The sequence below is a fragment of the Vidua chalybeata genome, chromosome 4 (assembly GCF_026979565.1).
Source record: "Vidua chalybeata isolate OUT-0048 chromosome 4, bVidCha1 merged haplotype, whole genome shotgun sequence".
Lineage (NCBI taxonomy): Eukaryota > Metazoa > Chordata > Aves > Passeriformes > Viduidae > Vidua > Vidua chalybeata.
In genome coordinates this window covers 5,934-74,771 of record NC_071533.1, presented here as the reverse complement: position 1 = coordinate 74,771, position 68,838 = coordinate 5,934, and the positions used below count along the sequence as shown (strand labels likewise).

General features: G+C 45.8%; 3 protein-coding genes across 5 annotated transcripts; all 3 read left to right on the top strand.

Moving 5' to 3' along the window:
- Positions 1–35,793: 35,793 nt before the first annotated feature.
- Positions 35,794–42,204, top strand: LOC128787357 (synaptojanin-1-like). 3 transcript variants are annotated; one of them, XM_053941430.1, is made up of 9 exons: positions 35,794–37,017; positions 37,899–37,984; positions 38,069–38,127; positions 38,229–38,364; positions 38,667–38,773; positions 38,951–39,194; positions 39,307–39,448; positions 40,078–40,193; positions 40,772–42,204. In XM_053941430.1, the coding sequence occupies exons 1-6, from the start codon at positions 36,692–36,694 to the stop codon at positions 38,981–38,983; spliced, it is 747 nt and encodes a 248-aa protein (XP_053797405.1). In that variant the 5' UTR covers positions 35,794–36,691; the 3' UTR covers positions 38,984–39,194; positions 39,307–39,448; positions 40,078–40,193; positions 40,772–42,204. The 3 variants fall into 3 exon arrangements, with proteins under 3 accessions (XP_053797405.1, XP_053797403.1, XP_053797404.1); XM_053941428.1 differs by lacking the exon at positions 38,951–39,194; XM_053941429.1 differs by lacking the exons at positions 38,951–39,194; positions 40,772–42,204 and adding an exon at positions 40,512–40,613.
- A 633-nt stretch (positions 42,205–42,837) lies between these two features.
- LOC128786816 (uncharacterized) lies at positions 42,838–54,953 on the top strand. The gene is made up of 10 exons (XM_053940461.1): positions 42,838–43,002; positions 44,355–44,465; positions 44,977–45,045; positions 49,702–49,811; positions 50,706–50,791; positions 50,876–50,934; positions 51,036–51,171; positions 51,474–51,580; positions 52,114–52,255; positions 52,885–54,953. Exons 1-9 carry the CDS (start codon positions 42,838–42,840, stop codon positions 52,162–52,164), a joined length of 894 nt encoding a protein of 297 aa, XP_053796436.1. The 3' UTR covers positions 52,165–52,255; positions 52,885–54,953.
- A 629-nt stretch (positions 54,954–55,582) lies between these two features.
- Positions 55,583–66,301, top strand: LOC128786815 (uncharacterized). Its single transcript, XM_053940460.1, has 10 exons — positions 55,583–55,744; positions 57,098–57,208; positions 57,720–57,788; positions 62,444–62,553; positions 63,437–63,522; positions 63,607–63,665; positions 63,767–63,902; positions 64,205–64,311; positions 64,844–64,985; positions 65,615–66,301. The coding sequence occupies exons 1-9, from the start codon at positions 55,583–55,585 to the stop codon at positions 64,892–64,894; spliced, it is 891 nt and encodes a 296-aa protein (XP_053796435.1). The 3' UTR covers positions 64,895–64,985; positions 65,615–66,301.
- The last annotated feature ends 2,537 nt before the right edge of the window (positions 66,302–68,838 follow it).

Genomic DNA, 68,838 nt, shown 5'->3' with positions numbered 1-68,838 from the left:
GGTCAGGCAGCACGACTTAGAGGACAGTTTAGAAATCCATTTTGTTGCACAAGTAATCATTTAAAGCACTTTGCTTTATTTCTTGAGGAAACTCGCATGTCAGTTCTGTCAAAGCAGTTTGTCTGACACAGAGGCAGTGGGCAGAAAGGACTTTTTCCTAGACCCAGTGTGAAATCTTGGTGCAGTGTTTTTTCCAGTTGAAGTTTAGCAGGCTGTGAGCTGGGGTGATGATTTGAAAGGTGTTGTTCCCTTTCCCCTGCTGTGGCCTCAGTGAGCAGTCACAGGTTCTCCTTCCACCCAGAGTCCCTGAGCCCTGCTCAGGCAGCTGAGCTTGTCTCGCTCCATGCACAGTGACACGCTGAGGGGAGCTGCAAGAAGGTCACAATGGGAACAGGGGATTTAAGGATGGCAGGTGAAACACCAGAAAAAGAGATGGCAGCTATTGGAGAAATTGTCAGTAGTGCACAACCTGGATCCTGTTCAAATTAGGATTGCTTGTTGTGCCAAAGACAAGGAAAACCAGGCAGCAGTGTTGAGAACAAATTCTAAATCTATTTCTGAACAAACCAACAAAGCTGCATCCAGAATTTGAGTCTCAAATTGAGTCTCTTAGAAGTAACAGCAGAAGTGAAAGAGAATCGCCTCACTGTGAATTCAGCTGTTTCTACCAGTGGTAATCACTGCTGATATTGGTTGAGATACTGGAAAAGAAATGCTCCTCTTGTCTTCTGAAGAATGCAGTGGAAGTGTGGGGGATGTTTTTGGCCAAATGTTTTTCCAGTGAAAGCGGTGGGAAACAGCTTGGGAGGCATACAGATAGCAGGGAAGTGAACTTCCTTTTGTCAGTGATGGTTGCAGGTTGTTCTCTTTTACTCTCCCCCTTTATATTGCCATGTTTCTACACTATTTGAGGTAAAATGCATATCTGCTTTTTTATATAAAATTAGTGGTTTCTAATCATAATCTAAGTTGAAATGTTAAAAGAGAAATTATGGATAACATGAAGCTTCTTATTCTACGGGAGTTGATCATAAACTGAGAAGAGTAAACTGAAACCTGAATGACAGGTGGTTCTTCACAGGTTGATAGCTCTGAAGGAAATAGAGTTGATGCTACAAAATGCATTAAGTTCAGCATTGGTCCTGGTTTATTTTGGTCAAACCAAGGCAGAGCTTTTTCCAGGTTCCTTTGAGTGGAGCTGGAGTAGTGTGTGCAGCTGTTGTCTGTTACCAGCACGTTCTCTTTCTCAGCACTGTAGAGCTTTTACTGTTGATCAAGCTTAGAAGACAGAGCCAGATCTGTTGATCAAGAGCATTTTCCTGCTCACTAGGCTAAGGAATTTATTCTTGTATTTTCAACATGATGAGCAGTGTTACACCTAAATTATGAAGGAATACATTGTATCTGTGGCCGGAGGAAATGCCACCTCAGTCTGGCAGCCGGGTAGTGTTACGTTGTGGCAGGTTTCCAGTGAACCCTCTGCTGCCAAGTCCAACCAGTGGCGTCCCTGCTGCAGCCAGTGGCTGCTGAAGGATCTAACCCAGTTCACTTGCAGCTGTTGATCAGTTTTTGGCTGGCACTGCGCTGTCATCCGACTGTCATAGCTTGGGAGTTGTCACCTAGAGTAATTGTTCAGGATGCTGTCCCATGTCTTTTTTCCTGAAATCCTGGTGGCTTTCCTTATGCTGAGCTGTGAGGTTACTAATGGCATTCCCATTGACTGGTCATAAAAAAATAGCCCAGTCACAATGTGTCAGTACTGACAGGAGTGCATGGAGCACAAAATAGAAACATGGCTGGTGTTTGCTTCTGTGATGGATATTGGAGCAAAAAGGAGTCTGCAGGGAAAGGACTGGCAGGCTGTCCTGCTACAGGATGTGTGGGCCAGCTGCCCAGTGCTGACCTCACTGCAGGATTAAATGTCACAACTCTTCCCCAGTTGAGACCCACGGTGTTTTGGTGTCTCCTTAATGCTCACTGCCTCAAACACTGTCCTTGCTGAAATGCGTTCTCTCTGAATTGTTCTTCCTCCTGAAACATCTGGTATTTTTTATCACCAGTACATGTAAAATGAGCTCCTAATGTCTGTTCCTGCAGGAACTGCTGTAGGGAAATAGCGTGCCAGAGACAGACAGTTCTGCAGGTGTCATCCTGTGGAAGTAGAGGAAAAGTTGGTTATCAGCTCCTGATGAACCACACAGCTGCTGTTGATCTGTGGGTGACAGATCATCTTATCTTTGATATCGATTCTGGAATTCTTTGGTGTGTTTTGAGGGGTTTTGCTAGGTTTTTAAATTACATTTTTTTTAACCTGAACTGAAACCAGTCAGGGTGTGCAATGCTGAAGGGTTTCAAGGTTGTTAGGTTACTTCAATTTTTTTTCCCTCCTTTAGAAAAGTGGCTGAACAAAAGGGATGAAAATGTGGGCAGGACTGTCTTGTTAATTTCCAGTTAATTGATCACAAAGCAGTTGAAGTGGTGTCAAGGAGAAGGCACACCACTTGAAATGGCATCTTTTCCAATGGTTATATTATGTCATCATAGAAACATATGATGGCCAAAATCCTGTTAGCTGAGTTCCTTCTGGCACAGCAGGTTTCTGGTTGTGTGGGGCACCGTGGAGTCTGAAATGCTGTGCCTTAGAACTATTCTCGAGTTGAGCAGAGGGAGGCACTGTACTTGTATCAAAGGTGTTCTTTCCTTGTGCTGGCTGTCTTTCAGCTGGATCAATTCCCCATGAAAGCAAGAGGTCACTCCTTCGTGCCCTGCTGTGCACATGGAGGGAGCGGTGGTTGTTCTGTGTTCATCCCTGCAAGCATGGAACAGTTTAGCCCAGAGCATTTTCAGTATATGCAGTGGTATTGAGATTTTTGCTGTGGTTCTTTTTGTCAAAGTCTCTTCTAGCTACATAGCTTATTTCCTTTTTCACCTGTGTTTTCCCAAAGCATTTTTAGATTATCTCCTCAGCATTTTATCCATGGGACGCTGTTTATTGATTAATTCTGTTAGGCACGAGGTGAATACTATTTTCTGAGCCTATTGTAGTTTGATTTTAGTAAATATTTCTTTTTTTCTGTTTCCGCCCTTCCTCTCAGCAAAAGGAGCTTGATATTATATTATCAGGAACTGCCAGATGGCTTGATAACCTTGCTGTGTCCTTTGTCTGTCCTTCCTGAGCCAAAATCCCCATCAGGTATTTCACAGCATTCTGGCAGTCCATGTTGCAGGCTCTTTGATTTTTCACTCAACACAACCCAGAAGTGTTTGACAAGATCCTGATGCATCTGATGTGTATCAAAGTCCCTCTAGGTTCTAAAGCTCATTTTAAGACTATGGTAATTTGGGTCTAAAGCATTTGTGCAAGTTCATTTAAAAAAGTCATCATGTACATTTCTGTCATCTTAATCAGTAATATATAGCCCAATATCTTAAATTTCAAGATAAATTTTAAGATGGGCTTTACTTTCTTGTCTAATTTCAGATTAGAGGAAAAGTATGTAATCCACTGGTCATCCACCCTTCCTGTGCTTTTTCCTTCACAATTTGCAGTGATGTTCACCTTAAAAGGTGCTGTTTGCTGTCAGTTGTTTTGGGTTGGTGTTTAATACGCAGGAGCTGCCTGTACGAACACTTTTAATGTTTACTGAGGTTTTCTGTGACTTCACCATGTGTCAATGTATTCTGTGCTTGAGTTGCAAAGCAATAACTGGTCTTAAAGTGTGGCTTGAGCAGTCTTAGGATATTGTTGCTTGTGTGCTGTGTGAGGGAGCTTAATGAATTGTTTATGCCCAGCTCAGTTAATTACAAAAGGATGCTGGAGTTCTTTATTTTCACCATCCAGCAGCCCAAGAGATGGAATCAGCTCTTTTCTTGAGGGGTAGAATTTTACAGCAGTAATGAACTTTGTTTCCTCCACTCATCTCCAGTGTTTGCCTGTGTGAAAGCAGTCACAGGGGCTGCTGGGACAGAGAACAAGGTATTTTCTTCTGCATGTTGTATAACGAAGGTACAGGCAGCTATGTGTGAATTAAGGTGGAAGAAGAGAAATAATAAATTACGGAGAAAGAGAAATCACTGTGTTCTTGGGAAAAGATGGGGTTGTATGGTGGATTGCAGCTAATATGTGGTAGTAATGGCTATAGTATGCTTAACATTTTGGAACCTGTTTTATTTCCCATTTGGATTAAATTAAATACATGCATCATTCTAACAAACCTTTCCCAGAAGATTGTGAACTTTGGAAGTGGAGAAGGGAATTAATGGCAATGTATTTCATATTGGTGTTCTTTTGTCTAGTGATTCAATTATTTCCCCATAAAGAATTTATGGTTTCTGCACAACAGATGTTGGTCAGCTCGTGAATGGACATTGCTGAAGGTGGAGTGAAAAATGAGGTTCAAATACAATAAACTCAACAGCTATTATTTATCTCCTTGTCTAAGAGATGGGCTTAATAACCCATTCCTAAATAAGAAGGAAAGGGAGCCAGGACATGGCTGAATTGCAGTGCCAAAATGGTACGATCCTGAGCTGATCTGAAACGGGAAAGAAATGTGAGATAGCAAATCATAGGAGCTCGTCACTTGGATGTGAGATTGAGGGAAGCAGTGGTGAAAGACAGCTGTCCTGAAGCAAATAGTCTGAATATAGGAAGGCAATAATGAAAAATCCATCCCTGCTTGATTTTTGAATATGAAGTAAACTTCTGGGAAATTATTTAGTTGAATAGCTTAGGAAATGAGTTCACAGAAGGGTCTTGTTTAAATAATTGCAAGTTAAACCACTTATGGCATAGTAGTATGATTTCTGTGCTGAGGAACACATTTCTGAGATGACACCAGCTAAGTAACAAGTATTCACTTTGTCTTTCCTTAATCATTAGTGAGAGAAAAAAAGTAAATCCTTTTCTAGCAGTTAAATGCCAAGGGGTTTGTCATAGAGTTTTTCGGAGGGCTTTAATTTCTCTTCCAGAGAGCTGTATTTGTTTTTTCATTATACCTAATATGTAAGCAGCCTAGAGATCACTTGCCCAGGATGTTTGGGAGGGGCCATGACTCATTTTTTTAGGCACTAAAAATCTTCTACTGAAGTTGGATAAAAAATTGTAAAGTAGTGTTACAAGTGTTATGTGACTGCCAAATTCACATAAAGCAGAGCCAGAATAAGTGTACTCTGTAAGTATTGGAATTCATCCTTAAATATTTGGGTTGCACAGATTTCATGCATGTAATTCCTGAGCTTGGCATGCACAAGCATAACTGGCTTTGTTTTAGATGAACTGTGGGTGTAAAGATGGTGCTTACTGAAGAGCTCTGCATCTGCCCTATTAATAGAGGGGGCAAGCCGGGGCAGGGGGGGAATTACCTTGTTTTTATTCAGAAAGCATGTATGTAGAGCAAGTACTGTGTTGGAGTGTTGTTAACAAAACTTTGATGTACTTGGTTGAAGATGTTGTTAATCAAGTATTGCTAATGATATTTACAGGGTAATAAATGTGGGCAAGTATTGTAAGAGTAGCAGCAGACAATGGGGTTTCTTTTCAAGTTTTTCCATAGTCCTTTTTAGTCAGTATTAAAAACAATTTCCAAACTGAATGTAACCTTGGAAACTGTGGGGAAAGGTAGCTTAGAAGTAGCCATTTTGTTTAATTCTTACTTAGGCAGAGGTTCTGTAGCATGGTGGGTAAGGACCAGACTCCAGAACTGCTTCAGGCTATGTAACTTGCGCTGCAGCTCCTGCTGTCACCCTGGGAGAAAAGAAGATGGTTTCTGTTGGTGTTAGGTGTGCCACGCACTGGGGAACAGGGCCAAGGCCCCCTTGGGGGTCAGGGTTGGTTTGGAGCAGTTCTCTGAGCTGGTGGAATTCGGGCTGTAGCCCAGGAGGTGTTGAAGATGCAAAGATGCTGCCAGCACCTGGCCAATATTAATGGAGCAGGCTGAGGTAGGGTGGGAAACAATATCCAGGTAACAAAAACAGCAGCAGAGGATTGGTGAGGGAAACCCTCCTGTGTCTGTGTGTTTTCCTCTACTTCCATCTCTTTTGGCTTGGATTTCAGACCTGTCTTCTTGCCAGATGGTTTACAGTTTAATGCAGTTATGAGCAGGCAGTAGAGATGGTGTCCTCAGTGAAAAGCAAAGCAGCAAACACTTTGGGGTGTTTTGGTCTTAACAGGTAGTGGAAGTTCATATAATAGTTAACAGAAATTTTCATGAGCACAGTAAATATTCAGTTGTGTTTAGTTGCCTCTTGGTAATTATATCAAATAATAAAATGGTCCAGTCTTAGGGCTAAAACATACACAGGAATGTGAAAGATGTGGCTTAAAGTGTTGCAGTCTGTGGAGCTGCACCACTGTAGGACTGTTTGTGCGGCTGAGTTCTGGTCTTATCCTTCAGCAGTGGACTGGAAAACTGCCCTGTATGTGTTGAAATAGCTGTCACCACTAAGCTTTTCACTTTTCCACACCCAGTGGTTCTCATCCTCCAACTTTCTTACATACCACTTCATGGTGCAGCAATGTGTAAGATCTTGATAGTGCCAGTCCCTTAATGAAACTTTTCCCAAATTCATGTTTTCCACCTGTCAGCTACCAGAAGAATTTTTGTTGATCATAACTTGGCCAGGCTCTGCTGTTTTTTGAAAGCTGTGATGTTGAGCTAAGAATTCACTTACATCAGTGTAGTAATATTGACTTGGAATCTTGCTTTTTCTTAATTAGTATGTACCTAATAATCAAGTAATCAGCAGTGTTCTTCCAGACCTGCTCCAAGGGAATAGCTCTGCATTTACCCACATTTAAGCTGCAAACAGAAGAAGGGACTGACTGAAGCATGATGAATGTCAAGGACTTGGATTTGTCATTGCCTTTGAAAACTTTTGCCTTCTTGTGCTTAGAACATTTTTGTGACTAATCCTTAGAATGGAACTGGTACCATTTGGAGTTTGTTGCATATCAGAGCAAAGCCAAGTACTCTTGTTACTTGTAAATTATTCCTCTTTCAGGAGGAGTGAGGAAAGAGGCTGGATTCAGTTGTCTACCTGCTGTGCAGTGTGATTGATCGGCCTCTAAATTGATAGAAGGTGTTGTTTTCTGAGTGCCAGCAGGTGGATTTTGCAGGAAGAGAAGTGTGTTTATTTTGCGAGACAGTGACGGGGAGTACTGGAAAATCTTACAGCTTTAAGGAAATTTATTGAAGTTGGTTGTCGATGACAAGCTTACTAGGAGCTGTCTTCATCAGCTACCAGTTGCTGTCTTATGCTTTTTTTCCCTCTGTAGCTTCCAGCTCACTTGTTGACAGACTGTGTTGTAATAATGCCTTGTATTTGATTATACAAGTACACACTGCTGATGTTCTTTACCATTGAAACTTTCTCATTCAGCTGTCTTGGTGCACTATGGGAGGGATTGAGGACTGGAATGCATTTGCACATTATGCTGGAAATTCTGCTAGAAGTTTGGAGGGTGGGGCAGACCCAACACTGTTCTGAGATGAAGTTGTTTTCAAGGCATTAGGAAAAATATCTCAGTAATCTGACTTGGAAAATATACTGGGATGAGGCCTGTATTTACATCCAGGAACACGGGCTTGCATTTAAGTTACACAAATGGGAATGCAGTATAACAATTCCATTTCTTGTCAGTGATGTGGTTTTTTTTCTTTTGAAAGGTCATAACTATTACTTTGAGTTTAAAATAAATGTTTGCAATGTATCAGGGAAGTTTAAAGCCTCTTGAAACCTTTTCCACTTGGCTGTGAATTTCTTGGTTGCAGCCAAATGCTCCTACCAGTAGAACCAAGGAAAGGAGGAGAGGCCAAGCTGGCAGTTTTTAATTGCAGTTGAAGTTAGGTTTTTCTCATTCTTGAATTTACTTCTCTGATTCAAGAACCTTTTCTTTAGGTAGTGCGTGTTTCCAAAGTTCCCTTCTGTGATTTTATCGTTGCTTTATATGTGACGTTTAATAACCATAGTTTGTTGTGCAGTTTTAAAACATCCGACCTATAGTTTGTAGGCATACTCTCCTCCTGTGGTGCTTTTGGCCTGCCCGCACATGTGTGAACCGAAGTTGTAGGATGTGGTTTGAGATCACTTCTGGCTTGTTTAGTTTGGGTCACTGAGCTGGGAAGTAAGAACACCAGGTGAGGGAAGCTGACTTAATACTAAGACATACATTTGAAATTAGTTAAACTCAATTTTTATTGCAGAGAGTGTCATAATTTTCTGATGCAATTGTAGCAAGTTACCTGGTGTGTTTTTGCTCAGTCTTCCAAAGAGGAAGATGATAATGATGTTCTGTTTTGTTTATGACCCAGTGGAAGAAATGGAGTCATACAAATGCTTGGGGGAATTGTAGTATCAGTAAACAAACCTGAGATTTTGTGCCAAATGCTGTAGGAAATAATCACAACCTATAGCTTGACTGATCTTGAAGCATCGCTTCTGACCTACTGAGTCATTCTTGGAGAGATAAGTAAGGTGTTTTTTTTTTTTTTTAAGTAATGAAGATGCCTTTAAGAGACAGGGAACTAAAATTTGAAAAACCACCTTTATTTGTAATGGATCACTGGAAGGGCCTTCCCCATTGTGAAGGAGTTGCAAAGCAGGTGGGTCTCAATCATCTCTCCACTGAGAGATGGGGAACAACTGCAGTGTTCCCCAAGTTCAGCTCAGGTGTCAGTTGTGGGTGAAGCTGCACTGGGTGATTGCCGCAGCAGTGCAACAACCAAGGAGGGGTGACAGCTTCTGCTGTGTCAGTGACACATATTGATTAATGGTATTGGTGGTAGAAAATTTGTGAGGGAGCTGGCAGAGGGACGTGCAAGTCATTCTTGTCAGCAGTAAATACTGTGTGGTGTTCTGTGGCCTTGTCAGTGTTCTGTAGTCTCTGGTTCTTGTAATCAACCCAGTTGTCTTCCATGTCACTGATACCGGCACGTCAAAAGGCTATTCCTTGTGACATGAAACATGTGAGAAATAAAATAGAAATCACAGCTAGATGGTGAAACTCAAATCCAGCAGGCTAAAATTTTAACAGCGGTTACTGGTGATCTTCTGAATGAAATTAGGGGTCTGTGGTTTTTGGTGTGTGTTGCTCAAATAAAAAAGCTGGGGGGGATTTTCTGTGGAGCCTGTTGTTTTTATTTTGGGGTTTGGTGTTAGATATTTTTTGAGAGAGAAAGGCTTACAGAGGGTATTTTTTGTCGGAATGGGTTTATTTGAGAGATAGCTTTTGCCAACTGGTTTGGTTTTACATGATGGTGTTCATGTGACAAATACATTATTTTGTATCATGTTCGTGTGTATTTGCAGACCTTAATAGGTGGAGTTTGTGTAATGGTATCAATTGTCTTGGAACAAACAGGATAGAAAAATAGAATTTGTTTTACTTTTTCTGTTTATCAGATATTAGTTAATTAATTTGCTGTTTATTAGAAAAAGAATACTAGGAAGAGGATGCCGTTTCAATGTCCCAGACTGCAGAGTTTATGAAAACTGATTGGAATTGATGGCGTTCTCAAAACTAATCATGGAGCAAGTGCCCCTGCAGGTTGTGATGGGAAGCTTTGCTCAGACACCTCTGTCGTCACTGTGAGCACCTGAGGACACACTCTCAGTACTTGAGTTGTGCCAGCCAACAAGCAAAATAGCTGAGACCAAGGGGGCCAATGTGGTTTTATGAACAGCAGTGGCTGGGTGGAGTGGGGAATTTTGCTTTTAGTCAGAATTCCAAATTGTCAAATATAAGGGTCGGAGAGTAAAAAAACCATAGTGAAATACCCTGCTGTATCAGTTCTGAACGAATGCCATTCTTAGAATACTGAGATAATTCATTTACATAGGCTTTTGAACAACTCCTTAATTTTTATCCTCAACTTTCTTTGATTTAACTTTGTTTTTGCATTTTTATTTTCATTGTGGGCCTGGAAAGATTGGCTGAGGAGGTAGGAAGATAAGCAGACATGAAACTGGGCAGGGTTCTAGTAAATGCCATTGGAATTTTGGCACAACTGGTGTGTTTCTCCAGCAGGCTAGGATTCTTTCAAATCAAATTGGCATTTGCTTTCTTAAAGCTGTTCTGTCAGAAGAGTTTTGACCAACTCTGATATCTGCAGGACAAAGCAAACTTTTCCTGCAAGAGGATTTACTCTGGCTACATGTGCAGCCTGAAAGCCAGCTGCTATGGAGAGGACCAAAAATGCAGTTCTTCAGCAAAAAGGAAGGCATGCAGTGATTTTGTGGGGAAAGCTGGAGAACTGTGCTGTTTTGCCCAGTAGAATTATTCCTACTTGATAATTGGCAGGGAGAGAGAGACAGAGGAGTGCTCATTTTATCTGCTTCTCGTTGTGCATCCTCTGTGATATCAATCAGTTCCCAGAGATAAATTTCTGTTCTGTGTTCTCTTTGATGCCTTCTTTCCCCCTAGACCTGAATGTGAGAACAGAGAAGTGGGGGATTTCTTGCATGAGAATATTGTCCTGTTTTTTAGTTTATCTCTAAAAGCTTAGACTTTTGGCCTTTACAATTGGATAAATAAAAATCTGTATGTCCGTAGAGGAACATAGTAGAGGAACATTGAGTAAATTTTTATAGAGACAATCTTGCAAAAGAGAAGAGTAGCCTGGGCAGGGAGAGGCAGAAATAATGCATGTAAATGTAGGAAAGAGCTGACAAATGGTATCTCAATTAATGGGCTGATCCCGTGATAAAAAGCTCTGAAGAGTAACCCCTAAGGAAATAAATTCCCAAATGGCTGCATAATCCTCCGAGACCAGCTCCAGTCCTCCTTTGTTTCTAATTGCATTGACAGCTGGCAGTCCCAACTTTGTGGCAATTTATCTCCCCACTGCATATTTATTGAGAGGTTTCTTGTCGTAGTATTGACCATGCATTAACAAGAAGTGTGGATAATAGTAAAATCCCTTTGGTCCTGATAGATGTTTTCTTGGTACAAGAGTTTGTGCTGACAGCATAGGCACAACAGAAGGAAACTTAACATTTTTGAATCAAAATAAAGCATTAGTTAAATAGAAGAACTGAGTCTGTGATCTGTATTCAGTTCCCGATTCAAAACCGGATTGTCATGGTGATTTTTTTTTTAGAGACATGTGCAAAATTATATGGAGATAAACATGCAAAGTTAAAATAAATGTAAAGTGAATGCTGAGATGACTAGGGTGATTTCAGTTTCTTTATCGGAAAATTATTCAGAAGAGAAATTATGGTAAAATAGGACTTCCAGATCCAGTTATATGTTTTTTGGTGTATGGAAGTCTTTATCAAAATTTTAAGTGGTTTAATCATGATGTAATTAAAAAGTCCATCTAGATAAACCATCTAAAACCAGCTTAGTAATGTTTATCTTTGATTCTTTTATGTGCATATTAACGTTGCATCACTCGGTCAGGCCATCCATTCAACTTTGTATGTACTAGGAGCTAATACCCCTTTACAAAGTCAGCTTGGCAATGGTCCTCTCTTCATTGAAACTGAGGAGCTTTCTAATGTGCTTTGTGTTTTCTTGACTTAGGTGTGTCCTTTATGTTGTCTACAGACCTCAAAGTAAATCACAATGGCCACAGCATCAGGGCATTGAGATGTTTCCAGCTGAGTTATCCTGAAGTCCCATGGAGAAAACTCATCTCTGACTTGCTGAAGGCATATGGAAGTGTTAGAGCCTTATGTGGCTCTTCGACCTTGGTCATTGAAACTCTGCCTTAATGGTGCTTTCTGTGTCTCAGGCCCTCTGGCTCTCAGTTCCCCTGCCCCCAGTTCAGCCCATGTTCCATGAGTGGCCCTGGTTTTAGTTGTGGCACAAGCTGCTGTGCACTCCTGCAGACTCAACTTTAAAGCTTGAGCAGTTGAGGAGGTAATGAACCCAGTAATGACAGGGCTTATGAGGAGCCTTACAGCTGAGTGCTATCAGAAGCCAAGGAATACAGTTGTAGTTCAACACTAGTATAGAATTCAAGCCTAGCATCCTGCTTCTGAGGTTTGCCAGCATAGTGCAATAAAGCCCAGCAGCAAAATTCCTAATCCGTTGCAGGGAGCAGGATATGTTGTTCAGATGTGAAATGAAAATCAGAAAGGAGGTATTAGGGTGGGTTTTACAGGAAGGGATGCCGTTTGGATGGTCATTCGGATGGAAGTGATTCCCCTAGAGGTTGTATCTGCTTCTCTGCTCTGTGGGTTTAGTTCAGGACAAGTATCATAAAAAATTAATCTTTGGGTTTTGCACAGTCCTAGATGAGAACAGGTTCTGCTTTCTGGTGTGGCTTCCTGCTGAGCTTGGTCTAATACCTCAGAGGTTATGTGGCCTCTTGAAGAAATTGCATAAGAAAGCAGGAGAAAAGATCCCTTTTGTAAATGAGAGGGTTCTTTTTCTTCAGTTGTGGGTGTTCTCAATGGTTTAAGAGAATAAAGTATTAAGAAAGAGAAGTCTCGGAAATCCATGAAGTAACCAAAGGGCAGAAGTGAGGACAGGGAGGGATTTGACGAACGAGGGGAGAATTGATTGAACATGTCCTGTGCTAGGTTGGACATCGTGTGGCTGAGTTGGGTAACAAAGGTCATTGCCTTGTGCCCATCTACAGTAGCGTGTTTGTTTACATGCAGGTTTCATGGAAACAGCAAAATACTCTAGATGCATAAACAACCCCTATCAATAATTGTTTTTCTGCTTCACCTCAAAGTGAGTCAGCTGTGCTTTCTGGACGTGATTTTACAAATTTTACTGTCTTTTCATGGCAGCTTGTTTGCCTGAGACAACCTATTACAGGCCTTCCCTGTAAAGCACCTTTACTCTCTATTTTATGAACATTTTTTATTTAGTACATTTTGCCTGTGCTTCAGAAGATCAGATTAGAAGGAGACAAGGTGTTCTTAATCAGCCTATTTGACTTAGAGATATTAGTGTTGATTTGGTTTTTAGTCAGTTGTGTTTCATGGTCTGCAGTTTGATTACATTTGATGAACTTAAGGGGAGGCGATGAGAGATGGAAGATGGAGTCTTGCTATTTTGAGGGGGATAAAGGGTGATAGATGACAACAACTGAATAACCTACTTGACCAAGCTAATGTGCACAGTCATCATTAGTCACCTATGTGATGCTCATGGTGCTTCATCATCTACAAATGAGTATTGCAAACCTGATTTATAATAGTTTTTTAAATAAAACCACTGATCTTTATCTACTTTGATTTCAAATTACATTTAATTTGATTATTTTGATAACAAGAGGTATTTTGGGGAATAATAGTGAATCTCCAAGGCTTTTTAAGATTAAGCACAAGAACTAATTTTTTTAAAATATTTTGAGCATGTATTTGTGATGTCACATTTCTGTACTGGCTGTGCAGAATTAGAGATTTACCACTGTCAGAATCAAAAGGCTGACAATAACATGGGAAAAGTAACTGTAGTTTTATAATGAAGAATAAATGTAAGATGACTGCAAATTTTCTGGGTTATGTTTGTCCTGGAAAAAAATCCCCCCTTGGAACTTGTCTCACAAATGCAAGTGATTTACAGCTTATGAGAGAGTATAACCTGACTTCTTAAGCCCCATGGATGCTAACACGTAGATAGGAGTTGAGTATGTTGTTTCTTGAGAGTGTTTTTGGCAATCATCTCCAGGGTTTTTATGTTCAATTTTTTTTTTTTCTGTTATTGCTGTTTTTGGTGGGGATATGGCCGGATTAGAGAGAGCAGGATCAAAGGTTGACCTTACCTGGGCCATTTTTATAGAATCTAAGTTGGCAGCTTTCCACTGTTTGTATTTGTATGGATATTTAAAGTATATTTGGCATTCCAGTCTTTCTCAGAACAGACAGCAGTTGTTCCTTTAATTGCATTATTTTTAGAATTACACTGTTGATGTTTTGTGATTTTATTTACTCTGGTTTTGAGAATCAACAGCAATAAGTAGAGGTTGTTAATCACATAGTGCTGTTTTGGAAGTCTCAGGAGTCTGGCAAACGGCATAAGGCTTCCTTTCAAATGTGAACTAACCTGGGCTGAGAAGGAGCCTCTTTAATGGGAAGGGCAGCTTTTGAATGTTGTCCCTAAGGGTAAATATCATTTTCTGGACTCTTATTAGCATGCCAAGTGGCAGAGTTGAATAGCCATGTGAACCTTGCAGCCAAGTGAGGGGACAGTAATGCATATGTTATTGCAGCTTGTGCAATAATATTTAGCTGTATCAAGAGATACATTGGAAAGACTTCTCTGGCTTACCCAGAATAAATCACCCACGCCCCACAGAAGTTTTTAGGGCTGGGTTTTGCTTTTACTGCAGCAGAGGATTTGCGTTTTCCTATTCTTATAAGCTTTTTTAGACTCATTAATCTTTTAAAATAACAAAGATTAAACCAAGTCAGTTGTGAGTTTGAATTTAGAGTGTACAAATATATGTGTGGCCTGAAATTATATTTGGGGGTGAATTTTATTAATCTTGATGTGATGTTATAACTGTAAAACTTGGTTGAAGACAGCAGTATATTTTAAAATTTGAGTGGGGTGGTTTTTTTCCTAAAATGTTTCCTTTTGTTACTTAATTTCAGATCTTTTCATTACACTCTTGTATGTCTTACTCCTTTTAACATTAGTGGATTTTATTGACTCATTCTTCTAGCTGCTTTGGAAAACCTCCTTATATGTCATAATTTTTAAAGTAATGGCAACCACTCCTTGATGTAAAAAAAAAAAAAAAAAAACCCAGATGAATAGGCAGGCTTTCTCAACATATCAGTATGAGTACTTGGAATTTTAAAGCAACTTCTTCACAGTATCTGGAAGAAAAGCCTGAACCTTTGACCATAAGGTCACTCTGGTTTTAAGCAAATTTGGTTACTGCAGATGAGATAATGAAAGGCAATATGTTAGACTTTTTAAAGAGGAAATGCACATATACATGGCCTGCAGAGATGGAAAACTTGAGCATGAAGTGTTTATGGATGTTTGTTCTGGTGTAATCCTGAAAGTATAAATGTACTGGATTGCGGAGAATTAGTCATGAAGTTATTTAGAAGCCTTTAAAACACTTCTTAAAATCTCTTGATAAAGGATCAAGAAGGACACATCCTTGTCACAGGCTTGAAAACAGGTTTTTGGATATACATATTCTCCATCAAACTACCCAAATTTTGAAGCCAATTCTTCTGTTACTTCTGTTACTCTCATTCTTTCTCCTGGAGGCACAGTTTTGTTCAAAGATAGGGACAGACTTTGGTATACTTAGAAGATATCTATGAAAAGTTTTCACCCTCTGTCTATTCTCTCTGTCTTAATTGTGCTCTGTACAGAGTGGATGTAAGACAGGAAAATGCTGTGTAACAGATGTGATGCTTCTGGAAGATCCTGGAGAGGAAATCTCAGGGATGTTATTGGTAGCACAGGTAGATGGGGTGGCAGCAGCCGAGAAGTTGACATCCAGTGGATCACCAGACATTCTTATTTCTCGAGGCTGTGCAACACAGACACACCAATGGCAGGCAGAGAAGCTTTGTCTCCCTGAAACTCTGTTCTGTTGTAGGTATTTGTTTTGTAGAGAACTGAAATACTGGGATGGTGGACTGCAGCTAGGTAAAATGATGGTAAATACTCAAACTTTGATGGGAAATAGTCCCATATAAATTATAGGCTGTGTAATTATGGGAAACATATATCTTTGAAAAGATGGCAATAGTTTCATGTAAACCAAAACCTGATTGCATGTATTTTCTTCTTTCTATATGTAATTTTGTAAATTTATTCCTACTTAGTGTAAGTGCACAGCAAAAATTTGGCAATTATCTGTATTGCTTATTTCAGTTTGTATCTACTGTGACACGGTACTGCACTCCAAATTGGAATAGTAATAGGGAGGAAGAGCAAGTCATTATTTCAAGTGATTATTTTGGACTTCTGCTAAGCAGAGAGGGCCCTTCCTTCAGGTCAGATCAGCAAAATGGCTCAGAAATATCCTGAGATAATGCTTCCAGTGGAAGTTGTGCCAGGAAGGATTTTAATATCTCTGTACAAATTGATACTTATATTCTGTAGAGTAAAATAGCTGATGGGAATGAAAGTCTCGGGTGCGTTGTGCTCACACACAGCGAGCATTTGTGTGTGCTCGCACACACAAGGGAGCATTTCTGTTAGAACGTCAAATGAAAGCCGGTCAAGTTTTGGTGTTTTTGGACTGTTGTCTGTTAGATCAGTTTTCTATCCTTAGAGGAATTGACATTGAGGCTTTGGAGTCTGTGAAGCAAGCGCTCAAAGAGCTGTTTTCAGATCTGTGAGAGTGACAGTTGTCCTTTCCTTTGCTGTAAGCACGAGGAAGGCTCAGGAGGGTAGGGTGCAGAGGTCCCTTGGTGGGTTTGTTCTGCTGTGTGCTGCTTCACCCTCAGCTCAAGAAGTTGGGAGTGGCTGGCCATTCTCATTAAGTCAGAGTTTTTACTTTCTCAGACTGTCTCCTAATGCTTTCCTACACTCACTGTAAAAGCAGTGACATTTCAATTGGAAATCTCCCTGGAAAAATTCTCCACGGTCTGTCAAAATATTTTTCTTTGATGTGACACTCTATGTTCCTTTTCTTCTTTTTGCTATTACCGCTTATAGAACACTAAATTCTTTATCTTCATCCCTCTATGAGTTTTCAGACTCATGTCCTCCTTCTGCTTAGCCATCATTTGCTAATATGTCCCTGCACTAATGGCTCTGGAGCAGTTTTTTCTTTCTGTGTGGACAGACACGGACCGTTAGATGATCCTTGAAGTTCAGGGAATGTTTCTGACAGTCTGCCATGCCAGATACAGATCTGCATTGGGTGGCATGCAGTAAGCAGTCTCCTATGGAAAGGTATGAAAGGTGGAATGGCACGTTGTACTAGTCAGTGTAAATGAAAATACTTGGTGCTTTATATGCCAACATTTCAACTTTAAATGTTGTTGGCTATCTTATGAGCAGAACTGTTACACCTCATACTGGGTCCAGGGACAGAGGTGGTTCTGATCCTGCTTTTTAGCCTCCCACACAGTCTTAGGGTTTTTCTACCCTTTGCTCCTGTTTCTGGTGTTTGCTTAAATGTAGGGGCTACTGAGGTCCAGGAGCGGTGCTTATGTGGGATGGCTTCGTCATTCTTGTACGTCATGTTTTGTGATATTTATGTTTAAAAAATTAATCTCTTGTTTCATGGACTTGGACTTAGAAAAGACCCACAAGGATCATCTAAGTCAGGATATTCTATGATTTAGTTGATTAAAACAGGGCTCACAGGCAATTCTTTTGCTGATCTGATCCGATTTAAATCTGATCATGTGTAAAAGCCAGAGGGAAGGCCTGAGATGAGCAGAAAAGGAGAGTGAATGCACAGTTCATCTTCATACATGAGCATCTCATGCCCAGGAATCAAACTTGACTCTTTAGTGTCTTATTCCAAGTCTTAAGATAATGCGCTTGCTAGTAAATCCAGCTGGAGATGATACTGGTGCATTGTCCTCACCTGAGAATCTGGTCCCAAGTTTCAAGAGACTTAAGCACCTTGTGTGAGTACTCTAGTAAAGTGTCTTGTAAGATTCCACTGTTAGTTATATTTAATACAAGTAAAAAAAAAAGTTAATGGCAGTATTAGCACTCTAAGATTTGGATATACCAGCAGTTTGAAGAAATGCTGAAAAGAGCCTGACAGCTTGGAGAATAAGAGACATTTCTCTTGAATGCTACCTTGCAAATACAAATCAGCAACTCAAAGCTTTGTCTAAAATTGGAAATTTAAATTACTCCCTCCTCTAATGTCAAAATTGACATGCAATCAGTTCCCCAGAGTAGACAAAGCTCACTTGCAAAATAAAGACTTGTTTCTGTTAGAGGGCAGAGTTACCACCACCAAAGCATAACACCTCTGGAATAAGCCTTGAAATGATCTATCACTCTTCTAGAAATGAGTCCTGATACAGAAATTGAGAGGGTCACAGAAAATAATTGTCCCTCTAGAAAGAATAAACCCTTCAGGAAAAGCCCTTCACTACCATGAAAAAGTCTGTTGAAAACAGCAGTGCTTCCATAAAAAGAGCCAGAGCACATGTTGTAAGTCTCCACTGAAATGGGAATGCTCTTTCAAGTGCTGTTGGCTTTGGTGGGGAGGAGAGCCATTATGTCTTCTGGGGGCATTTGCCTTCCTTCACTCATCTTCGGTGCAGTGTTTGAAACGTTCTCTCAGACACTGCAAACCTCTCCATTCTGTTTCTGAAACCACAGGGTTTTCTTCTCACTTCTGGGCTGTGCCCTTCAAAACAGATCGGGGCAGCATTTGAAAGCACAAGATATGTGGTGACAAGGCTGAAAGCTTTCTGTCTTCCACTGCTCACAGGCAGTAAGCAAACTATTGTTGTTTTAGCCTTGATCCTCATTGTCTCTTTACCATGGGAATTGCTTGAAAGCACTTACTTAAAAAGGGAAATGCAAGAGCCATCTCGGTAGCAGCTGTGAGTCTCTGGAGACCTGCAGGTGGCTCAGACAGCAGAAATTAAACAGGTGCTATCCTGCAGTGCCTGGAGAAGGGTGAGTGGATAATCACAGCTTAATAGCTCCAAAAATGGCATAGAGTTTAAGGTTCTTTCTGAAATTCTGGAAATAAAAGCATTATACTCAGTCCTTCAAGGAGTTTCAGGTTTTATCTTAGTACAGGTATTTTTATTGAACTCAAAACAAGCACCTACAAATAGCCAGCCAGCCATTTTCATTATAGTGTGCTGAATCCATTCTGGGTGCAAAAGTACTCTTAAACTGCTGTGACTTAATATTACCAGGATCTGAGATTAAACCTGAGGAAATCTAACTATTTTTCTTGATCCCATAGCAAAAACCGACCAACGAAAAAATTCTAACCTCAAAATGAAAAAAGTCATTGCATTTTAGTGTAGAACTGCCCCATTACCCTCTTCTGCCTGAGCTAGGGGTAAGAAATTCCTTGTACGAAACAGGAGTAAAGTAAGTGTGGGGTGGAGGGAGAAATACAATAGGACTAATTCAGACTTTGAAAATTCCTTTTACACACAAAATTTAAAATGAAAGGGGAAGAGGCAATATGCTATTGGGATACGGAAAACATCTTTACTTTGTCACAAAATTTGAGATAAGTGCTAAAAGCACCTAACTTTGTTGATGGGATGCACAGATGTGCATGGCCAGCCTACTTTACCTCTTTTTTTTCTGTATTGATAATAAATACATACAGAAAATAATTTTATTTGTGTTGAAATCTGGGAGAGGAATCTTTAATTGGTAACTCCTGTGTAAGGACACAAAAAGGTTCAAAGATAGATGACAGATAAATCCTTGAATTCAATTTGAAGCAGCAGCACCACATGAGCTGGGTTGGTCCAGTGGGAGCTTTTTGAAGGAGCTGGTGCTTTGTGTAGTGTGTTCCAGTGCCCCGGGCCCCTGCAGGATTTCAGGTCTGCTGAGAGGACGCGAGGGGTGCCCAGAGCTGCCTCAGAACATCAGGTTCTCACTCCTGGGCTACACCCACAGCTCAGAGGCAGTGGCCTTGTTTAAAGAAAATCCTGTGTTCTCCCCACGCTGCACCACTTCTGTAACTGCAAGGAACCTCTCCTTACCAGTGTTCTAAGTGGAGCCTGGGTATTTTTATTTATGCAGCGTGGGAGCGACTGCTGGGAATGCTCAAGGAGGTGTGTGCCCTAACAACAGAATTCATTTGATCTGAATGTGGGCTGCACTGTGAGGTGCAGTGTTTGTGGCAGATGATTTCTTCTGCTTTTGATGTTATGTCCTCTTTTTAAAAATATGTCCAGCGCAATCAATGGGATGCTCAGTGTGACACTGGGGTTTGTTCAAGCTTTTACAAGCTGCAACTCTCCTGCTCAGCATCTCGGGGTACAGGCTTTGTCAGCATATATAAATGTCCCACAGGTATGATGTTAATGGCAAACAGCGTGGAAGCTTCCTGTTACTTCAGAGGTCACTGGCTATTTAGAGAAATACCAAGTGTGGATGAAGAGGTCTGCATTCCTTCACAAGTTTGAGTGCTTCTCAGTAAAAGTACAGGAGTGATTGGTGTGGTGAGCTAGCTGGAGTTCTGCACGTTTAAGACATGAATCGACTGTCTTCACGTGGACATTTTATGAAATAATTTTCACGTGTTTTTCATGTACGTGTGGTGTTGGCACACGTTAGGGGAGATGAATTACAGGGAGAATACAATTTGGCAATACCTGCATCTTAATTTTTGCTGACTTTATCGGGGTAGAAAACTTGGTGTTTGTTAGAGGAACAAAGAGGTAGAAGACTAGAAAAGTGCGCATCTAATGCAAAGAATAAGCAGTTGTCTTTTATGTTTGTTTCTTTATTGCCAATCTGAATTTGGAAAGAAAACAAGTTACTGTGAATGTAAATGAAAAAAGTCTGTGAGATGCTTTTTTTTTTTCAACACATGGCTTACGATCTGCAGAACACACAGAATTGGAGTAAATATTTGAAAACAGTAGTTAAAGTATTGGCCCTAAAGTAGAGCTCTGCTGTTCTAAGATACGTTGCATATTGTGTTATGTCCACTCAATGCTAGACAAGTTCTAATGACGTTTGAGTTGAACTTTGAAGACTAACTAGGAAACTGTCAGGTATGGAAATATCCTCACCTTTGTGTTCATCCTGAGCGCAGTAAACTTCCTTGGGCAGGGCTGGCTAGTCATGGTACTTTGTAAGTTCCATCTACATTCAGTAGTTCCTACATTAAAATGGGTGTTACTGTGCCATGCATGGAGATGAACTCTGGCTCTCAATGAACCCTCATTCAGAGCAGGCTCTGGAATGGGTGGTTTCAGTCCATTTTTTGAGGCAGAGGTGCGTGTTTTTTCTTGGCTTTTAAATATTGAGTAAATATATGCAGCTGTATAGACTTGGCACACTTTAGAAGTTCTTTTCACATTTGCTTAACAGTTTTCCTGTCCTGTAGTTTGTCTGAAATTGGTTTCTTGAATATTATTTTGGAATAGAATTCATATACTACTTTAATTTGTTCTTTAAAATAATACATTACTGGAGTATTAATACTGCCGAGTTATTTCCACTTCCCAATAAAAATAACAGAATTAAACTGCTATTTTGACGATTTGTCAGTGTTCCTTTCAAGGTAGCATACCCACATCCTAATGGGGAAAGCTCCAGTAACAACTTGGAATAGCTACGAACTCCACTGGGGGGAGTTCTGGGGGTTTATCCTGATCTTTGGTGAACCCCTCTGTTCAAAGCTGGAGCTTAAGGAGCAATTTGTATGGCCTAGTTACAACTGGACCTTAAAGCCAACTTAGCTTAGGTTCTTTCTGCTCTTGCATTGCATACAGAATGTGCTCTGACAGACTGCTGTGCCTAATGCAGGATTCTTCTCTTGAGGGTAAATTGACTGTGCTTAAGGTGGTCTTAGTGAGCTCAGCACAGATGAAGAAGCTCATGGTGAATTAGACTCCATTCTCCTCTCACATAAAGCTGTCCCTGTTGTGTTTCTCTTATTCGTGTTAAACCCTTCAAAGATGCCTTCCCTGGGCCACAAGCTGTGATGTGAGATTATTAAAGGGTCTTCACTCGATCCTGGCTTCTGGTCTTCAGGGGGGAGAAACAGCCAGTGGATTAAAGAGAGGTGTAAAACCTTAGTATGTTCTGGCAGAAAGATCCACAGCCCAGTGGAGACAAGCTGTACTGATATTGACACAAATGTGCAGGTATTTCAATAATTCATTCAGGCTGGCTCCTGTTACTGCAACATGGAGCCGGGACCAAGTCTTCTTCTGGTCTCCAAGTTAGTTATATAATTTCTGTAAGCACTGTGGGAGAGAATGTAGAACTGATCAGAGCAGTAGAGAAATCAGACAAAAGCAAAAGTTCAAGCAGATAATTAGGTCTTGCCAAAACCTAGTAGCAGAACTAATGAAATGCAGTGCATGTGTGCAGCTAGGAATGAGTTTAAGTAGCTGGATCCTAAGGCTGGTAAGGTGTTGGTGCAAAACAAAAACCATTTAGCAGAATGAAAACTGAGAGTTAATGAAGTTACATGATGTCCTTGAGGCTGTGCAGTGAGAAGTCAGTCGTTTTTAAGAAAACCGGGAATACTAGCTTTTAAGACCTTGTTCTGTCTACTAGGCCACCGGAGTATAGAGATGTCACTTGTAGGAAGAGCAGGATTTGGTTTAAATACAGCTCAACTAATAGTGAAAATGGGTTGAAGAGTGGCAGATGTGAATGGATTTGTGCTCTAAAGCAAAGCAATACTTAACGTTTATTGTAATTTAGTGGCATAGAAAATTGGTGAAATACCCTCAAGTATTTTGGGAACTGTAACTCCAAAACACGGGTGGTCATTTTTTGTGCCCTGTACTGTGTATTATTGAGCTGTGCACAGAACAAAACCTTGCCAAATGGTGATCCATGGCCCAGACTGATCTCTGTAGAACAGATGAAGTTCGACAGGGGAAGAGACAAGCTGACAGCTTTTCCTCAAATAAGAGTCTTACAGTGTGTTTCCAGTGCCAAGCTGGATTTGGCATTTAATTAAAAATTTACCTCATGAACAAAAAGATCAAAAAAAACTCCACCTCCATGGCCTGCCAAAAACAGCCTTTAACACGCGTGAAATTGACACCTCATTGCATTTGTAGCCATCAATCTGTACGATTCTGGTTTGACATGGAGCACTCAGTGGAGTGTTTCTCCACAACCATTTCTTGGATTTCAGTATTCGTATGTTCCCAACAGACATATTGTTTAACAGTGGTTAAATAATGAAACATTTCCAGCTTCTATAAACACAGCAGGGAAAATAAACACTTCCCAGCACACCCCTGTATTGGTAAATACAAGAGTACATACATTAGACCCAAAAGAACAGTTAGAAAGGAGCTCTGACAAATTTATTTGGGGCTTTCTAGAATGACATGAACACTTGACATCTTTAATAACGTTTTTCAATAATCAGTAACTATCCAACACAAGTGTTCTTTGTGTTGCTGTTATTTTGCTGCTAATAAGGCCTTGGCAATGACATTCCAATGCAGAATGCTTATGGAAAATGAAGATGAGTCAGCAGCATATATTGAAAGCTGATGTCAGTCATAAATAGGAGTGCTGATTGTGGCAGTGGATCTGTCTTTTCCATCCAACAGGAATGAGGTGTGGAGTGAGGACATCAGTATGTTCTTCAGAGCTCTGCTCTGCATGACTACAGCCAGTTTGCATAACCTCGGGGCTTTGGGTAATCCGCTGTAACCCGGATGTAAGAATTTGGGTTCCTTGTAAGTCTCTGTAATTTGAGAGGCTTTGCACGCGTTGGTGAGGAGAATTAGAACACCACTTCTAGAACTATTGAAATGCTGCCAACACAATTATTGTTGGAAGAGGAAAACTTAACGTTAGGGTTAGAAAAGGAAAACTCCATAGTAAGGTGTGTCCTAGAAGTTTAGTCATGCAAAAGATTGAGTGGAGTTATAATTATGTTTTGGGGTTTTATGTCTAAGTGGTAGCAGCTTAGTGCTTCTCAATGGGGGGGGGGGGGGTCTCTTCAAGGACTTCTCATTTTGACTTTTTGTGGAAAACTGGGTAGGGAACAAGCGGGAGAGGAAGTTAAGGTTTGCGTGCAGGGTGTAAGAGGAGGGAATGATGGTCATTGTGCACAAGCCTGGAGGTGGAAGCTCCTTGGAGGGCACTCCAGAAGCTCTCCATCCTGCCTCGTGGCCCTGCCACAAGGAAGCCACGAGTGCTGGGGCCCCGCTGGCACAGGGGCTGTGGCGTGTGAGCTGCGCCCCTCAGGCGGTGGGGGAGTGCCGGGGCAGCGAGCTGCCGGCCCCGCAGCCGCCCTCTCTCACACAGCGCCGGGGCCGGCAGCCCTGCAGGGCGCTCAGGCACTCCAGCGTGTGAACAGCCGGCTCTGCTCAGCCTTCTCCTGCCCTTCCATCCAGCCCCTGCCTTCCCAGGCACTGCACGGGGACTGACAGGGATCCAGGTTCCCTGGACATGTCCCTGCTGCCTCTGGTGTTCCTCGTTAACGAGGATCGCACCCAGCTGTGGAATCTAATTTTGGCTGATGGAGGTTTAGAGTCCTCCTGTGTGTGTCTGTGAGGCTGGCTACCCAGGAGGGGGAGAGCAGGTGAAAATGCACTGACCAAAGATCCCCTGTCATTAACTGCAGTGTGGGGACGGTGAGATTCCAGCGGGGTAGAAATCATTTCATTCCTGGATAAATCCAAGCTGGAGGGTGTGCCTGGTGTGAGATACCTCCCATGAGATCTTCTGTGTCCCTTGCAGTTCATACATCAGCAGGAAGAATCACCCTCATTTAAAAAAATAAGGGAGAAGGCAAAAGGCTTCAAGCCTAACAAAGATGTGAAATGAGACTTTAAGCGTTCATTGATTATGATCCACCGCTTTTCTGGCTCTGTGCCTGCATGGGCATGCAGATGTTACCAGCTGGAGATGCTGTTTAAATCAGCATGTCACATCCACTTCTCCAGGCACCAAGATCTTTTCAAACAAAGATGCAAATCCAAGACCAGTCCCAGTTTTAAACTCAGTTCAGGGGAGCAGGGAAAGTCACCAAGGTGCCAAAACACTGAACTCTTGGTCCCTCAGCTGCTCTGACAGAGTTCATGTTATTGTGCAGACAGGACACATACATAACCTCAAAACTGATTTTTAAAATCACAGCGGTGAATGTTTGGATTTATTTGATTTTCCTGAGTCAGCAGGAAGAAGTAGGTTTATTCTTGTGCCCACTCTGGGAACCAATTCTGCTTCATACAGAAACAACCCTTCTGTTTCAAGGAAATGCTAATTTAATTTAAAAACTAAATGGATTCCTCACCATTCACAATTCAGTTTTCTGTTTGTCCATGACCAAAGAATATTCACAGAAACCAGGTTCGTTTAACTGCAGTTCAGTACTGCCATGCAGCTTCCTGTACTGATAGAACGAAGCAAAGTCAGCTGAAATAGAAACAGGTGTTTCAAACCCAGCAAGACGATAGGAATATGAGTGTTCTGCTATTAGAAAGCTAAAAGCTCATTTTCTCAGTGTTTAAACTCATTTTGTGGTGGTTGCTATGCTACCATCTCTGCACCTATTTTATGCAGCTTTGAACTATAGCAAAAGAAGTCTTTGAAAATGACAGACCTGAACTAAACTGAAATCCAACGTGAGACCTTCCTGTAAAGTTTTTATAGTGGATAAAACTTTATATTTAGCAATATTTAAGTTGGCTACTCTGAGGATTCAGCTGGCCTTTTCTTCTGAGCCTACTGGACTTGTTTTGTTTTTCTAGCAGTTTTACTAAGTTTTATCTTTTACTAAGCTTATACTACCAGCATTAACACTGTTTGTTTCAGGATATGTGTATGTTGCAGCTACTGATAACAGCAATAGCTGTTATACTCTTTAATGTACATGGAAATGGATCAAACTCTCAGTTAAAAATATATTTGCACAGTGGGAAAAAGTAGCCTGCATCCAGGTGATCCATCACAAGATGCTAGGAGGCAGAAAGGTAATACCAGGTAAATGGTCTGAAGATATTCAAAAATGTAATAAGCAAATTGATGAGAGAAGAAAATGGCAGTGTTTTCCATTTGGAAAAGCAGGAAATGCAGTCAGGTGTGGGTGTAAAATGCTGTGATAGATTTCTTTCAAGATCACATCTGCAAAGCCCTTTTAGGGAAAACACGGGTACCATTACACCAGGAGGAAGGAGGGCCACGTGTGGATGATGAATTCCACCTAAGGGAAATAGTGGTTTCCCTTCCTAAATACCACATTACCTTTGGGTCAGCTGCCTGTGCAGTCCCTGTCAGGGCTGTGACATTCATGCACACTGCACAGTTTAGGATCATATGGCGTTTTTGGGCTTTTTTCCCTTTACCTTGCTGTTCAAGGTAAACTGTAGTGAAACGGGATAGCATTTTGATTGCTGTCATCAGACCTGCCACACTTCAATGTTCTCAAGTGGTTTTCATCTCCTAATTTTCAGCTACCAGTAGCATTTATGACCCACTTTGCTTCCTCTTGACATCACAGCTTCTGAACAGAGCACCCACTGTAAGAGGCTGTCAGCAGCCTCTGCAGCTCTGAACTCCTCTTTCTCAGCACCTCAGCAATATCTTTTGTCCCTGGATCCCAGGGAACTCTTCTGGATCATGACTGCTCCTTGTTCTTTCCTGATTATACTAAAATTTCAAGGGTAACATTAAAAAAGCCCTAGAAATTACTGGTCTGATTACCTCCTTAGTTTAATGAGCTCTAAATACTAATTGCCTTTGAAAACCTAGCCTAAACTATTAAATGTTTTATATCTTCCTTTATTTCATCAACAGATTTAATTAAACTGACCACAAAAGAACACAAAAATATGAGTACAGAAGTTATTGAATTTTTTGACAGATGTGAATGTGCTAATTAGTGTTGGGGAAGACGAAATAGCAAGGCCCTATAAATATGATGGCCTGGCAAAAGAGTCAGAAGATACAGATATTGAGATGAAAACAAGGTTTGAAATACCAAACCTTAATCACTGAGCATCTCGAAAGCAATAATATAGCCAAGCTGAAAGCAATCCCCCCTTCTGATAGATCCTAAGGTCAAATGGAATGTCCTGTCTCACCCCCCAGTGTATGGTTCATCCCATACCTGTAACCCTCCCCTGAAGTATCCGATGTCTGTAACCCCATTGGCCCAAGTCCTGTCCCAGCCCACCTTGAAGCCCCCGATAAGGTGTGGCCGAGGGACCTGATGCTCTCTCTCGGATCTCCCTGCTGGGACGCCCACCTGGCACTCTCTCTCTCTCTCTCTCTCCCCCTCTCTCCCCCCCCACTCTCCCCGGGCCTGCCACGAGTTGCGGCTGGCAACTCTAAGCAGGGCCCTTCATCCTTTACAATAAACCATATGCTCTAAAGACCGGGCTTCAGAGATCCTTCACCACCACCCATCCAAACCGTCCTGGAGTCCAGCAGTCCCTGCAAATTAGGTTTCAATTCAATACACATCTCTACTGTTTTTTAGTAAAAGAATTAGAAGAGTGCTACTTGTCAAAGAATGCATAATAAAGCTTTCAGTATATCGAGACAATATTGGTGAATCTTACTGCTATGCCGTTTATAAAAAAAATACAGTGCTGAAATTCTAATGAGATTCTGCACTGTTGAATTTCCCTTTAGTTTTGAGAACAAGGCAGTTGATACTCCTTTCCTAGAGCAATTGAAATGGTTTCTTTTTTGTTGTATGGTTTTGCACTAATGTATCTTTTCAAGTTCTGCTTTCGTGGGCCTCCTTGCTCCTTGTTCCTTATTGGAGTGCTGAGGATCATTTGAGTCAAGCCCATTAACTTTGCCATGGTTTTCAGTGAAGGCCTTTGCAAAATGCCCAGTTCCACGATGGCTTTAATGGAAAATGTAGATTGCTTCATATTTGATTTAGACCTCGCCCCTGTGCTTGTTTGCTTTTTTTCCTCCCCTCAGGTTATCAAGCTTTGCAAGATTTTTCTCAGTCTTTTCTTAGCATAAGCACGTGAGCTGGACAATTGCTCTGCCTCTAATTATTCTTGCCCTGCACTGAAAGTCATTACTGTTATTTCTGGTGACTGCAGCTGAAAAAGAAAACATTACGTGGAAAAATCCAGGGTCTGCCGGAGTTAAGGAAAAATTCCTCTGGAGTGAACATTTTTTCCTACCCACCTGGGCATGCAGGTCCAAATATAATTAATAATTAGAGCCTGGCTTGTCTCCAGCCCATCTTTACTGGAAACACTGTTAATCTTTAATGGAAATAGTACCAGTAGTGAAACCATGAGAGCGTCCCATACGTGAGGAGGGGCAGAATGGGCTTTTCCTGCAGAAGAGGTAATTGCTGCTTGTGTCCCTTACAGGTGCCTCACTGCAGGAAGGAAGGAGACACAGAATGAAGAGGCAGGAGGTGCCTGTGCAGTTGGGATTGTTCTCCCAAAGAGATTTGGCTGTTCCTGCAGGCTGCAGGTGGAAGGAGGCACTAACAGCATCTGGAAGAGTGAAGGTAAGGGACTCGAGGTTTTTGCCCAGGCTTGTGCAGGATGTGACAAATACACGAGACTGCATCCCCGGGCCTTTGTGAGAACATGGCAGCAGTGTCATTTGTGTCCCAGCTGTGCTCCCAGAGCTCTACTTCCAAGCAGCCCTGCTCAGGAGTGGGCAGGGCTGGTGAAGGGACTGATCCAGGGACGTGTTTCGCGAGCTGTGAGATTTGGGAATGTAGGTTTTGTGTGTCATTTATGGAAGTGTGGCTTTTACTCACTGCAATGTGCCTCCCCCCTTCAGCAGGTCTAATGCACAGTTACACTTGTCAGCCTGCCTGCATCCAAACACGGAGCTTGCACATTGTAGAGGTTCAGAAGAAGGGGGAGAGGAAATATTGTCTACCATAAGAGAATTTCAGAGGAAAAAGAGAAAAATAACCTCATGTGGCTCAGGGGTCCCTCATGCTTTACAGAAGGCTTCTTCCATAGGCTTTCTTTGTGATTCTTTTGCTTCATTTTGGCCTCCTGTGTTTGTCAGTCACCTTTTAAATTTTGGCCTGAGAGCCTCCTCAGTGCAAAATGGATAATGCCATGCTCAGAAGGATGGTAACTGGAGACAGTCTCAGTGGGAAAGCCCTCCTTCCATCACTTCCCACTTTGTGCTGGATGGGGATTTTGACTGCATTTCTCTTTTCGTTCGTACCGTATTTCAGAGACCTGGCCAGCTCAGCTTCTTGGCTTTTCAGCAATGTGGCCTGTTGGTTTTGTTGGGTTTTTTCATTTCCCTGGTGAAAAATCTGATGTCACCATTGCACTCGGAGTGTACACAAACTGTGAGAGAAAAGAGCAGATTGGTGTGTTGAAGAACATCCCCCTGTTACTTCTGGTGGCAGGGGAAGTGTAAAGGCAGAAAATGATTCAAACCCCTTGTGTCCTTCTGACTGCAAAGAGAATTTTTAGGAATATAGGGCACAGTAAGCCATAGACTCACTAGATGGCTTTTTTAAATTTTTCAGGTTTGTGTAATTATTTCCATTTAACTGTTCCCAAGGCACCAGTCTCCCCAGCTTCTCCCAGGTGAGCACGGGCAGTATATGGATGTCACAAGTATGTCTTAATACGCAGCTGCTCTTTGTGTGCCAGTGGGGCATGGCTGCCTGGAGTACCCTGGGTGAACCTGCTGCTTACCCAGAGCTGTTTCTGAGTAATAGCAGTCAGTGGCCACTGAATTTGGGCAGCTGCTGATCCTTGGCACAGATGGTTGAGAAGGTGGGATAGCAGAGAGACAGCAGATGGAATTGATGGAAGTATGGAAACTCTTCAGAGGGGAGGAAAGCGAGCTCACTCTCTCTTCTCAGCCTCTGTAGGTGGAGGCTTGGGCTCACAGCAGCTCCATGTGGGTCGAAGGGCCTTGAGAGTGGCAGGAACAGAGAAATGGGTGACTGGAACAGAGTGTGCACGCAGCCCTTCGGTCACTGCCCTCGGTGAATTAAATTCTTTGCTCTCTGCATTCCAACCTAGCAGAGCCTTTTCCCTTCAGCTGGATGGTTTCACCTCTGTGCCAGTGTGAGGCACAGAAATTGGAGCAAATCACTGCAAACCCTCCTGAAAGCACTGCATTGTGCATGCACCAGCTCTAAAAAGGGACAAGTAGAAAGACACCTCTTTGAGGAAGTGCTGTTCTAGTGAGTACAGCAACATCATTTCTTCAGGTTCCAGTGCAAAATGGGTGGCTACAAAACACGTGCATAGAGTTCTGGAGACACAATCCAAGGGGCATGGTAATAATAACCTTCTCCTGTCACCAGAGAGTCTGCACAAAGATTCCAGCAGCATTTTGCACAGTGTGATAACAAATGTGTGAAATCCTCAGCATCAGTGGAGGTTCAAAGTGAAACAGAATCAAGCACAGTAAGGTGCCCATAAAGAAAGGAAATAGCTGAATGGCATTAAGGAAGCCAATAGAACTGAAAAAAAATTAACAGCACAACAGTTTATAGAGTCTGCTGCTGCTAACAAAGGCAATCTTCAGCACCCAGTGTCTCCATTCAGTCTGAAAAGACTGGAATGACCAAAGTAGGAAAAGGATGGGTTTACAATGGCCATTTGAAACTTGAAGTCAAGACACTTGAGCTGTGACCTCTCCACCAAAAGAGAGGCTTCCTGTCTCTGCCAGCATCCCATGCTGAAGGATGCCAGTGGCACAGTGAGCCAGCAGGATATGGCCTGCGTGTGGGATGGCAGGAAGGGATTTCCTGGGAAGACTCCCCTGTAGGGAGCCTGGGATCCTGCAGCAGCTGCGTTTGTGACACACTTCCCGTCCTTAGGGGACAAAAGGCACGGGCCCAAAGCCCTCCCAAGGCTACTCAGGCCAAAGTGGAGTGGTGGATGAAGTCTGCCTTCGGCCTGAAATATCCACAGATCTCTGAAATCAAACCCCAAAGGTTTTGTGTTCAACTCTTGCACCTCCACAGGAACTGTGTTCTGGAGACTTCTTCCCGTGGAAGTCTCCTGCCTGTACCTGAGGCTGAAACCAGCTGAGACAAAAGTATTTCTTTTGGAGGGGTGCTTTGTGGTTTTTTATCATTTACAGCTACACGTTTGTCTTCAAAAGCAAAGGTCAGAGGGTTGTGTTCATTAGAAATATTTTTAAAATCTGTATCTCTGAGCTCTTCAAAGTCCAAATAATAAAAAACAGGATTGCAGAAAAGAAGGGTTAGGGAAGATGAGAAAAAAAAAATAATTTATTTGTTTTTAGACTTGTTTTTATGATCCACATCTCTTACATAGACCAAAGTTTTAAATCAAGCAAATGAAACCGTACCACAGTTCACCTTTGAGCACGGGGCAGAGGTGGAGATGGCTCCAGAGGTCCCTGTGCTGCTGCAGCAGCCAGCAAGAGCCAGGGTAATTTTGTTTAAATTCAGAGCGTGTTCTGACAAGCCAGGCCCATCTGCTCACCCTCAGGTCTGCACAAGTAACAGAAAGGTGCAACTCCTGTTCTGCTCTGATTTTTTTTGCCCTTTCAGATGCCTCCAAGAATTTTTCGACTGCCCAAAAGTTTTTAACAATATGAGAAGATGGGCAACAAATGCAGGGGGCCAGAGAGGCAGATGAAAAAAATGAGGGAAAAAGCCAATAGTTTGTTATTTGAAGATGGATAGATCCATCTCCCTCAGGAGTCCTGCTGTCATCCTTAGAGTGTGCATCCTTTAATCCTGGAGTGTGCATATTCCTTGGAAAACAGCCAGAAAAGAACCGGAGCAGGGCCCAGACTGGGGGCTGTCCCTCCCAGGGGATTATGTGTCAGCTCTGTTAGGATTGCCAATTATTTAGGCACCTAAGTGGCTTTGAGGAGCGCAGCAGTGTGCCTGGGGAGAGTCCTGGTGAGCGGATCTGGAGCGATGGATGGAAATCCAAGCACCGCGCTGAGCCCCGTGCCCCAGATGTGCCCAGCTCCCTGCGCTCCCCTGGGGAGCAGCTGCTCCCCTCAGAGCAGATCCCCGGGCCGAAGGCTCGGCTTTCCTGCCGCTCTGCAGCCTCGGCAGAGACCCTTTTCCCCTCTTTTCCCCCCAGGATGAGTCTGAACTGACAGCGGTGGAGGCCTGGTCCGGGAGCTGCACGTGTCTGCAGAGGAAAGGAGAGCTGGGAGCAAGGAGCAGAGGGCAGAGCTGGCACGGAGGCGCGTGCTTGCCAGCGCCCGGGAGCGCCGGGAGCCGTTCCGTGGCAGCAGCTCATTGACTTTATTTCTTGCTTTTACTTTTTCCCTCTTTTCTCTTTCCCTTTTTACTGGTTGTTCTCCCCTTTCTTTCCTTTTCTAAAATATTTCTCTTCTGCTGTGGGGTTTTTTTCCCTTCTCTCACCCTCACTGCTGTCTTGGATTTTTTTAGTTGTTCTTTCTTCCCTATCTTTTTCCTCTCCTGACCAGAAGCACCAGGGGCAGCTGCACAGCTGGGGCTGCTCTGGCTGGGGCTGGAGAGCCGCTCCTGGCTGGTGCCAGGGCCGGGGAGCTGACTGCTCTGCGGGCTGTGCTGGTTCCTAACTTGGGGGCTTGGGGCTCTCTGGTGTCACGTTTTATGGAATAAAGATTGTGTGCCATTCCTAAGTCTGAGGGTGGTGTTTTATGGAATGGGCCAAGGCCAGCTTCCCCAGGAAGCAGCAGCACAGGGTTTCCCTGTGCCGTGGACAGCTCCAGAGCCACGCAGCACCGAGAGAAGCTGTTCCTAAGTCACTTGTGATGAAGTAACCAAGTTGAAATTGGCAGAAATGAGAAGTCCCAACTGAAGCTGATGTAAAAGCAAGGTTTGATTGGTTTTCAGATCCTCCTCCTTGGGACGCTTTGCCTCAGGAGCCAGGAAATCTGCTCCCATGCCCCTCCCGGTCCTGCTGCTGGCACGCAGCTGCCGGCTGGGGTTCAGCCACCCCGGCTCGGCTCCGGCGCTCACAGAGAGAGCCAGTGCTGCCTTCGGGGGCTCGGAACCGAGACCGAGCCCTGCAGCTTTGGGCTCACAGAGACGCGGGGCTGTATTTTGGGAGCTCGGAACCAGCCTCACTCGATCGGTTCTTGGGCGTCACCAAGAGAGGCTGAGGGCTGGTTTCGGAGGGCTTAAGTCAAGCCCCGAGGCCGTGCTTCGGTGTGCAAACCGGGCTCATCTGGCCCAGCGTCAGTCGCAGCCGCTCGGCTCCGGGGCTGCCTTGGGCACGGCCCAGTGCCGGGCTCAGCCCACCCCGTGCAGAGCTCAGCGGCAGCGACTCGGAGCCGCCTCTGCGGCTGGCGGCGGAGCCCCGGTGCCGCGTCTGGGGGCTCGGCCCGGGACGGTTCCAGGGCTCGGAGCCGAGCCCGAACCCCGCGTTTGGAGCCACGGGCAGAGCCCAGCCCCGCGCGTCGGGCTCGGCACGGGATCCCGGGGGCTGCCCCGGCTCCGGCAGAGCCCCGGCTCCCCGCGGCCGGAGCGGCAGCGGCAGCGCCGGACTCTGCTCCGGCGCCCGCCCGGAGCAGCTGCTCCTGCACGGGGCGGTGCCGCTGCCGATCCCAACCCCAATCTGGTCGCGGTCCTCCGGTCCCGGACCCGCGGACACGGGTCGGGACAAGGGCGGGGCAAGGGCGGGGCGGGAATCGGACAAGGGCGGGACCGGCGGAGGTGCTCGCCAGCGAGCGGCGGTGCCGGCAGCGGCCGGGCCGGGCTCCCCGGTGGGGCCCAGGTGAGGTTCCCCCCCTCTTATCCCTCTTTTCTCTCCCTCCTAGCCCTCACGCCGCTCCCTCTCGCCTCCAGAACACCCCTTCCGTCCTGTCCTTGCCCCCCCACACACCCTGACCCCCCACTCTGCCCCTTCTTCCTCCCCCTCCTACGCCTTACCTGGCTCCCTCTCCCGTCCTGAACCTCTCCTTCCCTCCCTTCAGCTGCTCCCTTCCGTCCTCTCCCTGCACACCCCGACCCTCCACTGTACCCCTCCTTCTTCCTCCTCCTTACCCCGCTCCCTCTCCCTTCCTGACGCGCTGCCCTTCTATTCCCCCATTCCCTCTGTGTCCCTGTGTCTCCTGATCTCTCCTCCCTCTGCCCTGTCTATTCCTCTATTCCGTCTCTATCCCTGTGTCCCCTCCTGACCTCCGCTGTTGCTGCCCTCTCTGTTACCCCATTCCCTCTGTGTCCTCTCCTGCCCTCTCCTCTCGCTGCCCTCTGCCTCCCTGTACTCTCTGTGTCCCCTTTTCCCCTCGCTGTGTCCCCGCAGCCGCGGGGTTCGGGGCGCCGCATAATAAAGCCCCGAGGGCCGGAGCCGGCGCCCCTGGCTTGGTTCAAAAGGGCCGGGATCCGCTCTGCGGTCCCCCCTTGCAGATGCCAACACTGCCCCACAGTGCCGGGCTCCGGCTGTCCCTGCATCACACGGGGGTCAGGGCGGGCCCTCCTCAGGAGGGGTCCTGGGCTGGGCTGGGGGAGTGGGGCTTGGGGATGGGCCCCCTCCTGGGGAGGGGGTCCAGGGGGGTTGGGGTTGGAGGGTGGGTGGGAGAGAGGGAGGGCCCCCTCCGGAGGGGAGGTCCTGGGGAGGGGGTTGGGGCGGGCCCCCTCCGGAGGAGGGGGTCCGGGGTGGGAGGGGCTGGGGGGTTCCGCTCCCTTAGCCGCTCCCACCCCGACCCGACCCTCCGGACGGGGTCTGCCCCGGCCCCCTCCTCGGGACCCCCTCCTCCGGACAGGGGCCGCCCGGGGGGGTGGGTGGGTGAGAGGGTGGGTGGGGGGATGGTGTAGGAAGGTGGGAGACTGCTGTTGTCCGACACAAATGTGTAATTACGGTTCAGAGTGACGTGACCCCCTCTGCTACCCTCTCTCTCATCCCGCAATCCAACAGTGCTGCCACCTGGTGGCCAGAGTGCGATACTGCAGCCTCCCACCAATGTTCTCCCGCGGCCGCCATCTTGGGAGTGGGTTGGCACGGACACGATTGACCTTCTCAATATGGCGGCAACAAGGGCGGGAAAAGGAGGACCACGGTCTGTCTACTACACTGCCGGCACGCCACCCTGACGCCGGCGCCGCCCCGCGGGATTTTTTACGATCTTTCCCGTGCCGTGGTCACCGGCTGTGGGCTCAGCGGCTCCGCGGCCGGTCCAGTTTTGAGCGGGCGCCGACAGGCATCGGCAAAACCACCTCTCCCTTCGGAGGGCCTCACGCGGCCGCCATCTTGGAAGTGTCGCGGCGGCCGGGACACTCTTGACCTTCTCAATATGGCGGATAGGCGGGGGGGGGGGGGGGGGGGGGGGGGGGGGGGGGGGGGGGGGGGCGTGGGGAGGGGGGGAAAAAACCACCAAACCAAAAAAAACACACACGGGAAAATCGTGGTCCGCGTGCTGCACTGTCCGCGCGCCACGCAGGGGCCGCCCCGCCGGGATTTCCCGCGGCCTTGCCAGTACTGCGGACACGGGCTGTTGCCGCACTTGCGCCGCGGGCGGGCGGGTTTCAGGCAGCATTTTTCTTTAAAATAACAGATAGTTAACATCGATATCATAGAGATAGAATTCGGTTACAGGCAGGGCTTTTATTTTAAATAATACATCAATATATATTCTAAATCAAAATGTGAATATAAATATGAAAAATATAAGAATCAAATAGACTGAAATATAGTGTAAAAGAAAAGGTTTTTTAGTCTGGTTCCTATTGGGTTAAAGGCAGTGCTTGTTTTTTTTTTTTGTCGGTGTTTTTCGGTTTCGTGCGGGATGTTTAGGGGCATTTATTGCAGAGGATGTTTTGAAGGGGGTCGCGCCTGTTCTTCTTTGCGCGCCTTCCCCGCCTGCAGCCCCAGGGCGGGCGGCAGTGCCGCCGCCTTGTGGCCAGAGTGCAGTACTGCAGCCCTCGCCCGAGGTCCTCCCGCGGCCGCCACCTTGGGAGTGGGTTGTCGCGGACTCGCTTGACCTTCCCAATATGGCGGCAAAAAAAGGCGGGAAAAAGGAGGACCTCGGTCTGTCTACTGCACTGCCTGCACGGCACCCTGACGCCGGCGCCGTCCCCGCGAGATTTTTTTCGCTTTTTCCCGTGTCGTGGCCACGGACTGTGAGCTCAGCGGCTGCGCGGGCGGTCAGGTTTTGAGCGGACGCCGACAGGCATCGGCAAAAACGCCTCTCTCTTCCGAGGGCCTCACGCGGCCGCCATCTTGGAAGTGTCGCGGCGGCCGGGACACTCTTGACCTTCTCAATATGGCGGATAGGAAAAAAAATTAAAAAAAAAAAAAAAAAAAAAAAAAAAAAAAAACGCGGTCCGCGTGCTGCTGCCAGTACTGCGGACACGGGCTGTTGCCGCACTCGCGCCGCGGGCGGGTGGGTTTCAGGCAGCATTTTTCTTTTAAATAAGAGATCGTTAATATTAATATCATAGAGCTAGAATTTGCTTACAGGCAGGGCTTTTATTTTAAAGAACAGAACTATTTTTGCAATAGAAATATAGAAATGTATATTAATATATCTGGATATATAAAAAGATAAAATATAAATAAATAGAAGTCATAGGAAGAAGATATTTAATATAGAATCGAAATAACATCATGCATCAATATACATGAGAAATGGGAATGTGAAAAGTATAAATATGAAAGATAGTTCTAGAGAGTTTAAAAGAAAAGGATTTTGGAGGGGTTTTATTGGGTTAGAGGCAGTGTGTTTTAGTTTGTGTGCGGGTGGTTTCGGGCCATTTATTTTTCAGGATTTTTCCAAGGGGATCGCCCCTGTTCTTTTCTGCCTCCCTTCCCTCCGGGCGAGCGGCAGCCCCCGGCTGTGGCCGGCGGCGGTGCTGCCGCCTTGTGGACAGAGAGCGGTACTGCAGCCCCCCCCAGCCAGCGCCCTGCCCCTCGCCGCTGGGTGCCGGCTGAGGGGGGAAGGACGGCTGCCGAGCGTGGGAAGGGCGAGGCGCGGGAGGGAGCGAGCGGCAAGCGGGGCGGTGTCTGTAAATAGAGGGGAGGGGTGAAGGAGATTCGGGAGAGCAAAGGGACCCGATGACCGAGAAGAAGGGCAGCGGCGAGGGCGGCCCGGCGGGGCCGCTTTCGGCGGGCGGCGGAGGCGCGGTCGCAGCGCTCACGGGCCGGGGGCGGCGGGCGGGGGGCGAGCGGCGTCGGAACAGGGCTGCACTCCCCTTTCCCGATCCCCGCGCGCGTCCCTCTCTAGACGCTGGAAGCGACCGCGTGCCGGAAAATGCCGCCGGGGCGGCGCGCAGGCGGCGGAGCGGGGCCCCGGCTTTCCCCGCCCCTCCTGCCGCCATCTTTGGAAGGTCAAGCGAGCCGTCCCCGTCCCGCCGCGTCGCTGTCTCGTCCCGCCGCGTTCCCGCCGCGTTCCCGCCGCCTCCCCGTGCTTCCCCGCCGTCTCCACTCTGACACGATCCGCCCCCGTCCCGGACCCCCTCCGCTGCAGGGAAATGCAGGAGAACGCGAAAGCATCGGGGCAGAGCAGCCGCTGGAGGTGCCCGAGCCGTCTCCCCCTTGCCCGCAGGGCCGGAGTTGCCCACCGCCGGCAGCTGACAGGTACGCTGACAGCACGGGCGGCTCCGGCACGCTTTGCCTCGCTGTGTTCCGGTGCCGTGCTGCTGCGGGAGGACGGGGCCAGCGCTCCAAAGGCCAGAGCAGAGCGCTGGCGAATGGGAGGCGAGGAAGGCTTGGGCTAAGGATGGATTGAAACCGGGCTGCCTGTAAGTGCGCAGAGAGACCTTTGTCATCCACGCTGCCAAAAGGAGCACCTGGTACACCCTATAGGCGTGCCTTGTGTTTCACGTGTTTTCATTTCCTGTTTGTGTCATCCCAAAAAGCAGGGACGGAGCAAATGGGACTGGTTCCCACTGTTGCTGGGTGAAGGCGGCTGTATTGATGTCATCTTTTTTTCACCCCAAGTTTGGCTTTTCCCATGCTTTTCCCGTAGCTGCTGCATTGGGTGTCCCCAGGAGGGCTGGGTTCCTCAGCAGGGGTCTTAGGAGTTGCTATGGATTCTGATTTTTCTGAAGCTGTATGGAAGCGTGCTAGCGAATCAGCTCTTTTCTCTCCTGAAAAGCTTTCCATCTATGTCCACCCGTGCGTCTCTGTGTTTTAATCACGTAGCCGGACGCGCTGAGGTTCTTACTTTCTAAGCCAAAAGCTGAAGCAGATGACCGTTTGCTTTGTGTGTGTGAGGAGTGGCATTTGTGCTGGAGAGCTGCGGTTGGGAACAAAAGATGGACTTAATGTGCTCTGGGGACGGGCACGGGAGGAAACGCACAGAAAGGCAAGGCAGTGATGATTGCGGAGGAGAAATGAGAGGTGGTTGCTTCCGATCCGTGGGGACTTTCCTTGGGAGTGATCGATCAGAGAGCGTATGGAAGTAGAGAGCATCTTCTGGCTGCTTCTGTTCTGTAAACTTCTCCCTGGCTTCACAGGTCCGTGCTGGAGAGTGGGAGAAGGGTCCCTGCTGGCTGCCGTGTCCTGGGTGGGCACAGAGCTCTGACCTTGGCCAGATGGGCTGGTGAGTATTGAATCAATCCCTGCCTCCTCGTGAGCAAGTTGTTTGAAGGAGTTTGAGGCAGGGACGGCTTTTAGCCGGCTGCAGTTCGGTTTCTTTCTCACAGGTTTCCGGGTGTTTTGATCCTGACGTCGCCAAAGCCTCAGGTTTGCTGAATTGGGGCTCCTACCTGTGTGACCCGTGAAATGTCCCGGAAGCTGATCGATGTCTTCCTGCTCCCGCTGTGTTCATTTGGGCTGTGCTTCAGGCTTCTCTCCCTGGGCCCTTGCCGTTGCCGTATCTCTTGGATGCCGTGCAGAACGGAATCAGGCAGCCAAGCCTCAGGTTCACCTTCTCCCTCACCCTCTGCGCTGCTCGTGTGGCACAGCAGATCCTGAAGCCAGGTACTGGGACGTGCTGCGTGTGTCACTGCTGGGGTGAAAAGCAGAGCCCTGGGGAGTGTCGATCCCCTCACCTGCTCTGTGCTCGTGCGCTCTTGCCTGAGCTTTTCCTCCTGGGCAAGAGAAGGGGAGGGTGGGCAGCAGTGGGAATGCGCCTCAGAGCAAAGGCCTTCTGCAGTTGCCGGGCTGTTCTCCCAGCTCGGAGCGCTGCACGCTCACTGACTGCAGCTTCCAGGAATTGTCGTCCGTGCTTGTGGATTGGGAGCGCTGTCCTCCTCCACCATGCCAACCTTTTCTCTTTACAGAGGAGCACGTGTACATAAGGGTAAAGAGATTCCTTCTGTCACACCGGTGTTTGGACCTGAGGAAGGTACCAGGTTTTCTCCAGCTTTTCTACAGTTTTGATTTTGAGGTAAGAGTCCCATTTTAGGTACCCAGTAATTCTTCAGAAATGTATTAGAAACAGCCGCAAAAATACAATGAAACCTCATTCTCCCACGGGTAGTTAATTAGAAGCGTCTTTCTTATGTTTCACGTAGGAATTCAAAATGTTATTTCTGTGAGGTTTTTGTTGTCTTCTTAATACTAGCGCACAAGGAGTTGTGCTGCGTATGCTCTGTGAGCACAAGAAAAGAATGTTCTGCCCCGGCTAGCTACAATTCCTCTTTGAGTTTAGGCTAGTAACTTGGAGTTCAACTGAAGTATTTTAGAAACAGCAACTTCTAAAATTCCATTTCCACTGCATGTTTGGGCTGCAGACTGACTGTTCCCAATGGATGTTAGCGATTAAATTTGATAGGAATGGAAAATTGAGAAGTCCAGAAGAAGCTGTGGTAATTCCTGAGCTGGCACTCAGAGGGAACCGGGGTTTTGTGCTCTTAGGAGCATGTATCCTTTGGAAATGTCTGAATGTCTGACGGTGGTATTTTTCTTTATGGCTTCCAGTACAAAACAGCACGAGTGGATCCTCAGATTTCTTGGGGAAGGGCTGCGTGACAAACATTGCTGTGAGCTCTATGTCTACCAGAGGATTTTCCGGGTCATTCTTTCCTTTCTCAGCAGTCCTTTGTGTGACCAGGGCTCCCAGGTAAGAATTGAAAAAGAACAGTTCCCAAATACCCCAAACCACAAAAGCTTGTATGGCCTCAAGATCTCAAGTACAAAACAGAAAGGAGCAGCTGATTCTGCCTTGGTCCTCTTGAAAATCTGTTCCTTGTTGGTTTTGTGGATGTGTGGAGGGGGAAATAATTTAGGTTGTGTCTAAACCGGTCCCATCCTTATCCCCTGAAACTGGGACCGGTTCCTGCCATCGTGGAGCCTCACGTGGGTGCCGTGGTTTTGCTCCTGCAGTCGGGGTCTTTTCTTTTTGGGGTCTCTATTCCCCAGCCAGCACGTTTGTCACCTGCACAGTGCTTCGGCAGGAGGGAAACTCGCCTGCCGGGAGCTCTCAGGTTTGGGAGCATCCACCCTGAGGATTTCAGGTATCAAAACCTCGGACAAAAAGAGAAAATTGTCTTGCTACCTGAATACTTCTTGTAAGAGCAGCACCTGTGGTGTGAAGCGTTGAAGGGAGAATGTCTTTCCTTCTCTGGAGTTGCTGAGAACAGGCGGTGTTCATTTTAGCTGGAAGTTGATCGGGTACCAGCCAAATTGCTCATTTTATTTTAGATAATCAGATCTTGGCTGTAAAAGAACAAGTTGCATTTTCTGTTTCAGAGTCCTATTCTGGAGATACGACAGAGTGCTGCTGCCCGTGTCACCTCTAGAGCTGCCCATGAGCCGATAGAGGATCACAGCCTCCTCTCGTGGGTCCTGCACGGCTTAGAGAAAAGGTAACCAGCCAAGTACGGGAGACGTGGGGACAATTTCCTGTCCACGGCTGAAGAATGACGTGGCTGAGGATGAAAGCAAGGGGGACAGACCTGGAGACGGGGGCACCGAGGGCTGCACTGGCAGAACTTGCTGAACGCTGAGGTGTCCCTTGTGTTTTTGAGAAGAGAATCAAGAGGCTTTCAGGTGGTGGTGGGAGGGACGATGGTGGGGGGGCTGTGTGATTTGGGAATCACTTCCTTGACAAAGCAAAAGGACACCTTGTGCTGGTGTCTTTAGCTTTGAAATTTCAAGCAGCCTCAGTTCCCATCCTGTCACAGGACCTGCTGCACAGGAAGTGGCACAGTAAGGGATTTGAGCTGTCTAGAACGTTACTTCTCCTCCCCTTGCCTCTCCCTGACAAAAAAAATCTCTTCTGCAAGCACAAGAGTGCCCTGACAGGTTCAGGCAAGTGCACCAAAAGTGCCCTAGAATATGGTCCCCCGTAGGAGATGGACCAGCTGCTGGTGAGGATCTGCCTTTCAAATGTGGTTTTCTTTTCTTTTTTTTTCTTTTTGTTCTGTTTCATTTTGTTTTTCAGGTTTCTGGAGAACCAGGTGATAAATAAAATGATTTCCTTACTCCATCCTTTGTGGCTAATAAATTTAGGAGACAAGAGAGAAAACAGGAATCGATCCCAGATGCTGCTGTTGAGATGGGTATATGATCTACCTGTATATAGATATATGCGTATCTCTGTATATCTGTGTAGTGATAATAATGGGAGTTTTTATGATACGTTGCTTTACTGTCTTATATTTTAATAAAGCGTGATTTTAAGTTATTAGGTATAACATTTTATTCTGCTTATTGGCTAAAGTAACATTTTCTTGTATTTGATTGGTATCAAGTCATGTTAATCATTAATTGGTAAGAGTTTATAATGAATTATTAAGGTGTGAATATTGTTCATTAAGGTACGTCTTTTTTTTACTGTAGGTATTTTCATGTGTTCGTATGGGTTTTTATGTTAATGATTTTGGGTTTTTGTGTTATGAATATATTAGTATTTTATTAGGGTTTTTTTGGTTAGTTTACTTGTTTGGTGTGTAGATCACTCCTGTTAAGTATGTTTATCTATATATGTTTTAAAATGTAAGTTATAAATCTACTTGTTAAGGATTTTTGTAGAGTTCTATGTAAAAATTTAAATCGGTAGGGGAGATAAAAAGCACTAATTATTAATAAGATGAGTATTTTAGTTTTTAATAATGATTTAAGTTATTCAGCGATGTTTTAATTTTTGAAAATATTATTTAGTTATTTTTTATGTGTGATTGATTAATTTTAAAAAAAAAATTAGTAATGTTTTTGTAAATTGATTTCTTGTGATTTCATCAATTTATATATTTTTAAAAATGTTTTCTATTTATGATTGTGTGTGAATAATAAAAAATGAACAGTTGTTTTATTTTGTAAGGTAGTATGTTTAAAGATGTTCATATTTGGCAGTAATTTATTTAACGTTATACATGTGTTATTGTTTGATTTGGTTGGTTAATAAGTAAGTTCATTTGATGTGCTTCAAGTGTGAGTTGTAGTTATTTTAGGTGTTAAAAGAGATGTAGAACTAATAGAATTAGGTTGTTAAAAGGTTGTACGATTTTGATCCTGAGAAGTAAATTTGTGTTGGAGTGATTGGGTATTTTTAGGTGGGTGTTCTTTTTTTGGGTTTTTTTTTTTTGTTTGTTTTTTTCTTTTTTTTTTTTTTTTTTTTTTTTTTTTTTTTTTTTGTGTTTTGTTTTTTTTTTTTTTTATATGTATTATTGTTATGTTTGGTCTTAGTGGGTTAATTGTTTTAAATTGTAGGTTTGCTGTTTTTAGGTAACTTCTTTGTGGTTTGGTGTGGTTTGGGGGTTGTTTTGTAACTAAATATTGTACAAGTATTTGTTTGTAATGATTTGAGTAATTTTACTTTTGGTGGTTTACCTGTCATTTGGGGTATGAGTGTATAAATGTTATTTGAAGAGTTTATGTTACGTGTAAGATTTTGATTTGCAATTTAGTGTTTGTAAAGGATAAGGTTAGTTGTGAGGAGGTATACAAACGAGCTACGTAGAAAAGAGATTTTTCGGGTTGGTGACTGATAAACAGAGCGTATTTGGACGTGGGGTTTTAGTGTTACTTGTTTGTTCTGTTTTGGTTGTGGAACTATTTCTTTCGGGGTTGGGTTTTTTTGTTTTTTTTTTTTCTTTGGTGTGTTTTAAATAAGGCTTGACACAGTGAGTAGGACTCTTGTGTGATTTTTTTTTTTTTTTTTTTTTTTTTTTTAATTGTGGAAACATAAGTATAACGTGTTCTGTAGGTTATGAAATTGACGGGACTACATTATTGGCTACTTACTAAATCTTGTAGTTGTGAGTAGGTTTTTGTAACTCTGATTTTGAAATCCAAGAAGAAAACTGAGGAGACGAAGGAGGTAGAGAAGTTATCTCCTTCTAGGACAGAAAGGGTTTAGCGCAGAAACTGCTGGGTCTAATGTGGCGCGGGGGTTTCCGTGCGCCGGCCGGGCCGGGCGCGGGGCTCGGCGGCAGGAGAGCGGCGAGCTGTGCGCGTGCGCGGGAGGCGCGCTGCCGCGGGGAGCCGAGCGGAGCCGAGCGGAGGTGAATGGAGCCGAGCGGAGCCGAACGGAGCCGAGCCGAGTCGAGCAGAGCCGAGCCGAGTCGAGCGGAGCCGAGCGGAGGCGAACGGAGCGAGCGGCTCCGAGTTGAGCCGAGCCGAGCTGCGCCGAAGAGGCGAATCCAGCCGAGTCTAGCGGAGAACAGCCCGAGTGTAGGCGAGGAGCCGAGCGGGGCCGAACCGAGCCGAGCTCCGCCGAGCGCAGCATCCCGAGCAGGGCGGGCCGCCGGGGCGGGCTCGGGTGGAGTCGGGGCTCTCTGAGGCTCCCCGTCCTGTCCCGCTCTCTACCCCTCCTTCTTCCTCCCCGTATTCCTCTTCTTTCTCTCTTTCCCCCATTTCCCGCTCTCCCCAAAGCCGACCCCTTTCTCTCCCTTTTCGGCCTCCCCTCTCGTCCCCCCCTCCATCCTTCCTTCCTCCTCCCCGTATTCCTGTTCTTTGTCCGCAGACCCTCTCCCCTCCTCTCCCTCGCAAACCCGACACCCCGCGCCCCCCCCCCCCCACTCCTTCCTGCTCTGTCCCTATCCCGCTCCTCCGTTCTATTCCTCTTCTCTCCCTCCTCTGTGCACCATCCCTCTTCCCCGCTCCCGGCCTTTCCCTTGCCCTCCCGCTTTCCTCCACAGCCCGACCTCCCTCCCTACCCTTTCTCATGCCCTGCTAGCCCTCTTCTCTTCCCGTCGCCCCGTTCCTTCTTTCCCCGCAGCCGCGGGGCCGGGAGCGCCGGAGAATAAAGCGCAGAGGGCCGGAGCCCGGCGCCCCTGGGCCCTTGCGGGAGTCCCCGCACGGGGCCGGAGGCTCTCGGCGGATCCCCCCGTGCCGGTCGAACCCCGCCCGGCCCCGCCGGACCTGCGGCTTTGCCGGCATCGCGCCGAGAGCGGCCCCCGCTCTGTGCCGTGCCGTCCGTGCCGCGTCCCCGCCGTCTCTGCCGCTCCCTCTCTCTGCCCCTCGCCCGTGACAGCGAGGCTGGGCAGGAGCTTCGACCCTTCTGGGGGCTGCCCCCTTTTCTTGTTGCGGCAGAGTCCCTTTCGGGGGGGATGTACATGTGGAAAGGGATGGAAGCAAGTGCTGGGCTGCTGTCCAGGGCAGTTAAGACTCGTTCTGTGCCTTCTTTGGGGGCCAGGAAAAAGGGGTGAAGACTCGGGGCTCTGGTGTCATTTGGGGCACCCTAAGGTCCCTAGGAGAGGGAGGCACGCTGCGGCGGAGGAGCAGGTGGGTGGCGAATGAGGGGGGTCATGCCGGGTGCCGTCCCCCCGAGGGGGGTGTGTAGAATACTACATCCTGTCAAGTGCTTCGTTTTTATAGGTATTGGTAAAAATAGGAATTTGTCTCTAAATTCATTTGGAAAGAAAGCCAGAGCAGCCCCAGGTGTGAACTGTGAGGATAAGGAGGGGCCGGCTCCTGCCGGCAGCTGTTTTAGGGGCTTTGCCTCAGCTGATTTTACAGGGAGCTGCTGGAGAAGAGGAGTTTATGGGCGGCTCCTGGGGCTGTCCTTGGAAGGACGGTGACAGCTTCGGACAGGGTCTGGGGGATCACCTGGATACGCACTTGGATACCTGGAGCATTGCTCAGAGGAGGTGCCGAGGGACAAACCTTTGTGCCAGGTAGCGGCAGCCAAACAGGTGAGCCCATGTGCATTTGTAGCGGGGACATTTCTCCTTTCCCTTTTAAATTTCATCTTGCCAATCCCTCCCCGGTGCTCCCAGAAAAAAAAAAAAAAAAAAAAAAAAAAAAAAAAAAAAAAGAAAAAAAAGTATTTTGAGTAGGAAAGAAATTCAAATTGAGGGTAGCGACTTGTCTTCCATTATTGACCGTGTCTGAACTGGTGGGGGATCCCCTTTCACGTGTGGTTTTGAGGGTATTGATTGAAGGAAAACCTGCCTTTTCCAGGATGTTAGGGGTATCCCAGGGGTGTCAGGGAATCGACAATACACAGCCCATTGTTCTATTTGTAGTTCACCTCTACTTCTTATATAATTTTTCTGCTGACAAATCTTATGCTTAGCTCGAATCGCAGTTCTGCTGTTTCTGAGGCCTGCCTTTTGCAGCTTTCCCAAAACCCTCTGGTTTGAAAGATTGCCACAACTTGAGGGATTTCATTTGAGGACAAGCCCTTCTTTTCTGCTCTTACAGGGGCTGAAACTGAAGGGGAGAACACATTTATTTGCCCTTGTTGAAGTGAGGCGAGCACCTGAGTGTGGCGTAAGTTCCGGGGGTTGAATTGAAGGAGGCTGCAGCTCTCGCAGCGTTTGAAGGGTTGGGATCGGGCTGTGCCGCTGCATTGGAGGGCGCTTCTTGTGCCCCTGGCCCGGCAGCCAAGGCTGTGGCGCGGGAAGCTGCTGGCGTTGCCCGGGGAGCTGCCGAGGTGGAAGGGGACTTGGGCGCGGCCGGGCTGGCGCGGGACTGCCGGAGCCGCGCCGGAGCGAGGCGTGCGGAGCCGAGGGGAGCTTTGCCGGGCCGGCGGGCGGGAGAGGCGGCGCGGGCGCTGCGCCGGTGCCGGCCGGTGCCGGCCGCTCCGTCCGCTCCGGGCGCGGGGCTCGGGCGCCGCCGGGGCCCCCTGGGCCCGGTGCCGGCCCCGCCGGGCAGGGGGAGCGGGCGGGGGGCTCCCGGCGCGGCGCCGCCTCTGCCTGCCGCAGGAGCCGCTTTCCTGCCGGGAGCCGCGCTCCGCCCGGTGCCGGCAGCGCGGCTTTTCATTTTCCGAAGGTCCTTGGTGTAGCGCTTTGGAGGTGGTTCTTAGGAATTGATTGTATCGTTTTCTTTTGTTCGTGCTTGGTGTATGCTAAGGGACATGGTGTACTTCTTGAATGTTATGGTTCTTGGTTCAGGTGCTGATGGCAAGGATTTATTTGGATTGAGTTTTGTTGTTGGATTTCATTTTTGTGGAATTTGGTGGATTTTTTTTGTGTTTTGATTTGTTTTGATTTTTTTGGTTGGGTTTTTAAATAATATTTTTATATTATAAAAAGATAATTTAAAATTCTATATTTTAAGGTTTACAATGTTTTTTTTATGGGTCGTGGCATGAAGTAGCGGTTAGGTTTTTAATTGGATTGTGGTGGCTTTTATTAGCGTGAGTATGTAGTGTTCGTTTTGGTGGGTTTGAGGCAGTGTCCTGTAGTTAATTAGTGAGGTTTTTGTAATATTGGTCATTGCATTATTGTTTATTGTATTATAGAGGTTTTATTCATTTGGTATGTTTGATTGTCGTGTATGTTTTGTTGTTGCAGAGAATCTGGGAGATATTGTTTATGGTTCCATTTATCTTTTGGCTTGGTGTTTATTTCCAGGTGGTATTTTAGTTTTGATTATGGTTTGAGGCATTATGGGTTTATTGAGTTAGGAATCATTTTTTTGTTGTTGTTAATTGAAGTTTTTTTTTTTTTTTTTTTTTTTTTTTTTTTTTTTTTTGTAGTTTGATGTATTTGGTTGCTGGTTTTTATTCGTTTTATTTTTGGGAACATGGTTGTTTATATGGTGGATTTTTTTTCGGTAGTTATTTTATTTGGGTGGTGATTTTTTTGTTTCTTAGTGGTTTAGATTTTTTTATATCGGTAATTGGTTTGGTGGTTTTTTAAGTTTATTTTATAGCGTATTGGGTTCTCTTTATGAGTTAGTGTTGAGGTAGAGTTTTTTTTTTTTGTTTTTTTTTTTTTTTTTAGTAACGTTCAGGGTCTGTTCTAGGGTTTGGAGTTTAGTAAGTTAGTTGGATTTTTTCTTTTTAGTGGGTTTTGTGATTTGCTGTGTGGGATTGTATAGGGTTTTTTTTTCTTTTTTGTTTAATTTTTGTGATGTGATAAGAATTGTTAGTGAAAAGAGTGTAGTGTGGGTTTTTTTTGCTGGTAGTTGGTTGGCTGGTGGAGCCATTCTAATATTTTTGGACGGTATGGGTGGGAATTTGTTGCTGTTTGTATTGGCATTTTAGTTTTAGGTATTGGATCTTAAATGCAAAATTATAACTATAACTATAATGTAAGAAAACAAATCTAGAAATATAAAAATGGGAATATAAAACTTCCATTTTAAATATAAATAGAATACATATAAATAGAACATGTAACATAAATAATATTATCTATCACCGTAAGATGTTCTAATGTTTGATATAGAGTATTTTATACTCTATAGAGTATTTTAGAGTATGTTTATATAAGTACATATGAATATAGATTATACATATAAATCAAATCCATAGAAAATATCAATCTAGAAATGTATAATTAATATATGTAGATAGATATAAAATCCAAAATCATAGAAATTGATACAATACATAATGGATATGATACTGTATATGTCTTATTATACCACATGACATGTCATATATTTTATATATCTAAATATAGTACATCAATATACTGTAATATAATATGTAAGAAACTATAAATGTAAATATCAAAAGCATAAATAGAAAAATATTCAAATATAGTTTAAAATAAAGGGGTTTTTAAAATTTTCTATTTGGTAGTAGGCAGGGCTTTTATTATAAAAATTAAAAATAGAAATAAAATAAATTAGAAAGGGCTTCTTTGGTTTTTATTTGGTTAGAGGCAGGGTTTTTATTTTAAAAAATATGAATATACATTTTATTTTGATATAATTCTAAAAATAGAAATAGATAATCAATGTATAAAGATAGATAAAAAATATAAAGTGTAAATAAAAATAAGTAATAGGAAGATATAGAATATAAATAACACCATCCATCAATCTACATTTACAATGCAAATTTCAATAGAAATGCGAAAAACATAGATAAATTTAAACACAGTTTAGAAGAAAGGGGTTTTTTTTTAGGTTTTGACTTGGGTAGAGGCAGGGGTTTTATTATAAACAATATAAACCTTTTAGAAATATCAATCTAAATATAGAAATATGTAATCAATATATTAAGACATGCATAAAAATAGAAAATAAAATAAACTTTAAGTAATATGAATGAATGTAAGAAATTATAAAATTATCATTATACATCAGTATACATTTTAAATCAAAATGTGAATATAAATATAAAAAATATAAAAATAATATAGATTGAAATATAGCTTAAAAGAAAAGATTTTTTATTTTGGTTCTTATTGGGTTAGAGGCAGGGTTTGTTTTTTTTTTTTTTTGGTCGGTGTTTTTCGGTTTCGTGCGGGATGTTTAGGGGCATTTATTGCAGAGGATGTTTTGAAGGGGGTCGCGCCTGTTCTTCTTTGCGCGCCTTCCCCGCCTGCAGCCCCAGGGCGGGCGGCAGTGCCGCCGCCTTGTGGCCAGAGTGCAGTACTGCAGCCCTCGCCCGAGGTCCTCCCGCGGCCGCCACCTTGGGAGTGGGTTGTCGCGGACTCGCTTGACCTTCCCAATATGGCGGCAAAAAAGGCGGGAAAAAGGAGGACCTCGGTCTGTCTACTGCACTGCCTGCACGGCACCCTGACGCCGGCGCCGCCCCGCGGGATTTTTTTCGCTTTTTCCCGTGTCGTGGCCGCGGACTGTGAGCTCAGCGGCTGCGCGGGCGGTCAGGTTTTGAGCGGGCGCCGACAGGCATCGGCAAAAACGCCTCTCCCTTCCGAGGGCCTCACGCGGCCGCCATCTTGAAAGTGTCGCGGCGGCCGGGACACTCTTGACCTTCTCAATATGGCGGATAGAAAAAAAAAAAAAAAAAAAAAAAAAAAAAAAAAAAGCGCGGGAAAATCGTGGTCCGCGTGCTGCACTGCCCGCGCGCCACGCAGGGGCCGCCCCGCCGGGATTTCCCGCGGCCTTGCCAGTACTGCGGACACGGGCTGTTGCCGCACTCGCGCCGCGGGCGGGTGGGTTTCAGGCAGCATTTTTCTTTTAAATAAGAGATCGTTAATATTAATATCATAGAGCTAGAATTTGGTTACAGGCAGGGCTTTTATTTTAAAGAACAGAACTATTTTTGCAATAGAAATATAGAAATGTATATTAATATATCTGGATATATAAAAAGATAAAATATAAATAAATAGAAGTCATAGGAAGAAGATATTTAATATAGAATCGAAATAACATCATGCATCAATATACATGATAAATGGGAATGTGAAAAGTATAAATATGAAAGATAGTTCTAGAGAGTTTAAAAGAAAAGGATTTTGGAGGGGTTTTATTGGGTTAGAGGCAGTGTGTTTTAGTTTGTGTGCGGGTGGTTTCGGGCCATTTATTTTTCAGGATTTTTCCAAGGGGATCGCCCCTGTTCTTTTCTGCCTCCCTTCCCTCCGGGCGAGCGGCAGCCCCCGGCTGTGGCCGGCGGCGGTGCTGCCGCCTTGTGGACAGAGAGCGGTACTGCAGCCCCCCCCAGCCAGCGCCCTGCCCCTCGCCGCTGGGTGCCGGCTGAGGGGGGAAGGACGGCTGCCGAGCGTGGGAAGGGCGAGGCGCGGGAGGGAGCGAGCGGCAAGCGGGGCGGTGTCTGTAAATAGAGGGGAGGGGTGAAGGAGATTCGGGAGAGCAAAGGGACCCGATGACCGAGAAGAACGGCAGCGGCGAGGGCGGCCCGGCGGGGCCGCTTTCGGCGGGCGGCGGAGGCGCGGTCGCAGCGCTCACGGGCCGGGGGCGGCGGGCGGGGGGCGAGCGGCGTCGGAACAGGGCTGCACTCCCCTTTCCCGATCCCCGCGCGCGTCCCTCTCTAGACGCTGGAAGCGACCGCGTGCCGGAAAATGCCGCCGGGGCGGCGCGCAGGCGGCGGAGCGGGGCCCCGGCTTTCCCCGCCCCTCCTGCCGCCATCTTTGGAAGGTCAAGCGAGCCGTCCCCGTCCCGCCGCGTCGCTGTCTCGTCCCGCCGCGTTCCCGCCGCCTCCCCGTGCTTCCCCGCCGTCTCCACTCTGACACGATCCGCCCCCGTCCCGGACCCCCTCCGCTGCAGGGAAATGCAGGAGAACGCGAAAGCATCGGGGCAGAGCAGCCGCTGGAGGTGCCCGAGCCGTCTCCCCCTTGCCCGCAGGGCCGGAGTTGCCCACCGCCGGCAGCTGACAGGTACGCTGACAGCACGGGCGGCTCCGGCACACGCTTTGCCTCGCTGTGTTCCGGTGCCGTGCTGCTGCGGGAGGACGGGGCCAGCGCTCCAAAGGCCAGAGCAGAGCGCTGGCGAATGGGAGGCGAGGAAGGCTTGGGCTAAGGATGGATTGAAACCGGGCTGCCTGTAAGTGCGCAGAGAGACCTTTGTCATCCACGCTGCCAAAAGGAGCACCTGGTACACCCTATAGGCGTGCCTTGTGTTTCACGTGTTTTCATTTCCTGTTTGTGTCATCCCAAAAAGCAGGGACGGAGCAAATGGGACTGGTTCCCACTGTTGCTGGGTGAAGGCTTTTTACAGGCTGCTGTATTGATGTCATCTTTTTTTCACCCCAAGTTTGGCTTTTCCCATGCTTTTCCCGTAGCTGCTGCATTGGGTGTCCCCAGGAGGGCTGGGTTCCTCAGCAGGGGTCTTAGGAGTTGCTATGGATTCTGATTTTTCTGAAGCTGTATGGAAGCGTGCTAGCGAATCAGCTCTTTTCTCTCCTGAAAAGCTTTCCATCTATGTCCACCCGTGCGTCTCTGTGTTTTAATCACGTAGCCGGACGCGCTGAGGTTCTTACTTTCTAAGCCAAAAGCTGAAGCAGATGACCGTTTGCTTTGTGTGTGTGAGGAGTGGCATTTGTGCTGGAGAGCTGCGGTTGGGAACAAAAGATGGACTTAATGTGCTCTGGGGACGGGCACGGGAGGAAACGCACAGAAAGGCAAGGCAGTGATGATTGCGGAGGAGAAATGAGAGGTGGTTGCTTCCGATCCGTGGGGACTTTCCTTGGGAGTGATCGATCAGAGAGCGTATGGAAGTAGAGAGCATCTTCTGGCTGCTTCTGTTCTGTAAACTTCTCCCTGGCTTCACAGGTCCGTGCTGGAGAGTGGGAGAAGGGTCCCTGCTGGCTGCCGTGTCCTGGGTGGGCACAGAGCTCTGACCTTGGCCAGATGGGCTGGTGAGTATTGAATCAATCCCTGCCTCCTCGTGAGCAAGTTGTTTGAAGGAGTTTGAGGCAGGGACGGCTTTTAGCCGGCTGCAGTTCGGTTTCTTTCTCACAGGTTTCCGGGTGTTTTGATCCTGACGTCGCCAAAGCCTCAGGTTTGCTGAATTGGGGCTCCTACCTGTGTGACCCGTGAAATGTCCCGGAAGCTGATCGATGTCTTCCTGCTCCCGCTGTGTTCATTTGGGCTGTGCTTCAGGCTTCTCTCCCTGGGCCCTTGCCGTTGCCGTATCTCTTGGATGCCGTGCAGAACGGAATCAGGCAGCCAAGCCTCAGGTTCACCTTCTCCCTCACCCTCTGCGCTGCTCGTGTGGCACAGCAGATCCTGAAGCCAGGTACTGGGACGTGCTGCGTGTGTCACTGCTGGGGTGAAAAACAGAGCCCTGGGGAGTGTCGATCCCCTCACCTGCTCTGTGCTCGTGCGCTCTTGCCTGAGCTTTTCCTCCTGGGCAAGAGAAGGGGAGGGTGGGCAGCAGTGGGAATGCGCCTCAGAGCAAAGGCCTTCTGCAGTTGCCGGGCTGTTCTCCCAGCTCGGAGCGCTGCACGCTCACTGACTGCAGCTTCCAGGAATTGTCGTCCGTGCTTGTGGATTGGGAGCGCTGTCCTCCTCCACCATGCCAACCTTTTCTCTTTACAGAGGAGCACGTGTACATAAGGGTAAAGAGATTCCTTCTGTCACACCGGTATTTGGACCTGAGGAAGGTACCAGGTTTTCTCCAGCTTTTCTACAGTTTTGATTTTGAGGTAAGAGTCCCATTTTAGGTACCCAGTAATTCTTCAGAAATGTATTAGAAACAGCCGCAAAAATACAATGAAAGCTCATTCTCCCACGGGTAGTTAATTAGAAGCGTCTTTCTTATGTTTCATGTAGGAATTCAAAATGTTATTTCTGTGAGGTTTTTGTTGTCTTCTTAATACTAGCGCACAAGGAGTTGTGCTGCGTATGCTCTGTGAGCACAAGAAAAGAATGTTCTGCCCCGGCTAGCTACAATTCCTCTTTGAGTTTAGGCTAGTAACTTGGAGTTCAACTGAAGTATTTTAGAAACAGCAACTTCTAAAATTCCATTTCCACTGCATGTTTGGGCTGCAGACTGACTGTTCCCAATGGATGTTAGCGATTAAATTTGATAGGAATGGAAAATTGAGAAGTCCAGAAGAAGCTGTGGTAATTCCTGAGCTGGCACTCAGAGGGAACCGGGGTTTTGTGCTCTTAGGAGCATGTATCCTTTGGAAATGTCTGAATGTCTGACGGTGGTATTTTTCTTTATGGCTTCCAGTACAAAACAGCACGAGTGGATCCTCAGATTTCTTGGGGAAGGGCTGCGTGACAAACATTGCTGTGAGCTCTATGTCTACCAGAGGATTTTCCGGGTCATTCTTTCCTTTCTCAGCAGTCCTTTGTGTGACCAGGGCTCCCAGGTAAGAATTGAAAAAGAACAGTTCCCAAATACCCCAAACCACAAAAGCTTGTATGGCCTCAAGATCTCAAGTACAAAACAGAAAGGAGCAGCTGATTCTGCCTTGGTCCTCTTGAAAATCTGTTCCTTGTTGGTTTTGTGGATGTGTGGAGGGGGAAATAATTTAGGTTGTGTCTAAACCAGTCCCATCCTTATCCCCCGAAACTGGGACCGGTTCCTGCCATCGTGGAGCCTCACGTGGGTGCCGTGGTTTTGCTCCTGCAGTCGGGGTCTTTTCTTTTTGGGGTCTCTATTCCCCAGCCAGCACGTTTGTCACCTGCACAGTGCTTCGGCAGGAGGGAAACTCGCCTGCCGGGAGCTCTCAGGTTTGGGAGCATCCACCCTGAGGATTTCAGGTATCAAAACCTCGGACAAAAAGAGAAAATTGTCTTGCTACCTGAATACTTCTTGTAAGAGCAGCACCTGTGGTGTGAAGCGTTGAAGGGAGAATGTCTTTCCTTCTCTGGAGTTGCTGAGAACAGGCGGTGTTCATTTTAGCTGGAAGTTGATCGGGTACCAGCCAAATTGCTCATTTTATTTTAGATAATCAGATCTTGGCTGTAAAAGAACAAGTTGCATTTTCTGTTTCAGAGTCCTATTCTGGAGATACGACAGAGTGCTGCTGCCCGTGTCACCTCTAGAGCTGCCCATGAGCCGATAGAGGATCACAGCCTCCTCTCGTGGGTCCTGCACGGCTTAGAGAAAAGGTAACCAGCCAAGTACGGGAGACATGGGGACAATTTCCTGTCCACGGCTGAAGAATGACGTGGCTGAGGATGAAAGCAAGGGGGACAGACCTGGAGACGGGGGCACCGAGGGCTGCACTGGCAGAACTTGCTGAACGCTGAGGTGTCCCTTGTGTTTTTGAGAAAGAGAATCAAGAGGCTTTCAGGTGGTGGTGGGAGGGACGATGGTGGGGGGGCTGTGTGATTTGGGAATCACTTCCTTGACAAAGCAAAAGGACACCTTGTGCTGGTGTCTTTAGCTTTGAAATTTCAAGCAGCCTCAGTTCCCATCCTGTCACAGGACCTGCTGCACAGGAAGTGGCACAGTAATGGATTTGAGCTGTCTAGAACGTTACTTCTCCTCCCCTTGCCTCTCCCTGACAAAAAAAATCTCTTCTGCAAGCACAGAGTGCCCTGACAGGTTCAGGCAAGTGCACCAAAAGTGCCCTAGAATATGGTCCCCCGTAGGAGATGGACCAGCTGCTGGTGAGGATCTGCCTTTCAAATGTGGTTTTCTTTTCTTTTTTTTCTTTTTGTTCTGTTTCATTTTGTTTTTCAGGTTTCTGGAGAACCAGGTGATAAATAAAATGATTTCCTTACTCCATCCTTTGTGGCTAATAAATTTAGGAGACAAGAGAGAAAACAGGAATCGATCCCAGATGCTGCTGTTGAGATGGGTATATGATCTACCTGTATATAGATATATGCGTATCTATCTATATCTGTGTAGTGCTAATAATGGGAGTTTTTATGATACGTTGCTTTACTGTCTTCTATTTTTAATAAAGTGCGATTTTAAGTTATTAGGTATAACATTTTATTCTGCTTATTGGCTAAAGTAACATTTTCTTGTATTTTATTGGTATCAAGTCATGTTAATCATTAATTGGTAAGAGTTTATAATGAATTATTAAGGTGTGAATATTGTTCATTAAGGTACGTCTTTTTTTACTGTAGGTATTTTCATGTGTTCGTATGGGTTTTTATGTTAATGATTTGGGGTTTTTGTGTTATGAATATATTAGTATTTTATTAGGGGTTTTTTTGGTTAGTTTACTTGTTTGGTGTGGTGATCACTCCTGTTAAGTATGTTTATCTATATATGTTTTAAAATGTAAGTTATAAATCTACTTGTTAAGGATTTTTGTAGAGTTCTATGTAAAAATTTAAATCGGTAGGGGAGATAAAAAGCAGTAATTATTAATAAGATGAGTATTTTAGTTTTTAATAATGATTTAAGTTATTCAGCGATGTTTTAATTTTTGAAAATATTATTTAGTTATTTTTTATGTGTGATTGATTAATTTTTAAAAAAAAATTAGTAATGGTTTTGTAAATTGATTTCTTGTGATTTCATCAATTTATATATTTTTAAAAATGTTTTCTATTTATGATTGTGTGTGAATAATAAAAAATGAACAGTTGTTTTATTTTGTAAGGTAGTATGTTTAAAGATGTTCATATTTGGCAGTAATTTATTTAACGTTATACATGTGTTATTGTTTGATTTGGTTGGTTAATAAGTAAGTTCATTTGATGTGCTTCAAGTGTGAGTTGTAGTTATTTTAGGTGTTAAAAGAGATGTAGAACTAATAGAATTAGGTTGTTAAAAGGTTGTACGATTTTGATCCTGAGAAGTAAATTTGTGTTGGAGTGATTGGGTATTTTTAGGTGGGTGTTCTTTTTTTTTTGGTGTTTTGTTTTTTTTTTTTTTTTTATATGTATTATTGTTATGTTTGGTCTTAGTGGGTTAATTGTTTTAAATTGTAGGTTTGCTGTTTTGAGGTAACTTCTTTGTGGTTTGGTGTGGTTTGGGGGTTGTTTTGTAACTAAATATTGTACAAGTATTTGTTTGTAATGATTTGAGTAATTTTACTTTTGGTGGTTTACCTGTAATTTGGGGTATGAGTGTATAAATGTTATTTGAAGAGTTTATGTTACGTGTAAGTTTTTTGATTTGCAATTTAGTGTTTGGAAAGGATAAGGTTAGTTGTGAGGAGGTATACAAACGAGCTACGTAGAAAAGAGATTTTTCGGGTTGGTGACTGATAAACAGAGCGTATTTGGACGTGGGGTTTTAGTGTTACTTGTTTGTTCTGTTTTGGTTGTGGAACTATTTCTTTCGGGGTTGGGTTTTTTTGGTGTTTTTTTTTTTCTTTGGTGTGTTTTAAATAAGGCTTGACACAGTGAGTAGGACTCTTGTGTGATGATTTTTTTTTTTTTTTTTTAATTGTGGAAACATAAGTATAACGTGTTCTGTAGGTTATGAAATTGACGGGACTACATTATTGGCTACTTACTAAATCTTGTAGTTGTGAGTAGGTTTTTGTAACTCTGATTTTGAAATCCAAGAAGAAAACTGAGGAGACGAAGGAGGTAGAGAAGTTATCTCCTTCTAGGACAGAAAGGGTTTAGCGCAGAAACTGCTGGGTCTAATGTGGCGCGGGGGTTTCCGTGCGCCGGCCGGGCCGGGCGCGGGGCTCGGCGGCAGGAGAGCGGCGAGCTGTGCGCGTGCGCGGGAGGCGCGCTGCCGCGGGGAGCCGAGCGGAGCCGAGCGGAGGTGAATGGAGCCGAGCGGAGCCGAACGGAGCCGAGCCGAGTCGAGCGGAGCCGAGCCGAGTCGAGCGGAGCCGAGCGGAGGCGAACGGAGCGAGCGGCTCCGAGTTGAGCCGAGCCGAGCTGCGCCGAAGAGGCGAATCCAGCCGAGTCTAGCGGAGAACAGCCGAGTGTAGGCGAGGAGCCGAGCGGGGCCGAACCGAGCCGAGCTCCGCCGAGCGCAGCATCCCGAGCAGGGCGGGCCGCCGGGGCGGGCTCGGGTGGAGTCGGGGCTCTCTGAGGCTCCCCGTCCTGTCCCGCTCTCTACCCCTCCTTCTTCCTCCCCGTATTCCTCTTCTTTCTCTCTTTCCCCCATTTCCCGCTCTCCCCAAAGCCGACCCCTTTCTCTCCCTTTTCGGCCTCCCCTCTCGTCCCCCCCTCCATCCTTCCTTCCTCCTCCCCGTATTCCTGTTCTTTGTCCGCAGACCCTCTCCCCTCCTCTCCCTCGCAAACCCGACACCCCGCGCCCCCCCCCCCCCACTCCTTCCTGCTCTGTCCCTATCCCGCTCCTCCGTTCTATTCCTCTTCTCTCCCTCCTCTGTGCACCATCCCTCTTCCCCGCTCCCGGCCTTTCCCTTGCCCTCCCGCTTTCCTCCACAGCCCGACCTCCCTCCCTACCCTTTCTCATGCCCTGCTAGCCCTCTTCTCTTCCCGTCGCCCCGTTCCTTCTTTCCCCGCAGCCGCGGGGCCGGGAGCGCCGGAGAATAAAGCGCAGAGGGCCGGAGCCCGGCGCCCCTGGGCCCTTGCGGGAGTCCCCGCACGGGGCCGGAGGCTCTCGGCGGATCCCCCCGTGCCGGTCGAACCCCGCCCGGCCCCGCCGGACCTGCGGCTTTGCCGGCATCGCGCTGAGAGCGGCCCCCGCTCTGTGCCGTGCCGTCCGTGCCGCGTCCCCGCCGTCTCTGCCGCTCCCTCTCTCTGCCCCTCGCCCGTGACAGCGAGGCTGGGCAGGAGCTTCGACCCTTCTGGGGGCTGCCCCCTTTTCTTGTTGCGGCAGAGTCCCTTTCGGGGGGGATGTACATGTGGAAAGGGATGGAAGCAAGTGCTGGGCTGCTGTCCAGGGCAGTTAAGACTCGTTCTGTGCCTTCTTTGGGGGCCAGGAAAAAGGGGTGAAGACTCGGGGCTCTGGTGTCATTTGGGGCACCCTAAGGTCCCTAGGAGAGGGAGGCACGCTGCGGCGGAGGAGCAGGTGGGTGGCGAATGAGGGGGGTCATGCCGGGTGCCGTCCCCCCGAGGGGGGTGTGTAGAATACTACATCCTGTCAAGTGCTTCGTTTTTATAGGTATTGGTAAAATAGGAATTTGTCTCTAAATTCATTTGGAAAGAAAGCCAGAGCAGCCCCAGGTGTGAACTGTGAGGATAAGGAGGGGCCGGCTCCTGCCGGCAGCTGTTTTAGGGGCTTTGCCTCAGCTGATTTTACAGGGAGCTGCTGGAGAAGAGGAGTTTATGGGCGGCTCCTGGGGCTGTCCTTGGAAGGACGGTGACAGCTTCGGACAGGGTCTGGGGGATCACCTGGATACGCACTTGGATACCTGGAGCATTGCTCAGAGGAGGTGCCGAGGGACAAACCTTTGTGCCAGGTAGCGGCAGCCAAACAGGTGAGCCCATGTGCATTTGTAGCGGGGACATTTCTCCTTTCCCTTTTAAATTTCATCTTGCCAATCCCTCCCCGGTGCTCCCAGAAAAAAAAAAAAAAAAAAAAAAAAAAAAAAAAAAAAAAGAAAAAAAAGTATTTTGAGTAGGAAAGAAATTCAAATTGAGGGTAGCGACTTGTCTTCCATTATTGACCGTGTCTGAACTGGTGGGGGATCCCCTTTCACGTGTGGTTTTGAGGGTATTGATTGAAGGAAAACCTGCCTTTTCCAGGATGTTAGGGGTATCCCAGGGGTGTCAGGGAATCGACAATACACAGCCCATTGTTCTATTTGTAGTTCACCTCTACTTCTTATATAATTTTTCTGCTGACAAATCTTATGCTTAGCTCGAATCGCAGTTCTGCTGTTTCTGAGGCCTGCCTTTTGCAGCTTTCCCAAAACCCTCTGGTTTGAAAGATTGCCACAACTTGAGGGATTTCATTTGAGGACAAGCCCTTCTTTTCTGCTCTTACAGGGGCTGAAACTGAAGGGGAGAACACATTTATTTGCCCTTGTTGAAGTGAGGCGAGCACCTGAGTGTGGCGTAAGTTCCGGGGGTTGAATTGAAGGAGGCTGCAGCTCTCGCAGCGTTTGAAGGGTTGGGATCGGGCTGTGCCGCTGCATTGGAGGGCGCTTCTTGTGCCCCTGGCCCGGCAGCCAAGGCTGTGGCGCGGGAAGCTGCTGGCGTTGCCCGGGGAGCTGCCGAGGTGGAAGGGGACTTGGGCGCGGCCGGGCTGGCGCGGGACTGCCGGAGCCGCGCCGGAGCGAGGCGTGCGGAGCCGAGGGGAGCTTTGCCGGGCCGGCGGGCGGGAGAGGCGGCGCGGGCGCTGCGCCGGTGCCGGCCGGTGCCGGCCGCTCCGTCCGCTCCGGGCGCGGGGCTCGGGCGCCGCCGGGGCCCCCTGGGCCCGGTGCCGGCCCCGCCGGGCAGGGGGAGCGGGCGGGGGGCTCCCGGCGCGGCGCCGCCTCTGCCTGCCGCAGGAGCCGCTTTCCTGCCGGGAGCCGCGCTCCGCCCGGTGCCGGCAGCGCGGCTTTTCATTTTCCGAAGGTCCTTGGTGTAGCGCTTTGGAGGTGGTTCTTAGGAATTGATTGTATCGTTTTCTTTTGTTCGTGCTTGGTGTATGCTAAGGGACATGGTGTACTTCTTGAATGTTATGGTTCTTGGTTCAGGTGCTGATGGCAAGGATTTATTTGGATTGAGTTTTGTTGTTGGATTTCATTTTTGTGGAATTTGGTGGATTTTTTTTTGTTTTGATTTGTTTTGATTTTTTTGGTTGGGTTTTTAAATAATATTTTTATATTATAAAAAGATAATTTAAAATTCTATATTTTAAGGTTTACAATTTTTTTTTATGGGTCGTGGCATGAAGTAGCGGTTAGGTTTTTAATTGGATTGTGGTGGCTTTTATTAGCGTGAGTATGTAGTGTTCGTTTTGGTGGGTTTGAGGCAGTGTCCTGTAGTTAATTAGTGAGGTTTTTGTAATATTGGTCATTGCATTATTGTTGATTGTATTATAGAGGTTTTATTCATTTGGTATGTTTGATTGTCGTGTATGTTTTGTTGTTGCAGAGAATCTGGGAGATATTGTTTATGGTTCCATTTATCTTTTGGCTTGGTGTTTATTTCCAGGTGGTATTTTAGTTTTGATGATGGTTTGAGGCATTATGGGTTTATTGAGTTAGGAATCATTTTTTTGTTGTTGTTAATTGAAGTTTTTTTTTTTTTTTTTTTTTTTTTTTTTTTTTTTTTTTGTAGTTTGATGTATTTGGTTGCTGGTTTTTATTCGTTTTATTTTTGGGAACATGGTTGTTTATATGGTGGATTTTTTTTCGGTAGTTATTTTATTTGGGTGGTGATTTTTTTGTTTCTTAGTGGTTTAGATTTTTTTATATCGGTAATTGGTTTGGTGGTTTTTTAAGTTTATTTTATAGCGTATTGGGTTCTCTTTATGAGTTAGTGTTGAGGTAGAGTTTTTTTTTTTGGTTTTTTTTTTTTTTTTTAGTAACGTTCAGGGTCTGTTGTAGGGTTTGGAGTTTAGTAAGTTAGTTGGATTTTTTTTTTCTTTTTAGTGGGTTTTGTGATTTGCTGTGTGGGATTGTATAGGGTTTTTTTTTCTTTTTTGTTTAATTTTTGTGATGTGATAAGAATTGTTAGTGAAAAGAGTGTAGTGTGGGTTTTTTTTTGCTGGTAGTTGGTTGGCTGGTGGAGCCATTCTAATATTTTTGGACGGTATGGGTGGGAATTTGTTGCTGTTTGTATTGGCATTTTAGTTTTAGGTATTGGATCTTAAATGCAAAATTATAACTATAACTATAATGTAAGAAAACAAATCTAGAAATATAAAAATGGGAATATAAAACTTCCATTTTAAATATAAATAGAATACATATAAATAGAACATGTAACATAAATAATATTATCTATCACCGTAAGATGTTCTAATGTTTGATATAGAGTATTTTATACTCTAGAGAGTATTTTAGAGTATGTTTATATAAGTACATATGAATATAGATTATACATATAAATCAAATCCATAGAAAATATCAATCTAGAAATGTATAATTAATATATGTAGATAGATATAAAATCCAAAATCATAGAAATTGATACAATACATAATGGATATGATACTGTATATGTCTTATTATACCACATGACATGTCATATATTTTATATATCTAAATATAGTACATCAATATACTGTAATATAATATGTAAGAAACTATAAATGTAAATATCAAAAGCATAAATAGAAAAATATTCAAATATAGTTTAAAATAAAGGGGTTTTTAAAATTTTCTATTTGGTAGTAGGCAGGGCTTTTATTATAAAAATTAAAAATAGAAATAAAATAAATTAGAAAGGGCTTCTTTGTTTTTTATTTGGTTAGAGGCAGGGTTTTTATTTTAAAAAATATGAATATACATTTTATTTTGATATAATTCTAAAAATAGAAATAGATAATCAATGTATAAAGATAGATAAAAAATATAAAGTGTAAATAAAAATAAGTAATAGGAAGATATAGAATATAAATAACACCATCCATCAATCTACATTTACAATGCAAATTTCAATAGAAATGCGAAAAACATAGATAAATTTAAACACAGTTTAGAAGAAAGGGTTTTTTTTTTAGGTTTTGACTTGGGTAGAGGCAGGGGTTTTATTATAAACAATATAAACCTTTTAGAAATATCAATCTAAATATAGAAATATGTAATCAATATATTAAGACATGCATAAAAATAGAAAATAAAATAAACTTTAAGTAATATGAATGAATGTAAGAAATTATAAAATTATCATTATACATCAGTATACATTTTAAATCAAAATGTGAATATAAATATAAAAAATATAAAAATAATATAGATTGAAATATAGCTTAAAAGAAAAGATTTTTTATTTTGGTTCTTATTGGGTTAGAGGCAGGGTTTGTTTTTTTTTTTTTTTGGTCGGTGTTTTTCGGTTTCGTGCGGGATGTTTAGGGGCATTTATTGCAGAGGATGTTTTGAAGGGGGTCGCGCCTGTTCTTCTTTGCGCGCCTTCCCCGCCTGCAGCCCCAGGGCGGGCGGCAGTGCCGCCGCCTTGTGGCCAGAGTGCAGTACTGCAGCCCTCGCCCGAGGTCCTCCCGCGGCCGCCACCTTGGGAGTGGGTTGTCGCGGACTCGCTTGACCTTCCCAATATGGCGGCAAAAAAGGCGGGAAAAAGGAGGACCTCGGTCTGTCTACTGCACTGCCTGCACGGCACCCTGACGCCGGCGCCGCCCCGCGGGATTTTTTTCGCTTTTTCCCGTGTCGTGGCCACGGACTGTGAGCTCAGCGGCTGCGCGGGCGGTCAGGTTTTGAGCGGGCGCCGACAGGCATCGGCAAAAAACGCCTCTCCCTTCCGAGGGCCTCACGCGGCCGCCATCTTGAAAGTGTCGCGGCGGCCGGGACACTCTTGACCTTCTCAATATGGCGGATAGAAAAAAAAAAAAAAAAAAAAAAAAAAAAAGCGCGGGAAAATCGTGGTCCGCGTGCTGCACTGCCCGCGCGCCACGCAGGGGCCGCCCCGCCGGGATTTCCCGCGGCCTTGCCAGTACTGCGGACACGGGCTGTTGCCGCACTTGCGCCGCGGGCGGGTGGGTTTCAGGCAGCATTTTTCTTTTAAATAAGAGATCGTTAATATTAATATCATAGAGCTAGAATTTGCTTACAGGCAGGGCTTTTATTTTAAAGAACAGAACTATTTTTGCAATATAAATATAGAAATGTATATTAATATATCTGGATATATAAAAAGATAAAATATAAATAAATAGAAGTCATAGGAAGAAGATATTTAATATAGAATCGAAATAACATCATGCATCAATATACATGATAAATGGGAATGGGAAAAGTATAAATATAAAAGATAGTTCTAGAGAGTTTAAAAGAAAAGGATTTTGGAGGGGTTTTATTGGGTTAGAGGCAGTGTGTTTTAGTTTGTGTGCGGGTGGTTTCGGGCCATTTATTTTTCAGGATTTTTCCAAGGGGATCGCCCCTGTTCTTTTCTGCCTCCCTTCCCTCCGGGCGAGCGGCAGCCCCCGGCTGTGGCCGGCGGCGGTGCTGCCGCCTTGTGGACAGAGAGCGGTACTGCAGCCCCCCCCAGCCAGCGCCCTGCCCCTCGCCGCTGGGTGCCGGCTGAGGGGGGAAGGACGGCTGCCGAGCGTGGGAAGGGCGAGGCGCGGGAGGGAGCGAGCGGCAAGCGGGGCGGTGTCTGTAAATAGAGGGGAGGGGTGAAGGAGATTCGGGAGAGCAAAGGGACCCGATGACCGAGAAGAACGGCAGCGGCGAGGGCGGCCCGGCGGGGCCGCTTTCGGCGGGCGGCGGAGGCGCGGTCGCAGCGCTCACGGGCCGGGGGCGGCGGGCGGGGGGCGAGCGGCGTCGGAACAGGGCTGCACTCCCCTTTCCCGATCCCCGCGCGCGTCCCTCTCTAGACGCTGGAAGCGACCGCGTGCCGGAAAATGCCGCCGGGGCGGCGCGCAGGCGGCGGAGCGGGGCCCCGGCTTTCCCCGCCCCTCCTGCCGCCATCTTTGGAAGGTCAAGCGAGCCGTCCCCGTCCCGCCGCGTCGCTGTCTCGTCCCGCCGCGTTCCCGCCGCCTCCCCGTGCTTCCCCGCCGTCTCCACTCTGACACGATCCGCCCCCGTCCCGGACCCCCTCCGCTGCAGGGAAATGCAGGAGAACGCGAAAGCATCGGGGCAGAGCAGCCGCTGGAGGTGCCCGAGCCGTCTCCCCCTTGCCCGCAGGGCCGGAGTTGCCCACCGCCGGCAGCTGACAGGTACGCTGACAGCACGGGCGGCTCCGGCACACGCTTTGCCTCGCTGTGTTCCGGTGCCGTGCTGCTGCGGGAGGACGGGGCCAGCGCTCCAAAGGCCAGAGCAGAGCGCTGGCGAATGGGAGGCGAGGAAGGCTTGGGCTAAGGATGGATTGAAACCGGGCTGCCTGTAAGTGCGCAGAGAGACCTTTGTCATCCACGCTGCCAAAAGGAGCACCTGGTACACCCTATAGGCGTGCCTTGTGTTTCACGTGTTTTCATTTCCTGTTTGTGTCATCCCAAAAAGCAGGGACGGAGCAAATGGGACTGGTTCCCACTGTTGCTGGGTGAAGGCGGCTGTATTGATGTCATCTTTTTTTCACCCCAAGTTTGGCTTTTCCCATGCTTTTCCCGTAGCTGCTGCATTGGGTGTCCCCAGGAGGGCTGGGTTCCTCAGCAGGGGTCTTAGGAGTTGCTATGGATTCTGATTTTTCTGAAGCTGTATGGAAGTGTGCTAGCGAATCAGCTCTTTTCTCTCCTGAAAAGCTTTCCATCTATGTCCACCCGTGCGTCTCTGTGTTTTAATCACGTAGCCGGACGCGCTGAGGTTCTTACTTTCTAAGCCAAAAGCTGAAGCAGATGACCGTTTGCTTTGTGTGTGTGAGGAGTGGCATTTGTGCTGGAGAGCTGCGGTTGGGAACAAAAGATGGACTTAATGTGCTCTGGGGACGGGCACGGGAGGAAACGCACAGAAAGGCAAGGCAGTGATGATTGCGGAGGAGAAATGAGAGGTGGTTGCTTCCGATCCGTGGGGACTTTCCTTGGGAGTGATCGATCAGAGAGCGTATGGAAGTAGAGAGCATCTTCTGGCTGCTTCTGTTCTGTAAACTTCCCCCTGGCTTCACAGGTCCGTGCTGGAGAGTGGGAGAAGGGTCCCTGCTGGCTGCCGTGTCCTGGGTGGGCACAGAGCTCTGACCTTGGCCAGATGGGCTGGTGAGTATTGAATCAATCCCTGCCTCCTCGTGAGCAAGTTGTTTGAAGGAGTTTGAGGCAGGGACGGCTTTTAGCCGGCTGCAGTTCGGTTTCTTTCTCACAGGTTTCCGGGTGTTTTGATCCTGACGTCGCCAAAGCCTCAGGTTTGCTGAATTGGGGCTCCTACCTGTGTGACCCGTGAAATGTCCCGGAAGCTGATCGATGTCTTCCTGCTCCCGCTGTGTTCATTTGGGCTGTGCTTCAGGCTTCTCTCCCTGGGCCCTTGCCGTTGCCGTATCTCTTGGATGCCGTGCAGAACGGAATCAGGCAGCCAAGCCTCAGGTTCACCTTCTCCCTCACCCTCTGCGCTGCTCGTGTGGCACAGCAGATCCTGAAGCCAGGTACTGGGACGTGCTGCGTGTGTCACTGCTGGGGTGAAAAACAGAGCCCTGGGGAGTGTCGATCCCCTCACCTGCTCTGTGCTCGTGCGCTCTTGCCTGAGCTTTTCCTCCTGGGCAAGAGAAGGGGAGGGTGGGCAGCAATGGGAATGCGCCTCAGAGCAAAGGCCTTCTGCAGTTGCCGGGCTGTTCTCCCAGCTCGGAGCGCTGCACGCTCACTGACTGCAGCTTCCAGGAATTGTCGTCCGTGCTTGTGGATTGGGAGCGCTGTCCTCCTCCACCATGCCAACCTTTTCTCTTTACAGAGGAGCACGTGTACATAAGGGTAAAGAGATTCCTTCTGTCACACCGGTATTTGGACCTGAGGAAGGTACCAGGTTTTCTCCAGCTTTTCTACAGTTTTGATTTTGAGGTAAGAGTCCCATTTTAGGTACCCAGTAATTCTTCAGAAATGTATTAGAAACAGCCGCAAAAATACAATGAAAGCTCATTCTCCCACGGGTAGTTAATTAGAAGCGTCTTTCTTATGTTTCATGTAGGAATTCAAAATGTTATTTCTGTGAGGTTTTTGTTGTCTTCTTAATACTAGCGCACAAGGAGTTGTGCTGTGTATGCTCTGTGAGCACAAGAAAAGAATGTTCTGCCCCGGCTAGCTACAATTCCTCTTTGAGTTTAGGCTAGTAACTTGAGTTCAACTGAAGTATTTTAGAAACAGCAACTTCTAAAATTCCATTTCCACTGCATGTTTGGGCTGCAGACTGACTGTTCCCAATGGATGTTAGCGATTAAATTTGATAGGAATGGAAAATTGAGAAGTCCAGAAGAAGCTGTGGTAATTCCTGAGCTGGCACTCAGAGGGAACCGGGGTTTTGTGCTCTTAGGAGCATGTATCCTTTGGAAATGTCTGAATGTCTGACGGTGGTATTTTTCTTTATGGCTTCCAGTACAAAACAGCACGAGTGGATCCTCAGATTTCTTGGGGAAGGGCTGCGTGACAAACATTGCTGTGAGCTCTATGTCTACCAGAGGATTTTCCGGGTCATTCTTTCCTTTCTCAGCAGTCCTTTGTGTGACCAGGGCTCCCAGGTAAGAATTGAAAAAGAACAGTTCCCAAATACCCCAAACCACAAAAGCTTGTATGGCCTCAAGATCTCAAGTACAAAACAGAAAGGAGCAGCTGATTCTGCCTTGGTCCTCTTGAAAATCTGTTCCTTGTTGGTTTTGTGGATGTGTGGAGGGGGAAATAATTTAGGTTGTGTCTAAACCGGTCCCATCCTTATCCCCTGAAACTGGGACCGGTTCCTGCCATCGTGGAGCCTCACGTGGGTGCCGTGGTTTTGCTCCTGCAGTCGGGGTCTTTTCTTTTTGGGGTCTCTATTCCCCAGCCAGCACGTTTGTCACCTGCACAGTGCTTCGGCAGGAGGGAAACTCGCCTGCCGGGAGCTCTCAGGTTTGGGAGCATCCACCCTGAGGATTTCAGGTATCAAAACCTCGGACAAAAAGAGAAAATTGTCTTGCTACCTGAATACTTCTTGTAAGAGCAGCACCTGTGGTGTGAAGCGTTGAAGGGAGAATGTCTTTCCTTCTCTGGAGTTGCTGAGAACAGGCGGTGTTCATTTTAGCTGGAAGTTGATCGGGTACCAGCCAAATTGCTCATTTTATTTTAGATAATCAGATCTTGGCTGTAAAAGAACAAGTTGCATTTTCTGTTTCAGAGTCCTATTCTGGAGATACGACAGAGTGCTGCTGCCCGTGTCACCTCTAGAGCTGCCCATGAGCCGATAGAGGATCACAGCCTCCTCTCGTGGGTCCTGCACGGCTTAGAGAAAAGGTAACCAGCCAAGTACGGGAGACATGGGGACAATTTCCTGTCCACGGCTGAAGAATGACGTGGCTGAGGATGAAAGCAAGGGGGACAGACCTGGAGACGGGGGCACCGAGGGCTGCACTGGCAGAACTTGCTGAACGCTGAGGTGTCCCTTGTGTTTTTGAGAAGAGAATCAAGAGGCTTTCAGGTGGTGGTGGGAGGGACGATGGTGGGGGGGCTGTGTGATTTGGGAATCACTTCCTTGACAAAGCAAAAGGACACCTTGTGCTGGTGTCTTTAGCTTTGAAATTTCAAGCAGCCTCAGTTCCCATCCTGTCACAGGACCTGCTGCACAGGAAGTGGCACAGTAATGGATTTGAGCTGTCTAGAACGTTACTTCTCCTCCCCTTGCCTCTCCCTGACAAAAAAAATCTCTTCTGCAAGCACAGAGTGCCCTGACAGGTTCAGGCAAGTGCACCAAAAGTGCCCTAGAATATGGTCCCCCGTAGGAGATGGACCAGCTGCTGGTGAGGATCTGCCTTTCAAATGTGGTTTTCTTTTCTTTTTTTTCTTTTTGTTCTGTTTCATTTTGTTTTTTCAGGTTTCTGGAGAACCAGGTGATAAATAAAATGATTTCCTTACTCCATCCTTTGTGGCTAATAAATTTAGGAGACAAGAGAGAAAACAGGAATCGATCCCAGATGCTGCTGTTGAGATGGGTATATGATCTACCTGTATATAGATATATGCGTATCTATCTATATCTGTGTAGTGCTAATAATGGGAGTTTTTATGATACGTTGCTTTACTGTCTTCTATTTTTAATAAAGTGCGATTTTAAGTTATTAGGTATAACATTTTATTCTGCTTATTGGCTAAAGTAACATTTTCTTGTATTTTATTGGTATCAAGTCATGTTAATCATTAATTGGTAAGAGTTTATAATGAATTATTAAGGTGTGAATATTGTTCATTAAGGTACGTCTTTTTTTACTGTAGGTATTTTCATGTGTTCGTATGGGTTTTTATGTTAATGATTTGGGGTTTTTGTGTTATGAATATATTAGTATTTTATTAGGGTTTTTTTGGTTAGTTTACTTGTTTGGTGTGTAGATCACTCCTGTTAAGTATGTTTATCTATATATGTTTTAAAATGTAAGTTATAAATCTACTTGTTAAGGATTTTTGTAGAGTTCTATGTAAAAATTTAAATCGGTAGGGAGATAAAAAGCAGTAATTATTAATAAGATGAGTATTTTAGTTTTTAATAATGATTTAAGTTATTCAGCGATGTTTTAATTTTTGAAAATATTATTTAGTTATTTTTTATGTGTGATTGATTAATTTTTAAAAAAAAAATTAGTAATGTTTTTGTAAATTGATTTCTTGTGATTTCATCAATTTATATATTTTTAAAAATGTTTTCTATTTATGATTGTGTGTGAATAATAAAAAATGAACAGTTGTTTTATTTTGTAAGGTAGTATGTTTAAAGATGTTCATATTTGGCAGTAATTTATTTAACGTTATACATGTGTTATTGTTTGATTTGGTTGGTTAATAAGTAAGTTCATTTGATGTGCTTCAAGTGTGAGTTGTAGTTATTTTAGGTGTTAAAAGAGATGTAGAACTAATAGAATTAGGTTGTTAAAAGGTTGTACGATTTTGATCCTGAGAAGTAAATTTGTGTTGGAGTGATTGGGTATTTTTAGGTGGGTGTTCTTTTTTTGGGTTTTTTTTTTTGTTTGTTTTTTTCTTTTTTTTTTTTTGTTTTTTTTTTTTTTTTTTTTTTTTTTTTTTTTTTTTGTTTTGTTTTTTTTTTTTTTTATATGTATTATTGTTATGTTTGGTCTTAGTGGGTTAATTGTTTTAAATTGTAGGTTTGCTGTTTTGAGGTAACTTCTTTGTGGTTTGGTGTGGTTTGGGGGTTGTTTTGTAACTAAATATTGTACAAGTATTTGTTTGTAATGATTTGAGTAATTTTACTTTTGGTGGTTTACCTGTCATTTGGGGTATGAGTGTATAAATGTTATTTGAAGAGTTTATGTTACGTGTAAGTTTTTTGATTTGCAATTTAGTGTTTGGAAAGGATAAGGTTAGTTGTGAGGAGGTATACAAACGAGCTACGTAGAAAAGAGATTTTTCGGGTTGGTGACTGATAAACAGAGCGTATTTGGACGTGGGGTTTTAGTGTTACTTGTTTGTTCTGTTTTGGTTGTGGAACTATTTCTTTCGGGGTTGGGTTTTTTTGTTTTTTTTTTTCTTTGGTGTGTTTTAAATAAGGCTTGACACAGTGAGTAGGACTCTTGTGTGATTTTTTTTTTTTTTTTTTTTTTTTTTAAATTGTGGAAACATAAGTATAACGTGTTCTGTAGGTTATGAAATTGACGGGACTACATTATTGGCTACTTACTAAATCTTGTAGTTGTGAGTAGGTTTTTGTAACTCTGATTTTGAAATCCAAGAAGAAAACTGAGGAGACGAAGGAGGTAGAGAAGTTATCTCCTTCTAGGACAGAAAGGGTTTAGCGCAGAAACTGCTGGGTCTAATGTGGCGCGGGGGTTTCCGTGCGCCGGCCGGGCCGGGCGCGGGGCTCGGCGGCAGGAGAGCGGCGAGCTGTGCGCGTGCGCGGGAGGCGCGCTGCCGCGGGGAGCCGAGCGGAGCCGAGCGGAGCCGAGCGGAGCCGAGCCGAGCCGAGCGGAGCCGAGCCGAGCCGAGCGGAGCCGAGCCGAGTCGAGCGGAGTCGAGCGAGCGGAGGCGAACGGAGCGAGCGGCTCCGAGTTGAGCCGAGCCGAGCTGCGCCGAAGAGGCGAATCCAGCCGAGTCTAGCGGAGAACAGCCCGAGTGTAGGCGAGGAGCCGAGCGGGGCCGAACCGAGCCGAGCTCCGCCGAGCGCAGCATCCCGAGCAGGGCGGGCCGCCGGGGCGGGCTCGGGTGGAGTCGGGGCTCTCTGAGGCTCCCCGTCCTGTCCCGCTCTCTACCCCTCCTTCTTCCTCCCCGTATTCCTCTTCTTTCTCTCTTTCCCCCATTTCCCGCTCTCCCCAAAGCCGACCCCTTTCTCTCCCTTTTCGGCCTCCCCTCTCGTCCCCCCCTCCATCCTTCCTTCCTCCTCCCCGTATTCCTGTTCTTTGT

What these genes read in the sequence shown, in the direction of transcription:
- LOC128787357 (XM_053941428.1), top strand. Translation starts at nt 36,692, where the DNA reads ATGCCGCCGGGGCGGCGCGCAGGCGGCGGAGCGGGGCCCCGGCTTTCC. An exon ending in CCACCGCCGGCAGCTGACAG is followed by an intron (nt 37,018 to 37,898) that starts GTACGCTGACAG and finishes CTGGCTTCACAG; the next exon opens with GTCCGTGCTGGAGAGTGGGA. An exon ending in TGACGTCGCCAAAGCCTCAG is followed by an intron (nt 38,128 to 38,228) that starts GTTTGCTGAATT and finishes GCTGTGCTTCAG; the next exon opens with GCTTCTCTCCCTGGGCCCTT.
- LOC128786816 (XM_053940461.1), top strand. Translation starts at nt 42,838, where the DNA reads ATGGAGCCGAGCGGAGCCGAACGGAGCCGAGCCGAGTCGAGCAGAGCC. An exon ending in TAGCGGAGAACAGCCCGAGT is followed by an intron (nt 43,003 to 44,354) that starts GTAGGCGAGGAG and finishes GGACGGTGACAG; the next exon opens with CTTCGGACAGGGTCTGGGGG. An exon ending in TCTACAGTTTTGATTTTGAG is followed by an intron (nt 51,581 to 52,113) that starts GTAAGAGTCCCA and finishes TATGGCTTCCAG; the next exon opens with TACAAAACAGCACGAGTGGA.
- LOC128786815 (XM_053940460.1), top strand. Translation starts at nt 55,583, where the DNA reads ATGGAGCCGAGCGGAGCCGAACGGAGCCGAGCCGAGTCGAGCGGAGCC. An exon ending in GGCGAGCACCTGAGTGTGGC is followed by an intron (nt 57,789 to 62,443) that starts GTAAGTTCCGGG and finishes CCTCCGCTGCAG; the next exon opens with GGAAATGCAGGAGAACGCGA. An exon ending in GACCTTGGCCAGATGGGCTG is followed by an intron (nt 63,523 to 63,606) that starts GTGAGTATTGAA and finishes AGCCGGCTGCAG; the next exon opens with TTCGGTTTCTTTCTCACAGG.